This window comes from Ursus arctos, unplaced genomic scaffold (genome assembly GCF_023065955.2).
Source record: "Ursus arctos isolate Adak ecotype North America unplaced genomic scaffold, UrsArc2.0 scaffold_2, whole genome shotgun sequence".
Taxonomy (NCBI): Eukaryota; Metazoa; Chordata; class Mammalia; order Carnivora; family Ursidae; genus Ursus; species Ursus arctos.
Genome location: NW_026622874.1, coordinates 37,015,670 through 37,069,607, shown reverse-complemented (window position 1 = coordinate 37,069,607; position 53,938 = coordinate 37,015,670). Strand labels below are relative to the sequence as shown.

The 53,938-nt window shown below is 43.8% G+C and overlaps 1 long non-coding RNA gene across 13 annotated transcripts; it reads left to right on the top strand.

Annotated features, from left to right (window-relative positions):
* Positions 1-1,840: 1,840 nt before the first annotated feature.
* Positions 1,841-30,143, top strand: LOC113242575 (uncharacterized). 13 transcript variants are annotated; one of them, XR_008960360.1, is made up of 10 exons: positions 2,112-2,368; positions 9,512-9,658; positions 17,479-17,940; positions 19,061-19,203; positions 23,136-23,631; positions 23,853-23,953; positions 26,915-27,232; positions 27,619-27,781; positions 29,160-29,207; positions 29,876-30,143. It is a non-coding gene; the product is annotated as an uncharacterized LOC113242575 (long non-coding RNA). The 13 variants fall into 13 exon arrangements; XR_008960354.1 differs by having other exon boundaries at positions 23,136-23,953; positions 29,876-30,099; XR_008960357.1 differs by having other exon boundaries at positions 23,136-23,953; positions 27,619-27,794; positions 29,876-30,099.
* The last annotated feature ends 23,795 nt before the right edge of the window (positions 30,144-53,938 follow it).

Here is a 53,938-nt window from a genome sequence, read left to right as displayed (position 1 = left end):
AAATAAAGCCAAAGCTGAAATGGAGGGTCTCCACAGAGGTCTGTGGAAAGGCTCTAGAAAAATCTCACAAGATGAATTTCTTTTCGTGGATTGGAGTCCTCTGGTAGGGAAGAAAAACAAAAACAAAATAAAAACAAACAAAGGATTTCATACTTGGAATTTGCTCAGTGCCAGTTGAATGGCTAATTGTTTCTTACCCCCCCCCCACTTTTTTTTCTGCCTGAATAGATAATCCTTACAAAACATCCATTCATTCTACAAGTGAAAATTTCAGGAATACTCGACACTGGCCTTGGCAAGACTAATGGACCGAGATTGAGTGATGGGTTTGTGTGTGTTGTGGCTGACGCGCGTTTCGGTGTTTTGTATGCTAGTTTAAGAATATTTTAGCATTAGAAGATTTATGACATTTTAATTAATGAATACGATGAAGGCTTAAACTTGTAGATGATATAAGATACATTATTTTTGTAGCATATTTTTGAGCACAAACTTGATTGTTTTGTTGCTTTAAGAAAGGACCTGCTGATAATTAATATTAGCTTTCTTTTCTGTTCAGTGTGACCAGCTTAACTGATATGTAAACAATTTCTTTTTAAGGGAAATAAAATAAGGAGGCAATACAGCCTAGTGAAAAGGATTCACGATATCAGATTCTTAATTGCTAAATAAAATTTGGGCTCTTATTTGATTTCTGCTATGAACTGGCTGCGTGACTTTGAATAATTTATTAAGTTCCCCTTTAAAAAAGTATAAATTGGAATGAGAAATATGTGATAGTGAAAAAACATTCATGAAAGCGTTTTAAAGTCCCACGAGGAAGCACAATCAGAAACCACAGTTGGGGGGGCACCTGGGTGGCTCAGCCGTTAAGCATCTGCCTTCGGCTCAGGGCGTGATCCCAGAGTCTTGGGATTGAGCCCCACATCGGGCTCCTCTGCTGGGAGCCTGCTTCTTCCTCTCCCACACCCCCTGCTTGTGTTCCCTCTCTCTCTGGCTGTCTCCCTCTGTCGAATAAAATCTTAAAAAAAAAAAAAAGAGAAAGAAAAGAAAAAGAAACCACAGTTGGGTTGGCTATTCACTGAAAATATCTGATCTTGCCGGTAAACCTAAATTTTAGTATATTAGTTTATTTTTTTAAGCCATTTAATTTAAGATGCTTAGGAACTCTTCAATTTGTTAATGGAAAGAAATGCCGTATACACTGGAAGGCTACATAGCAACTTTATTCTGGTAAAATAATCTCTTAAGTCCTTGTATACACAGTCACTAACTGTTGGCTTTATAAGGTCAGTGCAAGCATACCAGCCCTGTGGCTGTTAGGAGCTCAGCGCGGCCAAGATAGCACTAACTTGAACAAACATACAAAACAGCAAATAGTTTAAACAGTGCCGGTTGATTTGTATGTAACCCAGTCTGAACAGAGGATTCTAAAGAAGACTCACCAGCAAAGTCACATTAGTTATGAAGATTGTTAGGTTGTATCGGTGGACGTTAGCTACGCAAAGGTTAGAAAGTGGAATCTTGAGTTCAGATACTCTTAAACTATTAAGGACTACAGCTGGCAGGCCAACTTTAATTTCTGACTGCTGACTACTTCTGAAGGAGAAAGCTTTGGAAACTGATATTCCAGTCCCCAGGTCCTCAAAGAAGCGTAGTCTAGTGAAGTAAATTCTGCTGGGGTTAGCAGAAGCCTCCTGGTTTTAGGAACTAGGGATGCCAGGCTCCCCGGTTCTGAGTTCCAATATTGACTCTGTCCCTGAGTCACCCTGACCAGTCACCCACTGTCTTGTGTTTCCCTCTTTAGAGAAGAGCTAAGACTATTGACTTTTTTTTTTTTTAAGATTTTATTTTTAAGAAATCCCTACACCCAACATGGCTCGAACTCATAACCCTGAGAGTCACATGCTCCACTGACCCAGCCAGCCAGGCGCCCCAGACTATATTGACTTTTTCAGAGGTTGCAAAACACATTATAAAAGGATAGGAAGGCACTAAACAAACATGTAATTATGAAATATCAGAGGGGGTGCATTTTAATAAAGGTAAGTGCATTCTTTTTTTTGAAAGATGTTATTTACTTGAGAGAGAGGGAGGGAGGGAGAGTAAGAGCAGGGGGAGGGGCACCAGGAGAGGGAAAAGCAGACTCCCTGCTGAGTAGGGGGCCTGATGACGTGGGGCTTGATCCCACGACCTGGAGATCATGACCTGAGCCGAAGGCAGCCGCTTAACCACCTGAGCCAGCCAGGCGCCCCTTTAAGATATTATTTTTAAATAATCTCTATACCAAGGTGGGGCTTGAACTCACAACCCTGAGATCAAGAGCTGCGAGGTCCACTGACTGAGCCAGCCAGGCGCCCCTACAAAGGTAGGTGCATTCTTTTGATAATTGGGAATTGATGATCTTTATGCAAGAGTAGAGAGTTTGATGTCAAAATAGAGTTTTATGTTTGAAATCTTTTATTTGAGTATTGCAAATTTGGGTCCTTTTTGGCTCTGTTCATCTATGTTGCTTATTGAGAGGGAACTGTTAACAAGTTGCTTTACTGGAGTTTTTAATTGTTATCAGAGATCAGACCCCCAGGCTTTCTAGAAATGTATATTTAAATTTAGTAACCTGACTTTCAAAGAGGGAGACTAATATTCAAGTACGGGGCACTGTGCATGGGTTTCTATACATGTTGTCAACAAACGTCCAGAGTGAGTTCTCTAGAGACCTTAAAAAAGTTGTTTGTTTTGAAGGCAATTGATTGAAGCACCCATCTTATTCCTCGCTTTCCCAGGACAGCTGTTCAGCACCAACTTGGGCTTTTTGAATTCTGTCTTCTTGTGGGACACCACTTAGCTACTTAGATGCCTCATTAACATAGCAAACCTTTCAGAGATGGAACTCAATGTTTGTTGTTGTTGTTGTTAGATTTTATTTATTTATTTGACAGAGAAAGAGAGAGACAGCCAGCAAGAGAGGGAACACAAGCAGGGGGAGTGGGAGAGGAAGAAGCAGGCTCCCAGGGGAGTAGGGAGCCCGATGCGGGGCTATATCCCAGGACCCTGGGATCATGCTCTGAGCCGAAGGCAGACGCTTAATGACTGAGCCACCCAGTTGCCCCTCAATGTTTGTTTTCTTAATGGTGCCTTTCATCATTAAAAAAACGTGTATAGTTTTTAACTCTTCATCCTTTCAGCCTTCTTTAGACTCTCTACCAATATAGCCAGTCCTGAATTCCTTTCAGTTTTTCCATCTGGGTCTAGCATCCCTCATCTGATTCCCAGTAAAAACTGGACTAGATTCCCATCATCCAAAATGAACAGTTATTATTTTTGTCCTGTTTCATTTTTTTTAATGACATAAAACATTGGAGATAAGGTCAAGTTGTCCTGGAGTACTAATTTCAGTTCCATTTTCTCCTTCTATCCTCACCTCACAGAGCCCCTGTTCAGTTTGATATATGCTTTAAAAGTATTTTATATATATTTTACATGTACAAATAATTAATAGGTAGTATTGTTTTATGAGTTTAAATATCTAAAAATGGTTCCATGTATACCTATTGTTCTATGATTTGCTTACTTTCCTGGACATTCTTTTGACGATGTTTACATATATATATATATACATATATACATATATATTATACATACGTCCTCATTATTTTTAATTTCCTGGTATTTTATGGTACAGATAATACCACGTTTTATTAGTCAGTCCATTAGTGGATATGGATTGTTTTAAAATTTTCACTAACATAAACAATGCTTACATTATTTTTACCTATGTCAGATATAGGCATTAGTTTCTTAGGCTAGACCCAGGATTCAGAATTGCTACATTTTAAATATGCCCAATTTCACTTTGAAGAGATACCACCAAATTGATTTGCAGCTGTTTGAAAACTGTTCCCCAAATACTCACAACACTTTTCAGACTTTTAAAAAAAAAACAAAAACAAAAACCCATGACCCCAAGATTAAGACCTGAGCTGAGCTGAGATGCAAAGCTGGACGCTCAACCGACTGAGCCACCCAGGCGCCCCCAGATTTATTTTTTAAAATTTATTTAAAACAACTTTCTTTCTTGTGATAAGAACTCTTAAGATCTTTTAAGCAACTTTCAAATACGCAGTACAATATTGTTAACTATTGTCTCTATTCTGTACATCCCCATCAGGCTTCGTAATTTTTGCCAATTTTAGCGGTAACAAATGGTTTTCCCTTGGTTTTCTAGCTTTGTTTCAGTTCATTATATTCACAATCCTTCCCTAAGGACAGCTCTTTTCCAAGCGCTCTCTCCACTATCTACTCGATCCATACTGTGGCCGGCCATACGTCGCCAGGTCCTCTGCAGGCTGCCTGTCTAACCTCCTCTCTATGTGTCTGGCTACACCAAAGTGAGCGACTCACGATTTTCTCAAATTCGGCTTCTATTTTTTGCCTCAGCAACTTGATCGCACACTTCTGCGTTACTTTACTGATTCAATAAATATTGAGTAAGGTCTTTACTTCCTGCCAGGTGCTGAGAATGGAAGAGTGAACAAGAAAGACAATATCTAGGCATGCATGGAGCTTACCATTTTTAGTTGAGGATGGGGAGTGGCAGAAAGAAACCAGTAAAAATATAAACAAGCTAATTTTTCATAGTTGTAGGTACTATAAAGAAAGCAAAGGGGCATCTGGGTGGCGCAATCAGTTAAGCATCTGCCTTCAGCTCAGGTCATGATCCCAAGGTCCTGGGATCCAGCCCCCTCCCTGCTCCCCCCCCCCCCCGGGGTAGGGGGGGCGGTCTGTGGCTCCCTGTCCCTCTGTCCCTCCCCCTGTTTGTGTTTCTCCCCGCCCCCGAAAAATAAATGAACAAAATCTTAAAAAAAAAAAAAAAAAAGAAAGTAAAATGGAATGGTAATTTGACTTCCTATGGTGTTGTATGGGGAGGGCGGTGTCAGGGGATGTGGGCGTATCCAGGTGGTGGCCTTGGAAGGGCAGGTGCTCAGGGAAGGCTTCTCCTGAGACCACAATGTGAAGCTCATTCACAGCCCAGGAGCATTGCTAAGCTGGAGCAAATGTAGCTGCCTCTATGCAGGGATGGCCTGGGCGTCCTGAAGAGCAGAGCTGCCCTTGTGGCTGGGCGGTTGGGGCTAGGAGAGTGGTAAATGCAATAGGAAACACAGACAGGCAGAGCTGTGCCTCTAAGAGTCTTGCTGGTGCTCTCTTCAACTGTAGTTTGTTATTTATTTATTTATTTATTTAGTAAACTCTACCCCCAACATGAGGCTCAAACTCATGACCCTGACATCAAGAGTCACGTGCTCGATCAGCTGAGCCAGCCAGGTGCCCCTGTAGTTTGTCCTTTAAAGCCACGATTAAATCCTCTTTTTATAACCATCCCTGAGCCTGCCAGCAGAGCACGACCCTTCCGGTCCACCGTGGCAAGTGGTGGTGCCTCTTATGACACTGTATGTGGCACTTCGGGATCTTGGCATCTGTTCTTCCCAAGAGCTAATTTGCTTTCATTTGTCATTTTGTGTCTACCTTGTGAGGGGCAATATTTTATTTTATTTTAAGATTTTATTATTTTTTTAAGAATCTCTACACCCAACGTGGGGCGCGAACCTACAACCCCGAGATCAAGCATCACAGGCTCTACTAACTGAGCCAGCCAGGCGTCCGCCAACACTCTATTTGAGAATGAAGCAAGTCAAGGGAGAAAAGGCACAATGCAGGAGAACCTATCACTTTGGAATGAACTGAGTTTCAGTGATGTATCCAAGCTAATTTTCACAGCGGCAAATAAAATTAATTTTCTTTAATAATTAATAATTAATGTAATAATAAAAAAATGACTTTTTTTTACTCCACCCAGGTTTTTCCTCAGAATAACAATTAGTTATTGCTATTAACAATTAATAGTCATTAACAGTCTTAGGGTTTTTTTACTTTTTAAAAAAGTCATCTTTACACCTAACATGGGGCTCAAACTCATGACCCCAAGATTGAGAGTCACGTGCTCTACTGACTGGCTAGCCAGGCACCCCCCCCCCCCAGGAATCTTGTTTTTGATTCTGTGCCCACTCTGAGCTTTATCTTTTTATGAAGATGTGACGGTGTGTTCTGTGCAGTGGGGACCTTTCTCCAGCACCGCCAGCTGCTGAACGTGTGCTCGAGACCGTGATACGGGTTTTCATGTGGTTATATCCCTTTATCTTCAGTAGAATCTTTGAGTTGTGTGTTAGATTTATTTTCTAGATGAAAAAAAACAGGTTCGTAGAGGTCATTTTTAGTCCCCAGCTTATAGAATTAGCAAATAGCGAGGCGACATTTAAATTTGGGGCTTCTGACCACTTTTGTGTGAAGCTGTCATGCTTTAAATAATAATATAGCAAACACCAACCACTTGCTATTTCCAGACACAATCTTAACCACTGTGCTGTTCATCTCTTCTTCCTTCTTTAACTCTCATTTTCTGCAAGCATGCATCAGACAGTGAGAGGCAATTCATGCCGTAGGTAAGAGATGGGCTCTCTCTGGAGCTAGATTGCCTGGGTCAAGGGCTTCTCTACCAGCTCACTGGCTATGCGGGCAAATTACTTAATGTCTCCATGGTTTGCTTTTCTTATTTTTAAGGGGGGTAACAACCATATTACCTCATTGGGTTATTGTAAAGATTCATAGGATAATGCACAGAAAGGGCTTAGAAGCAGCCTCCTGACCCCTGGAGCTATTTAGCGTGGGCCTCCCTCAGGCACCCCGCACCTCTGCCCTGCACCCTTCCTACTTCTCTCCGTGGTCTTCCCAGGTCGGATGGACTGCCTTGTTTCCCTGATGGCAGTGCGAGCTCTAGGTGGGTGGGTCTGCTTGTTCAAATCTTAGGCTCCAGGGCAGTGCCTGGCCTGTAGTTGGCTCTCAGTGTGTATTTGCTGAATGGCCCCGTGTTTCTGATAAACCTCAACTACAGCTTCTGTGTTGAACAAAATAATTGCTACTCTGGTTTCCCGTCAATATGCCCTGTAAATTAGTGTTCCCTGAAACTCCATTTCCAGGGCTTCAAATACCTCAAATGACTCATGAATCTGTTCTTCTAGTTCTGACCATTTTTAAAATCTGTTATCTCCAGCTAACTATTAATAAAAGAAAAGCCTGCATGCATCCCAGACTCAACATATTTAAAACCAAACTCGCTGCTGTTTCTTTCAAGCACAGCTCCTCTTCTGGGTCCCTAGCCTGGTTGATGACGTGTGTGCCTTCCCCTCGCCCACTTAGAGACCTTGGAGACCTCCTGTACTCTTCCCTCTCTTCCCACCGAAGTGGAGCCCAAAACCTGCCCAGGAGCCACCGCCAGAGGCCTGGAGCCAGTACTCAGCCACCTCACTCCAAAGCTCTCGCCTGAACCTGAGAACTTTCTGCCGTGAGGTCCCTCCTTTGACCTCAGGATCACGGCTTTAGTTTGGACTGGATCTGTTCCAGCATGTTACCACAGCCTTCCACCTGTGGAAGCTCCTTCTCCACCTGTGGCAAGTGTTGTCTTTCTAAAATACAAAAGATACAAAATCAGTCCTACGACTTGGCTGCATTCAAACACTGGCGCAGGGCCCCTGGGTGGCTCAGTCAGTTAGGTGTCTCACCCTTGATTTCGACTCAGGTCATGATCTCAGGGTCCTGGGATCAAGCCCCACATCGTCGGGCTCCCTTGCTCAGCAGGGCGTCTGCTTGTCTCCCTCACTCTCAAATAAAAAAAGTAATTAATTAAAAACAACAACAGCAACAACGCTGGTGGTTCCTTTTGCATGTTTGAAAGTCTAAACTCCTCACAGAGCATAAAATCGCCTTCTTGGTCTTTCCCGAGCTTCCCCCACCCCGCCTCCGTTGCCTCTACCCTCAGCTGCAGCTTAGCCTCAAGGGCTCCTGCTAGACCAGGCAGGTTCCGCACATGCTGCTCTGCGCCTAGAACCCCCTCTCTCCCCTTCGCTTAGTGAAGTCTTTTTATCCTTCGACGTTGAGCTCATAAGCCACATCCTCTGTGAAGGCTTTCAAAGAGAGCCCCAGACAGCCCCTCCCACCAGTGCACCTCGCAGAGCCTTCTGAGCCCATAACTGGGGTGAACACATTTCTGAATCAAAAGTGCAGATGTGACAGTTCACACAGCAAAGCATGTGCTCCTGGAGACAATGGGACAGATAATTGAACAAAATCCAGAAGACCCTCATGGAGATTATTCCTTCTTTCTCTCTACTACCCTGGGAGAGGGCCAGGGAGGCCCTTTGGCTGGCAGGGAGCTGTTCATATCTCTTTGTATCTGCCCAGCACCTGGCACGATGCCCAACTCAATCAGTGCCGGCTGAATGTACCAAGATTATACCAGGCCTGAGATTCTTTAAGATTTGGACAGATACAAATCTCATGTGTAAATTCCCCTGAATAACCAACCAGCCAAACCAAACCAGAAAAAGCCATCATTCCTAGCTTGGCTTTATCCCTAGAACGATTTATGTCTCCTGGCCTCCGCGTCCTCATCTGTAAAGTAGGGATAGTAGCGGCTACTTGTCGGGGCTGCTGTGAAGATTATGTGAGCGAGCTGAAGGAATTCAGCAAGCACGAGGTCTGGCGAAGGAGTCTTTGTGTCAGGCGTAAAGATATGTGCAGCTCATCACTATAAACAGGAACTGGGAGGCAAGGTCATGTCCTAAAATAACTTTTTAAAGTTAGGATTTCATTGGGAATTTTAAAAGTTAAGAGAATTTAGAATATTACTAACATTTACGAACAGCTTTAGCGTACGAAGATGCAGTCTCCTCAATTTTAAGGCGACCTTTGACTTTTCGCCCATACAATTTACAGTTGGGCTGGGGGAGGTGTGATTCACCGTTTGTTGCCCTGCACCTTGTTTGTCTGTTTTGTCTGCCCAAACCTAGCCATGCAAAGGAATCGCTTGGGTGAGTGTTTTTACAGATTCCTGGGCCCCACCCCACACACCTACTGAATCATAATTGGGGGCAGGAAGGGGACTGCAAATCTACATTTATAAAAACCTCCCCTTGTGGTTTGATAATCTGCAAGTTTTGGGAACTACTAATATATATGACACTAGAAAAGCAGAGTGCTCAAAATTCTCAATTTCTCAGCTTTATCGTCTTTATAATTTAAAAAATGTGTGAACTATCAGCTTTCTTAATGTCTCTTTCACCTTCACCGTGGTCTGTTCATCGTGCCGGTGGAAAAACTGGCTCCAGTTAAACAATAGGAGAAAAAAAAGGTGCAAACGTTACCAGCTTCCCCACCTTCTTAGCATCAGTGAGGTATTTCCCCCATGTCCTACTGGGGCAATTTAAATGCTAATGTGTTAAGTACAACAATCTCTTTAGCAATCAGATAGAATTGTTTTTCTGCCAATTTTACTTCTCTTTATATTTGTTAGTTCATTCATTCATTCATTGGATAGAGAGGCATATGTTTAGAATCGTCTACCTTTCAAACCTTAAAAAAAAGAAAAGAAAATTCCATCCTGGTGTCGTCTTCTCTGCAGTACTTGCAAGACGAGAGGAACACATCCACCCTCTAAACCTGAGATCTGCAATTTGAATGTGCTAAGTCACCACCTCGTCTTTGCAGCGTCAAACATTTTGCACCTTGGAAAAGTACTGCAGAAAATCAAACTGTGAGCAGCGAGCTGGTATGTTGTTATTTAAATACGAATAAGAAGACTGGAAAGGGGGTAATGCATAAATACGTTGTAACTTATTAACTTTTAAACTTGTTTTCAGAGATTTCTAATAGTCTGGTAAATCCTCTTTCTGTTTGATAATTTGTTGGTGAAATTCTTTAAATATTTCTTCCTGTTCCTAGAAAGTGAAAATGAATATACATGGTAAAGCAGTTGTCTTACAATGTTTAGAAAAAAGAAAAAAAAAAGGTCACTGCCTTTATTATGAAGTTTTGCATGATTAAGCTTCTTGAATTAACTTTCTTTTAAAGAATTCATAATAAAAACCTAACAGTAATGAACTAGATATCGAGAGCTGATGTCTAACTTTAGTTGAACTTTTAGGAAGTCTGTTTTCCTATTTGATCATGTAGTTTATGAATAGACAGTGAGGAGATGTTACTGCAACTGTATTAATAGGGGAAGTGGCAGGAAGCTAGAGTTTCCTTACAATCAGAAAGAAAGTTTATAGAAGTCTTGCTGGGAATGTGGATTATAGATAAAGATAAAACTTGGAATAATTTGTATTTAGAGTTGCTATTTTATTTTTATAATATAAAAGTGGTTCCCTTTAAAGTAAGTATTTGGGACTGAAGAGAATGCAAGCATTCCTTCAACAAGGAAGTCAGAAATTTCTGTTTACCGGTATTAACAAACATCCTAAGGTCATTTCACCAGATGGACATTGACTATAGAACCAGTTAAGACGACTGTCCTCCGGAGTGTTTTGAGTCATGAGTGGGGATCGGTAGCTTGAGCCCTTTGCGGATGGAGCAGTGGGGACCAGTGTCCCCAAACCAGCACCTGCGGGGAAACAGCAAAATACTGACCTCTCAGCGTTCCCTTCCTCTGTGCTAAGTCCCTCCATCGCTGAGTCACCTAGAAAGGAAGAACTTTTATTTTTAACAGCTTAGAGCGGAGTATACTAAAACTTAGAGGCTACATCATTCCCATTGCACTCCCAGTCAGTGGCCGAGGGAGAATTTGAGCCTGGGAGAAGGATTCTAATGCCCTGCTGTCCCTGTGGAGAGTGCCTCTTAGCTCATAAAAATGACTGCTCACCGGCAAGGAATGTTAAATATGGAAAGAACATCATCGGTTGGCCGGTCGGAGTTCTTGTTTTCTCTCAGAGAACAATTAAGGTGGGGGGAGGTTGTGGGAGAAAGAGAAGAAAGGGCAGAAGGACGCGGATAGCCCCCCGGAGCCCAGTGGGACTCAGAGCAAGATTCGAACTTAGTACAGCCTCCTGCTCCAAGCTGCCTGTCCCTAGACGCACAGGGGTACGTGCGGACCGTGTGGCAGTCTGTGTGTGTGTCTCCAGCTTGCATCGGTAGGCAGCATGCGGTGACTTGGCGGTGAAGGAACAAACCAAAACCCCTAACGAAGCTTACTGCCTCTCGTGTGGCTCCCTGAGGGCCTGTGCTGGGCAGGCCAGGACGGGGAGCCTCTAGCATTCAGCAGGGTGGGCTGAAGAATGGGCGCAGTGCAGGCGTCAGGCAGACGGGGTTCTGAGCCTGGTGATCTGCGGCGAGTGATCTGATCCCTATGAACTCAGGAGGCCTCCTTTTCTTCACAGGACCCAGCATGGGACTGGAGGAGCGACTCCGCAAAGTGAATTTTTCTATGTTCACTTCCTCAGAGGCCCAGGTACAGCTAGTTCTGAGACGGAGTATCCCGGGAGACCAGGCAGAGGTGTAGGGAGGCTCTGGGGTCAGGCGGCTTGTGTCTGAGCCTCGGCTCAGGTCAGGGCAATTCTCATGGAGAAGATGAGATATGAGCATAGATTTGAAGCTGCCGAGTGAGTTAGCCAGGTGCGGATCTTGCTGGCAGAGGTTTCTGGGTAGAGAAAATAGCTAAGGCAAACAGAAAATTGCCTGCTGGCAAGATTTAGGAATACAACGGAGTAGGGTGGGTGGAAAAGAGTGAGGAGGGGGGAGTAAGAGAAGGTGCAGTCAGAGGGGCGCCTGGGTGGCTCCGTCCGTTAAGCATCCGCCTCTGGATTTCGGCTCAGGCCATGATCTCCGAGTCATGGGACTGAACCCCTGGTCGGGCTCTGCGCCCAGCGGGAGTCTGCTTGGCCATTCCCTCCCTCTGCCCCTTTCCCTGCTCCGGCGCTCTCTTTCAAATAAATAAATACATCTTTTTTTTTTTTTTAAAGGTGAGGTCAGAGAAGTAAGGGAGTCAGACTGTTTGGTATTATCTTAAGGACTTTGAGTTTTACTATGAGAGAAATACGGTTTTGAGCAGAGGAGGACATGATGTGACAGGTTTTGAAAAGATCATTCTGATTGCCATCCTGAGAGTAGACATGTAGGGGCAAGTTGGAAGCAGGGAAACCAGTCAGTAGCCCTTGCGGTAATCCAGACAAGAGAGGGCAATGGCTCTGACCAGAGTTCATGACGGTAGAGGGGATAAGAAGTGATCAGATTCTGGATATATTTTGATGGTAGAACCAATGGCATGGGGAAGGACATGCAGATGGAACAGATTTAGGGGGAAGACTAAGACTTCATATTTGTCCGTGTTGAGATGTTCACTTGATCTCCAAGTGGAGGTCAACAAGTGGAAGGAGAGCTATGATCTCCTGACACATATTTGGAAATGATCGGCATGTACATATTGAAAGCCCGGTGACTTAGGGAGATCCTAAAGGGAGCGTTGATAGAGAAGAGGAGGGGTCCAAGGACTGAGCTTTGAGGCACTCCAACATGGAGAGTTCTGGAAGAAGAGGAGGGATCAGTGATAGAGACTTGAGACAAGGCAACTAGGGAGGCCCTTTGGAATGTGGCATTCACCATGCAGATGGTAAGGAAAGAATTCTAGCTGAGGGAAAGGGTGAGAGCAAAGACCCAGGGCTGTGAAAACCTGATTTGGGAGTGAGGGCGAGGAGCTCAAGTGTGTGGCATGGGGAATTTGTGGGGGAGGAGTTTGGGAGAGACTACAGGTGAGGCTGGAAAATGGGCTTCCCCAGCTTGTAATGGACTTGGACTCTCAAATTAAGACTGGTGGTTTATTTTGTGATGATGGTGGCTAGGGATTCATTGAGGCCTTCCTCTGATTTAGCATGTATCAGGCGCTGCGCTAAGCACATGGCATGCATCTCATCAGTCCATCTTTATACCCACCCTTAAAGAAAGACAGTATTACTATCCTGTGAAGATGAAGAAACTGGCTCAGAGAGGTCAGAGATTTCACCCGAGGTTACCCCTGGAGTAACTGCCTTTGACCCAGGCAGTCCCATTCCAGAGTCCATCCTTTTAACTACTAACCTGTCCTGTTTCCTGGAGGCCTGGCCCTTCTTAACTGGTGTTAGAAGGTCAAAGGCTTGAGAGCTTGCGTCTGTTTCTTTGGAGAAGGTCTGGCTTCACTTCGTCTCTTGGAGGAGAGGCTTGACATGCAAAAGTTCAAGGTGGATCTGGGGCGCCCATGAAGGATTTCGAGAAGGGCAGTGACTTGATCATAGTAGCATATCGTAGTATCCTGATCTAGTGGCAGTGCGGGGAGCGGAGCGGGTGAGGGTGCCTGGGAATACGGAGAGGAAGACAGACTTGGAGACGAGCTGTCTATGGGACTCTTTTTTTTTTTTTTTTAAAGATTTTATTTATTCATTCGACAGAGATAGAGACAGCCAGTGAGAGAGGGAACACAAGCAGGGGGAGTGGGAGAGGAAGAAGCAGGCTCATAGCGGAAGAGCCTGATGTGGGGCTCGATCCCATAACGCCAGGATCACGCCCTGAGCCGAAGGCAGACGCTTAACCGCTGTGCCACCCAGGCGCCCCTGTCTATGGGACTCTTGAGGGACCTGAGGGCTGGCCGAGCAGTGCATTGCAGGCTGAGGGTCTAGGGCTCCGGGAGGCTGAGCTGGAGCTGGGGAGTTGAGAGCAACGCCGTTGAGGGAAAGGAAATCACAATCTGGGTGAGGGAAGCAATTTTCAGGTGTTCATCGTTCATCTATATACCCTTTTCTGAAACGGATCCCCCTGAGAACAAGTCAGCCTCCCACTTCCCAGGGAAAAGGCACATCTCTTGCCTTTCCAGCATCTTGCTATGAGGTTTGGGGAGTGTGTAAAAACCTGGGCTTCAAACAAAGGGGCCGTTCTCAACACTGATGCAGGTGTAAGAAAGTGAGTGACTATGGAGGGGGGCGGCGCTTCCTTTTACAAATCAGGTGGTTCGAGCTGTTCGTTTTCAACACTTCTGGAGGGAGACCTAAATATAATTTTTGATGATAGATTACAAAGTAATTGTGGGGCTCTGGCTTGCCTGGACGTCAAAGATTCGAGTAACACTGATGTAAGTAGAACACTTCATTCCTCCGCTTGTGTATTTTACAGCGTTTCTCAGTGACTGCCTCAGTGAGAGGGAAGGTAGCGAGACGTAATTATACCAAACTGTCTCAGCATAATAAGAAGGCTTCCGCAGACCCACGAACTAATAATTGGAAAATAAACCCAGTTCATCTCTATCAAGGGAAATCTTTCCAATAAAATTTTACTTTTTGTGTGTAAGAATTGTCAAATTTTGTGATATACTTCTGGTGCTCTGATTAATTTTGTACTACTAATAATTGGAATTTATTACTCAGTCCAGAATTTTTGTGTATATGGTGAATTATGGTCACAGAAACTTTATTTTCATTTTTATTTCTCAATTTTTTATTTAATTTTTAATATATGTATGTAGCTTGTGATGAGATACATGAAAAGTTTATTGATGAAAAACTTTGAAACACAGATATAGGGGCAGCTGGGTGGCTCAGTCGGTTGGGCTTCTGACTCTTGCTTTTGGCTCAGGTCATGATCGCATGGGTGGTGGGATTGAGCCCGGCACAACGGAGCCTGCTTTGATATTGTCTCTCTCTGCTCCTCCCCCCACTCACTGGCATGCTGTCTCTCTCTCCCATAAATAAATAAATGAATCTTTAAAAAAAAAAAGAAAGAAAAAGAAGAAACATAAAAAATCGGGTTTAAAATCTGTGGGTAACACAAATTTATATGTGAATGTTTATAGCAGCCTCGTTCATCATAGCCATGAAGAGAAACAGCCCAGATGTCCACCACCTGATGAATAAACAGAAGGTAGCATATCCAGATAAGGGAATATTACTGGATAATAAAAAGGAATGGGTACTGGCGCGTGCTGCAACATGAATGAACCCTGAAAACATTATGCTAAGTGAAGGAAGCCAGTCACAAAAGACCACATATTGTATGAGTCCATTTGTATGAAATGCCCAGAGCGAGCAAACCTATAGACAAAGTCGATGAGTGGTTGCTTAGGGCTGCGGTAGGGCAGCGGGGAATGGGGGGTGATTGCCAATCGGTATGAGGTTTCTTTTCGGGGTGATGAAAATGTTTTAAAATGCATTGTGGTGATGATTGCACAACTCTGTGACTATGCCAAAAACCATTAAATTGTACACTTTCAGTGGCTGGATTGTATGATATGTGATTGATACTTCAGCAAAGCTAATAAAAACATCTGTGTGGGGCAAATGGAATGGAAATAGGACTTAAAGCAGGAAAAGGAATGACGCGCCATTTCGGTTACTGAAGATGCCGTGTGTACACAGAACACCATGAACCGCATTCTTTGCAACCTTTTGAACTTGGGTTAAAATTTGAATGTCAAATTGGACCTTGCACAGGGGTATTTAGATTTTATTTTAGGGGATTCATGAGCAAAAAAGTTTCAGCCCGGTCCATGAGATCTGCTAAGGAGAATGGTTAGCTTAAGACCACAGGACTACAGGAGAGAAATTAGGAACACCAACATTTAAGGAAAAATGGAGGCAAAACTAAGCGGTAGGAGGAGAACAGAGAGGACTGTTTCCAGGTGGAAGGAGTGGCAGGCATCGCCTGGACTGGGCCAGTGAAGGACGCAGAGCCATCCGCTGGATCCAGCTGGCGATTGTGAGGTCATTGACTTTGGCACCCTCCTTTTGAATAAAGGAACTGCAGTGCAGCACGGAGGCTGGTGGCTGGAAGCAGAGTTGAGGGAGGCTAGAGAAGGGAGAGAGCAAGAGGGAGGAAGTGAGGACACGACTGCGGACTGCTCTTGGTCGGAACACAGAGATAATGGGGCAGCGGTTTGCTAACTCTGGGGAGAAGTGGTGTAAAGGTGCTTGTTACTACTCTAAAATGCAATCAGTTGGGGCATGTTTGGGGACAAAAGGTAAGAAGCTGGGGAGTCAGAGAGTTAAGACTGGAGAGAGTGTCCTGCACATCAGGCCACTGTGGCTGAGGCCCCAGGAGGTCAGGGGACGGCTCCTGGCTTACCTCAGCGTGGTGCCTCTCTCCTGCAGCGAGCTGGGCATGTCCTCACTTGGTGGCTCTGTGGGACCTCACCAAGTCCTCGCTCAGGCCGCGAGCCCCTATCTTGAGATACTCGGTGTCCTAAACCACTTATCTCATGTCTAATGTTGCAGGTGTTTAGGCCTCGAAGGGGTAGGGGGTGGGTGTGGATCGACAGGCTTGCTCAATATTCTTTTGAATTTGACTGATTTGGGAAAAGAGTGGCTTCCAAATATCTTGGGTGGGAGTGAAAAAAGAGGTTTTAAGGTAAGAATGTTTAACTCACCTTCATTCCTGTGAACTCTGCTGAAGTTAAGAAACCTATCCTCCTTCAATGCTGGAGGAAATGGGTCACAGGGTGGGAGGCGAGGAGATGCCTTTTCCTTTTCTGTGTATGGCCTAAGCCGGCGTGCACCAGCTGGGCCCCAGAATTCATGGTGGAATATGTGGCATCAGACCCAAGAGGGTCAGGTGAAAATTCACAGTGAACAGGGTTTTTCCCCACTGGGCGCTTCATTGTCTCACCAGTTCACTTGAACCTGTTTCATTATTTTTACACCCTTACGAAATGCTCGCAGCAATAACTGCAACAGTAAAAAGAGAAGAAAGGAAGTATTTAGTAATATTAAGAGAGAGGCAAGGTGGGGACAATGCATCTTGCATTATTTGCTGCTGCAAAGGGAAGAAAAAGACTGAGCCAAGAGAATTTCTTACATTCCTCATGTATCTAGAGCGACACCGTCCCTGTGAAGGTCACAGCGGACACGGACACAGTGAGGTCATGGTGGGGGGTGGGGGCTGACTTTCTGCTCTAAACCTCCTTGATCTTTATATATTCTCTTTAGATGGCTTAATGTTAATGCTTGGAGAACTGAGGAATCTGTTAGAAGGGGGCCAAAGGCCCATGTGATTCCAGGTAGATGTACCTGAAATTCCCTGGCACTCAGTGAACGATTTTCCAGGATATAGTTTGGTGGAAACCTACTACTCGTAATGGTAACAGGTATTAGCGGGAGAAATTATCTCTGTTTTTGATCTCATACTTAATATTGCCATTGTGATCATTACCGTGTTTCGTGGCTGTTACCCCACCCCCGTGTGATAAGAGCACTGAGAACACAAAGATAAATGGCCCCCAGCCTCGCTAAAGAGCCGTTCTTTCCAGGTGTCCATGGATCCGTGTCCTTGGGTGGAATTCAGGGGCTTTGGGAACTTGAATGGAGAAAAGATCACATTTTCAGTAACCTCTAACCGCCATGCAGCATTTCCCTTAGAAATGGTGATGGGAAGCACAGAGGTATCAGCCGCACCTGCGACTGTCACCAGGCGCACGCGTATTTTCATATTGTATCTCCTATCACAGCTGTGTGCCGCTCTCTTGAAATATTGCGTCTACATGTCAGTACTTTGAAATAACGGCCGTTGTTCGGCCTGCCACTGGATATCGTCATTTCACACCCCAGTAAAAAGGCACATGTGTTCTTCCATCAAATACAGGTTTTGCTGGTTGGCCGCCCGTATTTCATAATATCGTGGACGGCATATGCCTGCGTATCTTACCTTATTCTGAGAAGGATTCACAAGGCTGCCAAAGGTGGCCGAGGTACCAAACATCGTTGAGAACCCCGTTAACTGTACAGTTTCGGGGGGAGCTGCGAAGCCTAAACAGATAAACATCAGTCCAAGGTGGTGAATGGCAGCTAGAGATACACCCAGCAGCTACAGGAACCCAAGGAGGGGATTGACTCCGCTTCGGAGATTCCTGAGCTGCATCTGGAATGAAGCCTGAAGAGGAGGAGAGAGAAGCAGGAGGTCACTTGCCGGGAGGGACCTGAACGAGCACGGGACCCCGAAGCCACCAGGCCTCTGTGGAAGCAAGGAGTACCGAGTGTGAAAAGCTTCCTTGCTGTGCTGAGCCCTGGGGGTTCAAAAATGAATCAGCGACAGTCTGCATGGTCGGTAAGCTCACTTTGGGAACAGTTTTTTGGGGGACAGGGTGGACAAGATTCAAGGTCCTTGAAAAGAATTCCGTGGTATAATACAGTTTGCAAAACTGGAATTTCGTGGTGTATCCTTCACATACAATAAATGCAGATACGTGGTACGTTTTGACGTGTGCATACGTTGTGAAAACGTCACAGGCAAGAGAGGGAATATCTCTGTCACCCCTTCGCCTTAAAGTTTGCTAGAGCCCCTCCTGCCCTGCCCCCACCCCCCTGCTCATCTGTCATGGAGAGTCATGGGCTTTTCCAGACTTTCATGTGAATAGAATCATACACGACGTACTCTTTTCGATCTAGCTTCTTTCATTCAGCGTCACGCTTTTGGGGTTCATCCGTGCTGTTACAAATCAATGGTTCATTCCTTTTTATTGCTGGTCGTATTTATTACAGAAGTGTGGACTTTGAAAACGGGGGCGGGGGGGAGTCAACCCTTGTTTTCATGATACAAAGTTTAAAGAGGGAGCGAGATTTCTAATGCTTATCAAATGGGAATATGGGTTAAAAATTGAGAAATGCTGCTCTGGAGTGTGGTCAGAGCGCATTCCAGCCCAAGGTTTTTCTTACCGTCGAAGTTAAACTTGGGCACATTTGGAAATATTTTAGACCTGAAAGAAAGCATCGGGACATCAAAACAAGCACTACAGCTGAGCGGGCCTTGGCGGCCACAGGCTCGCTGATGAAAAGATTTGTGGAGACTGCGAATGAAGAGTTCAGAAAGCATTCTGTGTGTCATCTGTTTTCCTGACGACCTCCTCATTGGGTACATAAGGGGCAAGAACTGTTTTCCCGAGTTGCATAAATAGGAAATGAGGTATAGTGAGTTTGAGAGAATTATGACTCAAAATAGAAGTGAGTCAGGGGCAGACTGAGGACTGTGCACGACCTCGTCTGATCCCCTAATCCTAGCCTTGCTGGCAGGCTGGGCCCTCGGTCTTAAAGAAAATACAATGATTTCACTTTCACTTTTGCTCTTACGTGGGCTGTGATAGAATCTTTACGTTGGAGGAGGTAAGGGTTTGTTTTCTGTTTTTTGTTTTCTCCTTTCTTTTTAAAACTCTCCCCTTTCCACTTGGTAGATGCCAACATCCGGGTTGACTGCTTTCAGTTGAATTCAACAACCAAATGCCTGTTTTGTGCAAGGCTCTTTTCCAGGCACCGAGGAAGCAGCAAGCTGGATAAATCCTGGAGGTTCCTCCAGCTGGTGGGACAAAAGAACCAAGTGAGAATTGAATGGTGTTTCTTACTGTCTTTTGGCTGATGGAAAGTTTGAGAATCTGATGGAAGTTATGAGTCTTCTCTCTCTCAAAAAAAAAAAAAAAAACAAAGCACGTATGTGCACACACACGCAGTTTTGCAATGATTTTAGAGTATTTGGAGATCTCCCTCCATCCCCCACCAAGTTTGTCCATAGAATGACCTTAGGGTGAGTATTTTGGGCATGAAATGAAATAGTAATGCCTTGAAGGAAGCACAAAGCCATAGTCACTGACTAGAAAGAGAGATTAGAGATAAGATCCAGGTGGGTCAGAGGGGCCGGTGGGGTTGGTAGGATAGGTATGTTTTGATAGACAGGCCTGTCTAGTTAGAGGTCAGGTATTAGTCTCTGGGAGGCAGCATTCCAGCAGACGGAAAAGTCTGAGAAAGGGAAGGAGGGTAGGAAGTAGGAAAACTCAAACAATCCGACAAGCTGAGTTTGGCAGGAGGAAGGTTACATGACGAGGAATCATCAGAATCATTAGAAACAATCACAGAAAGGCAGAGGTCGTATTTTGAGTGACATTGGAAGCAAGGTGAGGATTCTCCCACCCCTCCTCCCCCCAGTAAAATATCTGTAATTCCTTTTATTTAGTTATTTTTTTTAGGTAAGGGTTTTGGGGTATGATTAATACATACTCACTGTAATGAATTAAGGAATAACAAAAATCAGAAATTCTCATAGAACTTGATCTCTGCTAATTGTTGGTATGTTTTATTCTAGTTTCTGCACATCCTCATTCATCATCACTGTCCCAACTCAGACCCACCACCCTTGTTATAAAATAAGTCCTGTAAATTTACCAGTTTTTAGAACTCTTCTCCATGTTTATGTTCATTTAAAGCATAATAAACATTTCATACAAATATTGTTCTTAATTTTTTAAAAGATTTTATTTATTTATTTGAGAGAGAGAGAGAGCAGGAGCGAAGGGTCAGTGGGAGAGGGAGAAGCAGACGCCCCACAGGCAGGGAGCCGGATGCAGAGCTCCATCCCAGGAAGCTGGGATCATGACCTGACTCGAAGGCAGACGCTTAACCGAGTGAGCCACCCAGGCGCCTCTTATTGTTCTTAATTTTTTAAAAAAATTATTATTTCCTTAGGATAGATACACAGAGGAGGAATTATTGGTCAATGTGTATGACCTTCTTTGGGAGATAGTAGGCTTCTGTTAGTAAGCAGCTTTCTGAATGGTTATCTAACTTTCTTCTGCTTATTTTTTTCTTTCAGTATCCTTTGCTCCTAAGCCTGTTTCTTAAATACTGGAGTTCCCCGCAGCCCCACCCCTCCTGGGCCTTTCCTCACTGAATACATTCCCCTCTTGATTCTCATTCCCAATAAGCATGTGTCGAATGCCTATCATGTACCAAGCATTGCGTTTAACATTATGACGTGTAATTTTCACCACAACCCTGTCCCATAATGACTAATATCCTCATTTCACAGACAGGGAAACCAGAGAGGAAAATTACTTTCCCGAGGGCATAGCCCCAAAGGTTCTTGGGGAATGTTTCTACGTCCATCACCTGAAGTCTTCACCTTCAGCCCCCAGGTCTCTGCTGAGCTCCCGAGCAGCACATTCCTGGTGCACATTTCCATTCGGGGTTCCCACGGATGCCCCAGACTCAATATGTCAAAACTCAGCTTCTGGGGCGTCTGGGTGGCTCAGTCAGTTGATGTCTCTTGGTTTTGACTCAGGTCATGATCTCGTGGGTCATGGGATCGATTGTCCCATGGGGCTCCATGCCCAGCAGGGAGTCTGCTTTAAGGTTCTCTCGCTCTGCCCCTCTCCCCACTGGCACACATGCAGGCATGCCCTCTCTCTCGCAAATAAAAAACCTTAAGAAAAAAAAAACCAGCTCAGCTTCCAACCCTTATCTTCAAACCAGTTCCCCCATTGCATTAGTAAATCCCTAATCCACCCTTGACAGTTATCTTCTCTTACCTATCCCTAATCACCCCACCCTGGTTTGATGCACGAATTCAATGCTGATCACTGTATCCTCCCAACCACACAGAGATGACTTCAAGACATTTAGTGCAACTTACTCCTTGGTCTCCCTGCCTCCCGTTGACTTCCCTCTTGCTGTTCTCGTTCCTGGCAAGTTGAGCAAACTTACCATGTCATCTCCCCACCTTAAAAATTTTCAGTGGCTCCCCTTTACCTTCAAAATAAAACTCAAATTTCTTAGCATGACCTCTCACTGCATGGGTTGCCATCACCCTTCCCTCTTCAGCGCCACTCTTGTCTGCTGCTTTCCCATTTTTGTGCTCTGGATTCCAATTCCAGGGAATTACTTGAAGTCATAACGAATGGGAGCCTGGCTCCGTCCTTTCTCCTTGACCCTGTCAACTCCCATCCCCCACTTCTCCTGGCTGATTCCTTTTATCTCTCAAGATCTGGCTTTGGTGGTAGGAGCAGAAGGCCTTCGATCCCTTCTCTTTACTCACCCTCCCCACCGCCTCTAGCATGCCTGACTCCTTCACAGAGATTATTATCAGATTTTATTCTAATCCTCTGATTACTATTGTATTTTTCCATTTGCTTGAGTAAGAATTTTGGGAGCAGAGGCTGAGTTATTTAATCGTCTTTGTCTTCCCAGAGGCTCCATAGATGCTCAGTAAACGTTTGCTGAATAAACTGGTGTTTCCCCCAAGCCTCAGCGCACTTTCTGGACCTCCAATAATGGTTCTGTCATACAAGGCAAAGAGAACTGAGGCTTTGCAGATTTGACTTTATAAGAATGTCTCGCGAAAGTCCCTGAATAAGAATTCGTTAGACGATAGTGTTTTGAACTGGAAAACTATTGCCTGTTTTAGTCAGTTAGCTTTTGCTAATAAAGCTTCCCCACCCCCAATTTAGTGGCTTAAAACCACCATATGTTTAGTTCGTGATTCTGTGGTCAGGCGATTCTGGTCTGGGCAGCTCAGCTGATTTCTTCTGGCCTCGCCGCATGTCTAGAGGCCGCCGATGGCTGAGATGGTGGCCAAAGAAGCAGGAAGGCCCTGCTGATTTGTCTGGCGGTTGGCCAGGGAGCTGGGTGTGTCTCCATGTTTCTTCTCCCGCAGATGAGCTCAGGCGCATCCACAGGGTGGTGTGAGGGCCCCAAATCCAGCAGGAGAGGAAACCCTCACACGGGAATGAAAGCCACTGCTTGCATCACATTTTTTTCCCAGAAGTCACAGGACCAACTCCGACGCAAGGGCTGGGGACATAGATTTTACCTTTTGATGGCAAGTGTGATATCGCACTGCAAGGGTATGGGCGTAGGAGGGGAATTTGTGGTCATTTTTACAAACACCTCCCGGGTCCCCGAATATATCAATTCCACAGTATCTGATAGCTACTGAGCACTTGATAAAAATCTGGGTTGTTGGATAAATTAGTGGCCACATAGATACACATATGTATGGACTGTATTTATTTGGCAAATAGGGTCGAAGTGTGCCTAGGAAAAATTGAGTTCCAGTTCATTTTATTTTTGGATCCTTGATATTAATGTTATACGGAGTGCAAATAGTGCAGAGCTATTAATAAAATGTTAACATCAATACCTCAAATGCATTTTTGGAAAAGGGAGTTATTGAAGAATATTGAATTCAATGTAGAGTTGAATTAATTAAAGATGATGGCCAAAAGCCTGACATTATTGGACTAGTGCCTGGTATGGATAAAAAGCTATGGAAAGTTTGGTTTGCATTTTAGAAATATCTTGTGCATGAAGCCACTCCATATCTTTATGCCTCGTTGTCATTTCCATGCAGAAAATCTACCTACTAGAATTATTTCAATTTCTAAAGTTGTTTTCTTTTTTGGTCAGGTTACAGCTCTAGCTGCCTAACATGACTACAGGCACACTTCGTCTTACTGTCCTTTGCTTGGTTGTGTTTTGCAGGTATTGTGTTTTTTACAAATTGAAGGTTCTGGACTTCAGTGGGAGAAGTAACTGCAGATGTGAAAATTAGCACGAGAACTGGAATTAGCAGTGGAGCCGGAAGATGTGACTGAATTGTTCTGATGTCACGATAAGACATGAACGGATGAGGGGTTGTTTCTTAAGAATGAGCAAAGAAAGTAGTTTTTTGAGATGGAATCTACTCCTGGTGAAGATGCCCTGAAGATTGTTGAAATGACAGCAAACGATTTAGAATTTACATGGACTTAGTTGAGAAAGCAGCAACGGGGCTTGAGGGGATGGACTCCAGTTTTGAAAGAAGTGTTACTGGGGGGGAAATGCAGTCAAACAGCCTCACGTGCTACACAGAGAAATCATCATGAGTGGCGGAGTCGAACCACGTGGCAGACTTTATTGTCTTATTTTAAGAAATTGCCACGGCCACCCCACCTTCAGTAGCCCCCACCCAGATCAGTCAGCAGCCATCCACACTGAGGTGAGACCCCCCACCACCGAAAACATGATGACTGTCCAAAAGCTCAGCCAACGGTGAACACTGTTTAGTTAAGTGTTTTTTAATCAAGGCTGTACATTTTTTAGACATAAGGCTGTTGCCTAATTAATAGAGCACCGTATGGGGTGCACATGGCTTTTACATGTTGGAAGCAAAAAATATATATTTGACTCACTTTATTTGTAATATTAGCTTTATTGCAGGGCTCTCGACCCAAACTGCGGTGTCTCTGAGGTACGCCTGTATCTTCCAGGCGAGCAAGCTGGATTTGGGCTACAAAACAATGGAGGAAATGAGGAGTAAGGTGAATGGTGTTTATTATTCTTGCATACAAGCATCCATCCAGCCCACTAACACTGAGAAGGCACCGCTTATCCGTCAGTCATTGCAAGAGGAAGAAGAGTCAAACAAAATTCCCTGCCTCCAGAAGTCCGAAGTTGGTGTTGGGGAGAGAGATACTAAGTACAGTTTCAGAGACACGTGCTAATAAAATCTTACCTGTTATGCAGTGAAGCCGAGGTTTTTTCTTCTTTTTTTTTTTTTTTGGTCTCAGGAGTAGAATTTAGTGATTCATCACTTACATATAACACCCAAAACATTGGTTCTTTTTTTTTTTTTAAAGATTTTATTTATTTATTTGACAGAGATAGAGACAGCCAGCGAGAGAGGGAACACAAGCAGGGGGAGTGGGAGAGGAAGAAGCAGGTTCATAGCAGAGGAGCCTGATGTGGGGCTCGATCCTACAACGCCGGGATCACGCCCTGAGCCGAAAGCAGACGCTTAACCGCTGTGCCACCCAGGCGCCCCCAAAACATTGGTTCTTAATGTAGCAGTGACAAAGCTAGCAAGCAACTCCAGAATTTTTATCAAGGACATCTACCCAGGTATTATTCCTGGAGATTTTTTTTTTTAAAGATTGTATTTATTTATTTATTTGAGAGAGAGGGCGCGAGCTGAGAGAAGAGCAGAGGGAGAGAGACAAGCAGACTTCACGCTGAGCGTGGAGCCTGACACAGGACTTGATCCCATGACCCTGAGAGCGTGAGCCAAAATCAAGAGTTGTATGCTTAACCACTGAGCCACCCAGGCACCCCTACCCCTGGAGATTGTTATTCATTAGGTCTTAGTGGTGCCATGGCATTTTGCATTTTGAAAATACACAGGTGGTCTGGTTGGGGGGACTCATACTTAAGAAAAATGTTTTATAAAATGTTAGCACATGGTTTAAGTATGAGAATGTTTTAATTAAGTTTGGAGGGGGGTAGTGGCCACATCATTTACTTCTTAGAATAGACCAGTGTCATCAGTGAGTGGACATCATTATTACAAGGCAATGCATACTCTAGAAAATGTGTAAAATGTATAATTGTACAAAAAGAAAAAAAAAACTAGTGATAACCCTCCCACCCAGGGATGACTACTATTAACATTTTTAAGAAAATTCTTTCACTTTTTTCCTGAAAAGTACCACAAATGATCATGCTTTTATGAACTGCTTTTTTTTTCATTTATCTTTAAAAAAATAATAATTATTTGGTTAAATAATCTCTACATCCAACATGGGGCTCGAACTTATGACCCTAAGATCAAGAGTTGCATCCTCTTCAGACTGAGCCAGGCAGGCGCCCCTGCTTTTCTCATTTAATATATTGTGATCATATTTTCAAGTTGTTAATGAATCTTTTATGGTATTTTAAGCAGTTCAATAGTATCTGTTGTACATACTTTAAATTACATTATTTCACTAGTATCCCATTCTTGGTGCCGGGGATTGGCAGATGAGTAAGATACTGATATTGTCCCTTACGAGGTTACGGTCAGTAGAATCAGTCAACTTATCTTGGCAAATCCGGATCTGCAGAATCCAGGATCTGCAGAATGTCCCTCAATTTGGCTTTGTTTCCTTACGAGTAGATTCAGCTCATACATTTCTGTTGAGAAACTATGCAGGTGAGGTTGGGTCCTCTCAATAGACTGCTACAGATGACGTCAGTGCAAGGCCTGATCACTTGGTTTAGAAGGATTTCATCAAGTTTCTTTGCTGCAAAGGTACTTGTCCCCTTTGTAATGAATAAGTAAGCTGTTGGAAGATACACAGAGTCTGTGTGACTCTCCTTTCTTCCAGTGGCCTTTCACCCGGTGGTTTTAGCCTGAGTCCATTGTTTCACTGGTGGCTACAGAATGGTGCTTTTCCAGCAGATTGTTACGTCCACATTTATTTGTTTGGCAGACCGTGACTTCAGGTAGCCAAGAAAAGATAATTCAGCAATTATCCGAACCTGCAAAATGTTACCTTACTTGGAAAAAGGGTCTTTGCTGATACAGTTAAGTGAAGGATCTTGAGATGAGGAGATGATTCAGGTGGGCCCTCAATTCAGTGACAAGTGCCTTTGGCAGAGGGAGATAGGAGACAGGAGAACGTAGACAAGGAGGCTATGTGCCCATTGAGGCAGGATTGGACTGAAGCAGTCACTAGGCAAGAAATGCCAAGGAATGCTGACAGCCAGCAGAGGGGAAAGAGACAAAGAACGGCTGCTCCCCTGAAGCTTCTGTAGAAAGTGCTGCCTGCCGACACCTTAATTTTGGACTTCCGGCCCCCAGAACTATGAAAGAATAAAATTTCTGGTGTTTTAAGCTGCTTGATTTGTGGCATTGCATCATGGCAGCTACAGGAAACTAACACAAAGATAAAAAGGGTTGTCTTTGCCCCGCTGACATGGTCTATTTCATTACCCTGTTCATTTCCTCTCTACCAAGTACCCAACCTGAGATGTCTTGTTTATAATGTGGATCCCTCGCTTAGAACGTGTGCTTCCTAAGGGCAGGGATTTTGCTCGTTTCCCTTCCCTGCCGTCTCAGCAGCACTTGGCATAGTCTCTGTCAAACAGTAGCTACTCAAGACCTATTTTGTTGTCTCCCTACTTCCTCATCTACTTGTCTCTCACATTTCCTAAAGCTGGGGTTGTCAGACTAGCTCAAGGGTCAAATCCGGCTGTCGCCGGTTTTTAGAGGATTTGTGAACCAAGAATGATGTTTATGTTTTTTGGATGGTTGAAAAATCAAAAGAAGAATACTTTGTGACATGCAAATTATACACACTTCAGATTTCCGTATATGAATATAAAGTTTGATCAGAACACACCGCATCCACGCATTGACACATTATCTTACGGCTGCTTTCAGATTACCCTGCAGAGCTGAGTAGTTGCAGGAGAGTTCAGGTAGACTGTAACGCCTAACATACTTACTGTCTGGCTCTTTACAGGGGAAGTGTGCCCAGCCCTGTCCTAAAGGATGAACGGAAATCGCTCGGATCCTGATAGCCTCTCTGCCTCTTTACCCTCAGTTATTCACGTGCGTGTGTACCTTTCACGCACACATTTACTTCTTCAACAGATATTCATGGGTGTGTCCAGAGCACTGGCCCCAGTGCTGGTGACTGAATTTGTGTTACTCCCTCAGCTCTTACCGCGCTGTTACGGTGGCAGATGGCGGCTGTCAAATGGGAAGAAACCACGTGGCCCTGAGCGGGCTGGAACCCAAGCGTCTGGCACAAGCGGAATTGAAGGCAGTAGGCACTGAGGTCAGGCAGGCTCTCCTAGATGGACACCTGGTCCTTAGATCAGGGTTTTCTAATCCTTTTCAGTTTGGGACTCGCCTGTTGCTTTGCGAGGCTCAGGAGCTCTCGTCTCTGCATTTGCAACTCCGTCTTCTCCTGCTCCTATTGTAAGCACGTGGAAAATATTCACAGATGCCCTTTATCCTTTTCCACCACGCTTTCATTTTCCTCTGCTCTGTCCCAGCTAGTAAAACTACATGGTTAAGGAGGAGGGTCAGAGAAATGAGAAATAATCACAGTCGATATTTATTAAGCGCAGAACAAGAATTCTTAGTGCTTTTGCATATGCATTGTCATTTTTTACCTTTTCTTTAAGAGGTTGGTACTTTTATTGTTCTTCCGTTTTATAGATGAAAAACTGAGGGTTGGAGATGGGAGGCAATTCACCCAAGGTGGCATCGCTGTAAAACAGCGGAGCTTGAAATTTGAACCCAGCCAGTCTGATCCCAGAGCTCAAGCCTTCACCTGCTATGGTAACAGGACAAGCATATTGGCATATGGCAGGACAGCAGGGTGCGTAGAAAATGTGGGTGCCTTCCTTTTTTTTTTTTTTTTTTTTGAAGATTTTATTTATTTATTTGACAGAGAGAGAGACAGCCAGCGAGAGAGGGAACACAAGCAGGGGGAGTGGGAGAGGAAGAAGCAGGCTTATCGCGGAGGAGCCTGATGTGGGGCTCGATCCCATAACGCCGGGATCACGCCCTGAGCCGAAGGCAGACGCCTAACCGCTGTGCCACCCAGGAGCCCCCCTTTTTTTGTCATGGCATTTTCGGTAACTCCCTCAGGTCAAACCATGCGCCCTGCATCTCAGACTGATCATTTTCTACCAAAGGGACTTGAGAATCCTAACAGACCAGAAAGTGGATGAAGGACAAAAGAACTGATAAATGTGATTTCTGCTGGTGTGGGGATCGCATTACTTTGCAAAATTCAAACATCTCGATACACCAGGCTATTTCTTGACTCAAACCACGATTGTCCAGAATATCAGGGGCCATAAATTTAACAGAACTGACCAGACCAGCAAGGCCTGAGGTGTCTGTGGAATGTTAATCATGTTACTAGGAAAAAGGAGTGGTCAAATAAGGACGGGGAATGTCGAGTTAAACAAAGTGGAGCAGGATTCTTGACAGTAGACTTCTGTGACTCTCCAAGGGGGGATATTGTACGAAGTAATGACTAGACTTGGGCCACATGCCAATGACCACCTCATCAGACAGGTGTTCTGGGGAACTTGTTTGGGTAACAATGCCTTAGGCCTTGCTTTTTTCTTTCCAGTTCAGTTTAAACAATCCCAACGCTTCAGTGACTACAGAAAAGTCTGTCTTTTGTGTCCTTTTACTGCTATTTCTAAGCTAGGAAGAAAAAACGGATAGCACCATGTATCCAGATATTAGACAAACTTTGTTAGAAGGGATGTTGAAATAAATAATACAAAATTAGATTAAATGGTTTTTGAGAGCCTTTCAATTATTCAACAGTGATGTCCCAGTTAAAATCAAAAGCTGAACCTTTTTCAAATGTTAATATTTTTTACATATTTCAGTTTGCCCCAACCTTATAGGTTTCTTAAACACTGAGCGAGACCTCGGAATGTAAAGCATGCTTAGTTTCAAATGACATATGCAATACACATTTGTGTGACTAAGATATGGGAATTGTAGCCTTTGAGCTCTGGTAAAGTCAGCATGGAAATATGTGGAATTTTCTAGTAGTTTTCAGGAAATAAGGTGTCATTGTTAGGATAGTTTCCTGTCATAAAAATTTCTGTAATTCGGTTTTAAAATAGCAGTCTTAGATGTTGTTTTTGACTCAGAAATCTATAGGAAATCTAAAATTGAATGTTTGTGTGTATGTGTGTGTGTAAAAGAATTTTCCATATTTTCCACAGACAAGAAATGAGATGTTTCTATTCCTGGTCGTGCACAATTGTAATGACGTAAGTATTTACAACACGCACATGTGAAGGCGCCCTGACATTGAAAGTGGGGAAGCTCTGTGTTGATTTTGGCGATGGGCTACGCATACAGAGAGCCATCCCTCTCCTACCGCCATTCCCACAACTCCCATTCCGGAGAGCTGGTCACCCCAGCTGGCTTAACGGTAAATCGTTAAGCCGTCAAATGGTTTTTTACCTGAAGCTTCTTTGGCGTGGACCCTGTTACAAGCTTCCACTTAAAAACAGAGCTAAAACATTTCTGGTTGGATGGAACAATGACTTATTTTTATGAGCAAAGAGTAGTTTGTCTTTAGTTCCTTCACATAAAGTATCAGGAAAAGAGTCTTTTCAGTGTGATGAAAGCAGTTAAATATTGAAGACTAAAAACCTCATTAGAGAGTTCTTGGAAAAAAAAACAAAAAGAGAAAGCCAGCTGGGGAGGAAGTACTGCTGCTTGCAGGAAGAAGAGCCACAGGCGGGTGCGTTAGGAAGGGGGGCCTGGTGCTGGTGCTGCCCGAGAGCGGCCGCTTCAGGAACCCACGTTCTCAGGATCTCACAGCCCAGTCAGCTTCTCTTTAAAAAACTGTGGCACAATGTCTATGACAAAATTCATCTGTATAACCATTTTGTTTTTTTAAATTATTTTTTCTTACGTTTTATTTATTTAGGTATTCTCTACATCCAGTGTGGGACTGGGATTAACAACCCTGAGATCAAGAGCCACGTACTCCTGGGGCGCCTGGGTGGCACAGCGGTTAGGCGTCTGCCTTCGGCTCAGGGAGTGATCCCGGAGTTCTGGGATCGAGCCCCACATCAGGCTCCTCTGCTGGGAGCCTGCTTCTTCCTCTCCCACTCCCCCTGCTTGTGTTCCCTCTCTCGCTGGCTGTCTCTCTCTGTCAAATAAATAAATAAAATCTTTAAAAAAAAAAAAAAAAAGAGTCACGTACTCCTGTGACCAAATCAGCCAGGTGCCCCTCAATTTAACCATTTTATTATTTTATTTTACTTTATTTTATTTTATTTTATTTTATTTTATTTTATTTTTAAAGATTTATTTATTTGAGAGAGAGTGCTCATGAGCACTGAGCTGGGAGTCCAAGGAGGGGCTTGATCTCAGGACCCTGAGATCATGACCTGAGGCGAAATCAAGATTCTGACAACTGGGGCGCCTGGGTGGCGCAGTCGTTAAGCGTCTGCCTTCGGCTCAGGGCGTGATCCCGGCGTTCTGGGATCGAGCCCCACATCAGGGTCCTCTGCTAGGAGCCTGCTTCTCCCTCTCCCACTCCCCCTGCTGTGTTCCCTCTCTCGCTGTCTCTCTCTGTCAAATAAATAAATAAAAATCTTAAAAAAAAAAAAAAGAGTCTGACAACTGACCAACAGAGCCACCCAGGCATCCCTCAGTTTAACCATTTTCAAGTGTACAAGTCATGGGCATTTAGTACATTCACAATGCTATGTGACCACTGCCATTCTCTCATTCCAGAGCATTTTCATCACCCCCAAAGGCCCCCTGTACCCCCACTCTCTCCTTCCCACAGCCCCTGCTTCCCGTCTCTATAGATTTTCCTGTTCTGGGCATTTCACACACATGCGATCACACAGTAGGTGGCCTTTCGTGTCCAGCTGCTTCACTCGGCGCCATGTTTTCAAGGTTCCGCCATGTTGTACCAGGCGGCAACGCTTTGTTCCTTTCACGGCTGGGTAATGGACTTTTGAACCGTTTCCACCTTTGGGCTGTTGTGTGTCATGCTGCTCTGAACGTTCATGTACAAGGTGTTCATTAAAAACCAGTTTTCAGTTCTTCTGGGCATATGTGCCTAGGAGTGAAATTGCTGGGCCATATGGTAATTCTATGTTTGACTTACGGAGAAACTGCCACGCTGTTTTTCTCTTGCCTTCTAAATGCTTTTCTAAAAATAAAAATTCACCAACTCAATTGATATTCCCAACTCAATTATTGTACAGTTTAAAGAATGCCTATATTTCTAGGATAAATATTAAAAGTCTAAGGATTTTCTTTGTGTACAAAATGGCTTCAGAATACTTTGCTAAATGAGCAAGCAAGCACAAGCCACTTACATTTATTTACTTCCTGCCATAGTTGGCTTTTTCCTAAAACATTCGGCCTTTTACAAAATTCAGTATCTCTTAAGAGGATGGTTATAAATAGATTATACTGTCACTGTCCACTTTGGCTTTATACTTTTTTTTTCTGGGTCAGATGGAAGCTCTCTAATCTCTTCTGTGATTTGGTTAAATGTAGAGTAATCCAACGGCAAATCTGAGTTAGCTACTCTCTTTTTTTTTTAATGTTTACTTTTGCTTAAATTTCATGGTTGCCAGAGTAGGATAACAAAAGTAAAACGATTACAGATAATGCTGATAATTTCCCAACATCAAATTGGCTGGTGACTATCATTGTCCCAGCAGAAAGTGAACCTAATGAAGAATGGGGCTTTAGGCTGCCACGGACACAGTCAGCTCCACAAGAGGGTTGTAGCCCATTCCTGGATAGACAGCTCTCCAGCCCTCATCTCTCCCCTGGTGGCCCAGCCCCCCCCCCCAAATATTTAACAATCAATATGGTACAGGTATCAACCAGTCTGCACAGAGGGCATGGACCATTATATGATGTGGGAGGTTCTGGAAGCCCCCTGTAGGTCAAACTTAACGCTGTGGTTGCTGGAACTTGGTACTGGAGTTTGGAGTCACTGGCCCTGGGAGGGAGTTAGGGTGGTAACTATTTACCAATGGAAAGAGAAGTATTTTAATATTTTAATAGCCAGTTAGGCTGTACTGTTAATCAAGGATTCTGTTACTAGAAGCTATGATTATATTCCTTCTTCCTTACCATCCTTCCAGAAATCTCTGTCTTACCCTACTCTTTTGCCACAAAAAATGGTTACCACTGTTCCTACCAGAGAAGGCATTATTTTGCTTACTTACCTCAGCTTCTGACAATGAAGAGATAACCATTCTAATCAAGTCGGTCTAGGGAGCTTACTGTCTCGACCAGCAATTCCTTGTACTTTGAGGAATTCCCTCCTTGATCTGTTTTACTTGGTATGACTACAGTCTTTTTTTCTAAATTCTCAGTTTCACTTGATACTTGTCTTGTTCAATAACCATCAATGTTTTTTCAATGCCTAGAAATAACCATGCACACCCCTGCCCTCACCAAGAAAAAAAACACACAGCCTTAGAATGGCATTCTAGGCCCCAATCTCATTTCCAGTTTCTTTTTTGATTACGATTTCTTTTACATACCCTTCTTCCCACCTATAGAAGGGTGTTTTCTCCCCCAAATATACCTTTTCATCACTGTCTCCATCTCCAGATTCCCTCCATGTCATCATTTATTAAAATCCTACCATGCTTACTGATTATTCGTTCAGGGTCATATCCATTCTTTTTTTGGAAACTAGGGAAGGGGTATGTGACCCAAGCTGAGTAACCAGACTTTTTTCGGGGTTGAGGTAGGCACCTGCAGAGAGATTCTGACCATCAGCTCCAAGGCTGCCTGAACCTGGAGCTGTCATGGCCATGGAAAAACCATCTGAGAACAAACTCAACACGGGAGCAGGGCCAAGAGATCAAAGGATGGGAGAATATGCCCTGATAGGAATCAGCTGAGCCCTGGGCTCACTGCTTGGGCTTCTCTGCTGGTGGAGACAACAAATTCCCTTTTTTGCTTAATTTGTCACTTACGAGAGTGAGGAGGCATATCTTCCAAGGCACAGGTCATACACCAAGTCCTCTGTGTTCTTTTTCAGTTCAAATAATCACCTGTCTCCCCTGCCTCCTCTCTCCCTGACTCTTTATTTGTGCTGTTTGTCATTGCCTGGGGTGTGCTGTTTGAGGGCATGCTTCATCCTGCTAGAAAGTTAGGGCCCTCAGGAGGACAGACCCCTGGAGGTTCAAGTCCACACTATGTGGCATTGATTAGGGGCAGTCACTGGTGAGGCACTGAGTACAAGTTGCTCTTTTGTGAGATTAGGCAGGGAGAGAGAGAAAAGGCTGGTAGGATAGGGGGTGGGCTCTGGAGGCCTCAAGAAAGTTCAGGAAAGCTAAAGAAGAAAAAAAATTCAGCCCTGGGTATGAGCATTCATGTTTAAAAGTGAAAGGAGCCAGGGAAGAGGGAGAAGGAGGGTATGAAAGCAAGAGGGCTAATTGCCAGAACGCAGGCACAGGGTCAGCAGGAGGGCTGGGGTGAAGGAGAAGGAAGGGTATTTATTCAGAGACACAAGCGGGAGAAAACAGAATGTAGTAAGATATGTTGACATTTTAACATGGAGAGGAGTTGAAGGAGTACACACTTCATGATTTCAATCTCAGTAAAGCAGCAAATCATCAATTTACTGGACATATTGTTTAAATGTTTTAATGTAAGATTACTTTCCTTAAACCTGCCTTGAGGATTAAGCAGCCGTGTCTTTATTTGCTGTCTAAGGGTGTCCTTGTCCATACTCTTCTTTCCACACCAATCTGTACTCTTTCCAGTGTCCAGGGACAACGTGCCAATCGTATCTCGTCACTTCCATTCTTGACACAGTGCAAATGCTTCCCAGAAGTTCTAGAATGGACTTCCTAGTTTTTAGCTTAGCACATAAGACCTTATATTCTGTCAGAGCCTAGCACCCAGCGACGTATGTGACGGACGTGTAGGCCCTGCCTCCCTGTTCAGACTATCTTCAAACACTTCTTACCTGCTCTCCCAACCTCCTTGTCCCTGACGCACAAGTAATACTTCCGCACTGCTGAAGTTACTTGGTATTTCCTGCCAAAACTTGTGTTCTTTCAGCCCTCTAGATCTTTCTACATACTGCTTCAGCTTCATTCAGAAGTATCAGTTGAGGACGAAGAGGTGCCTGATGCTGTAAGCTTACCCCAATTGGTTTACCAGGCAAACTCCTCCAATGAACATCCTCTCAAGCCACTCTTCCCTGGGGAGCTTTTCTGGAACCCTTTAGAGAGGAGCCTAGAAGCATTGATTATACAGTAAGATCACATCCTATGTGAATATAACTTAATTTACTTAGTAATTCAGCTCTGCATTTTTCCTACAGCTGGGACTCAAAATAGGAGCTAACTATCTCATCTGGTAGTCAACTATAAAATATGTTACATACCCTTTTTTTTGGTCTTTTCTTTTTTTTTTTTTAAGTAAACTCCGCTCCCAACATGGGCTCAAACTCACAACCCTGAGATCAAGAGTCGAATGCTCTATCAGTTGCGCCAGCCAGGTGCCCCAACATACTCTCTTTTGCTATTTTGGACATTACTGTATATATATATATCATTGTATAGGGTTGTATGTATCCACATTGTATGTTACGGGCAATTCAAGGGATTTCCCAGGGAACAAATTTGAGTATACTTTAGTTTCACCTTCTCGCCGATTCAGTTAAGGTATGAGGTGAACGTTGCATAAATTATACTGGAAAATGTCTTAAGAAGGCATTGGGTTGGCTCTAGCTGCCGTGCTTTCGCTGAGCATGAGATGAAGCAGTTGGCTTGTGTCCGGGGCCTGGAGTGTCTTGAAACCCTAGACTCCGGCTGGTGCTCACTATGGCAGAGGCATTTACGGAATGAGATGTCCAAAGAAACCACAGAGTAACGTTCCTATAGGCCAGGCCCTCTTTTCATGGAACAGCCTGGGCTATTTATACTGTTTTATTTCTCTCGTAAAAAAACTTACTGAATGGCTATACCTGAATTCACTTAAGTCAAACACGGATACGATGTGACCCCTTGTACTGGTCTGAGTTCATTAGAGAATTCTAGTCTGGGAATGTGTTTGGAGGAATAATCTGTGTGTAGGTCGTAGTTGAAGTTACGTGTCTGGCTGTGTTTACCAAGGGAGCTTACGTCAGAGGTAAGAGTAGGCAGCCAAGGGCAGAGCCTAGGTGAATGCTGATGTTTATGGGGCAGGACAAGGGGTGTCCGAAAAGGAACCTAGAAAGGTGTGAGACTAAGCTGCCTGGGTGGCTCAGTCGTTAAGCGTCTGCCTTCAGCTCAGGTCATGATCCCAGGGTCCTGGGCTATAGCCCTGCGTCAGGCTCCCTGCTCAGCGGGAAGCCTGCTTCTCCCTCTCCCACTCCCCCTGCTTGTGTTCCCTCTCTCATTGTGTCTCTCTCTGTCAAATAAATAAAATCTTAAAAAAAAAAAACAAAGAAGAAGAAGAAAGGAAGGAAGATGTGAGGCTAGAAAGTGACTTGGAGGCCAAGGGAAGGAGTTTCAAGAAACAAGAGAGTGGGGGAAAATGTCTGATGCTATAGGAGGGCACCCCCTATCTGAATTAGTCAGATAAGGCTAGAGGGTGTCCTTTGGATTTCACTACTTCTCCAAAGTTGCGTTTGCTACTACGCAGTTGAGAGGCTCCGTGAGGGTAGAGGCCAGATTGCAGGGCAGGGAGGTGGGAATGGGATCCTTGCATTTTCAGTAATGTTGTCTTGGAGGGTTGGGGGCAGGTGTGGAAGTTTACTAGAGAGGGGTGAAGGCTAAGAGAATATTTTAAAATTCAATAGAATGGAAATTCTTGAGCCTGTTTTATAGTGAAGAGAAGAGGCCGTTGAAAAAAAGAGATTAGGGGCGCCTGGGTGGCACAGCGGTTAAGCGTCTGCCTTCGGCTCAGGGCGTGATCCCGGCGTTATGGGATCGAGCCCCACATCAGGCTCCTCTGCTATGAGCCTGCTTCTTCCTCTCCCACTCCCCCTGCTTGTGTTCCCTCTCTCGCTGGCTGTCTCTATCTCTGTCGAATAAATAAATAAATAATCTTTAAAAAAAAAAAAAAAGAAAAAAAGAGATTAACGATATAAGGGCATGGAGGGAGGATTTGGGAGGGGTTGCTCTGAAGGCCAGATCCAATATTTGGCCTTGGACAAGGGGAGGGGGAGGAAGAGGAAAAGCAAGCTTTCTGCAAGCCAGGAGTATGCCTAATCTGTGTCCTTGCCCCATGTGCCTGGTGCCTGGCACACAGCGAGGCTTGGAGGGAAGGTAGGGAGATGCAGATAATGCTGGGCTGCAGGCTCGGGGGCTCAAGGGGTGGGATCAAGAATTGAGAGTTCTGGCCCTTGCCTGGTTTCCAAGAGAAGGAGGAGGCAAGACCATCTGTTGAAGGTGTCAGGGGAAGTGGTGGGATTTGGAAAGGAAGCTATGGGTTGGGAGGACCCACGGAAACAGGTGGAAGAGGAGAAGGAAGAAGCCGCCATCGTGCCGGGGAGGCCCATTGAGGTCAGGGACCTTGAAATTAGAAGCCAAATCTGTGGGATCATGGAGTCTTCTCCAGTAGCATACAGCTGCCTATAGGTAGGAGCCAACAAGGCTGGGCTGATCAGGGTAAGTAATCTAGGTGTCAAGAGGGGAAGGGACACCTCTCAGTTTTCTAGCATTGGCTTTCCATTTCTCTACCTGAGGGCTCAGCCCTTGCCCAGTCCTCAGACACAGAGGGACAGTTAGCAACCTTGTGCTAACCACGGCCAACCCCTGAACAAGCCTCAGGGGCCCAAGTTCCTGACCACTGGGCTTCTGGGCTTCTGTACTGCCCAGTTCCACTTCAGCCCTCCTCTGCCTGCCCTCATCTTGGGAGTCCTGAGCCCCTTATCATTGCACAGGTGGGCCTTTGCTCTCGTCCTATTTCTAAGTTTCTCTTCTAGCAACCTCAGCCCTTCTGAGATCTGGGGCCCTGTCTTTTATGTATATGTATGTTGATAACTTTTATCATTTATTGGTTTTTTTTCCAAATGATAAGTGTGATACATGCTCATTGTAGAAAACTCGGAAAATACAGGAGCAACTAAAAAATCACCCATCATCCTACCTCCCAGGGATAACTACTATTAATATATAGAATTTTTCCAGTCTTGGGGCGCCTGGGTGGCACAGTCGTTAAGTGTCTGCCTTTGGCTCAGGGCGTGATCCTGGCGTTATGGGATCGAGGCCCACATCAGGCTCCTCTGCTGGGAGCCTGCTTCTTCCTCTCCCACTCCCCCTGCTTGTGTTCCTTCTCTCGCTGGCTGTCTCTCTCTGTCAAATAAATAAATAAAATCTTTAAAAAAAAAAAGAATTTTTCCAGTCTGTGTATTTTTGTATAAAATAGGATAATATTCTTTATGTAACTCTGTCTTTAATATTAAATTGTGACTATTTTTACGTGCCATTAACCATCTGTTGAAAGCACAGTTAGCGGCATTGCTGCATCTTACGGCTGTAGAGTAATGTCTTTAATCATATTCTCTTCTCTGCTTTGCTCTAGTTTGTCCCCTCCCTGTAGGTTGGCACTGGCCCCTGAAGCGTAATTTGGGCTTTGGGACCCTCCTCATGTGGACCTCTTGGTGCCAGTCTGGATTCCTCCCTTCCTGTAGATTGGTAGGGATTAGAATTGGCTGGCACACCCCTCCCTCCCACCTCCTCCCTCATCGGGCTCACACTAAGATGCTCCCGAGCCTGGGAGAGCCACCTTGTCCTCTCTTTACTTCCGCAGTTCGTCTTACCCCTCCGCGTATGTCCTGCTGAATGCCATAGCAACTTCTGATGTCCTGGATCAGGACCTCTGAGTACACAGCAGTCGCTTAAACTAGAAACAGGTGTTTTATTTTGAATGAACCCTGATTAATTCCATGTTTTCAAAAGTGCACTTTTGTCCTGATTCTAGAAAGAAGTAATTGCTCATTATGAAATAATTGGGAAATACAGAAGAGAGGAGGAAAATAAAGAAATAACAATTCCACTACCCAGAGATAATCACTGTTACAAGTTTGGTGTATTTTCTTCCTGTTTTGAATAAATAATTGTATGGGCTTGCATATATAGGAGTTCATATAATTGGGAGAGGAATAGATATATATGTATATATGTTATATAGAGATTCACATACATTATAAATGTACATATATTTACATATATTTACACATTATATACACATATATATTGACACATATTATATACATGCATTATGTATTTACATATGTATTATATACACATATACATATTTACATGTTATATATACATACACAGTATCTATGAATACATATATATTATGTACGGCAGCTGCTACAATCTTATCAGCCGTGATTATGTATGCCCTATTACCTTTGCCATGTTCTATTGGTTAGAAGCAAGTCACAAGCTGTGCTTATTCTCAAAGGGCAGGATTATGCATGACTCCAGAAGGTGGGCTCATGGCGACCAGAGTCTATCTGCCCTAGTAGGAATGGTCAGCTCCTCTTGCCATGTTTCAGATGAAGCAGACTCTACTCCCTGAACTTGGCTAAGCCAGTCTTTCCCATTCCTTTTCCTGGCCACACTGACTGGATCAAGGTTGGGCACTCAACCTGGGTCAAGCCAGTTAAGGCCCATGTGAGCAAATGTGTGGCAAATGGAATGTTGAACCATTAGTAAAGCAGACCCACCCTTCCACCGGACAGGGAGGGAGGGTCCTGGGAAGGAAGCCAATTCAGAAACAGTGGAGCTGGGACATAACTGCATTCTGGTTTGCCCAGGATAGCCCCCGTTTAGACCTTTTGTCCCAGTATAATTATTATTAGCACCCCACTTTTGCTCTATATAGTGTCAGGTTTGGAGAGTAAATTATGTGATTGCCCTACCTTTGAATTATCTTTCAGATTCACTTGGAAAGTCTTGGGGAAGGCCATCTCCAAGAATAGCCTGTCATCCCTTGACACCGAAGCTCAGAGGGACAGCTGATTGGGAGAGACGTGTGCCACATATAATTATTAAGATTCTGTGCGTAGAGGGGCGCCTGGGTGGCACAGCGGTTAAGCGTCTGCCTTCGGCTCAGGGCGTGATCCCGGCGTTATGGGATCGAGCCCCACATCAGGCTCCTCCGCTATGAGCCTGCTTCTTCCTCTCCCACTCCCCCTGCTTGTGTTCCCTCTCTCGCTGGCTGTTTCTCTCTCTCTGTCAAATAAATAAATAAAATCTTTAAAAAAAAAAAAAGATTCTGTGTGTAGAAAAAGTAGGGATACTGACTGAATATGCACCCAATTTCATAATAAAAGAATTATAGGCATTGACCTGCCATTTAGCTGCTTCTAACATGGGCACCATACCTCGTGTTCTTGGAATTGAAGCAGCAGGCATTCGAGTACTGATGGAGTCGCTGGTTTAGTCAAGAACTCTAGCTCTGCTAGTGAGTGAGAAAGGGGTCAGGGAATTCGGATTCGGAGACCTGTTCAGAAGCAACAGACAAGAGGAAGGCTGTGAATGGCAAGTGGAGAGCAAGCATTAGGAGCAAAGCCACTGGACATGGAATCTTGAGGGAGGTGTGTAGACATCTTAGGTGCCCTTCAGATTCTTCCTTCCTCTCCTTCAGAACTTGTATTGAAAATTGCATGAGAGGGGAAGAGAGGGGAGGGATGGTATAGTTTAGAGTCTTATGAGCACCAGCTCTGGAACCAAATTACCCGGGTTTGAATATTGGCTCTGACCCTAGACAGTTGTATGTGCTTGGACAAGTTACTGTGCCCCAATTTCATCATCCCCAAGTAGTTGTATTATACTAAACTGTGAAGATTATTATCATTTTAAAGAAAGAGGGGGAGAGAGACAGAGAGAATGTGTGCGTGGGGGGGGGGGCAGAGCAGAGGAAGAGAGAGAATCCTAAGCAGACTCCACGCCCAGTGGGGGCCTGATCTGGAGCTCGATCCCAGGACCCTGAGATCATGACCAGAGCTGAAATCAAGAGTTGGATGCCTAACTGACCGAGCCACCCAGGTGCCCCTAAGCGGTGAGGATTAAATGACCTAATAATACATGGGACGTGACTAGCATAGTCCCTTGAACATAATACGCTCTTAGTCAAGATGAGCTTCCATTAATAACGTTTGTCGGCCTCTCTGTCTCAGGTATTTTTAATAGATATATTACCCGGTTTCATGCAATGGACTAGATATGTCCTTCATTTTATAACTGAGGAAACTGAGGCTCAGAGACGATATAATTCGCCTTGTTGGCTAGTGAGAGGTGCAGCAGCATTTATGCTCACTGAGGCTGTATTTGATGTATTTGGTCCACCGCACCAGGCTGCCTGGTCTGTGCCATCACTGTACCCCCAGAGCCTAGAACACTGCCCGGCACACAAGTGCCCCATGAATATGTGTTGGCAGGCTGCATGAATGCCTTATGTCTCCTCACCGTGACGGGTCCTTTGTTCCGTTTGCTGGGCAGTGGAGTATTTGGCTCGCATTGTCCTCCACTCCACTCATTAGTATGCTGCTTCTTGTCTTTAAGCCTTTGTTTGGGTGTACCAATCCCTTGGCCAGACGGGGCATCTTCCGAAAGCCAGGGTTGCCTTGCATTCGCTAATGCAGGATCTAAGCTCCAGCGCGTTAGAGCCCACTGGCACTTTGCAGAAAGATGGTTTTGAACATCCAAGGATGGAGTTTCCTGACTTTTTTTTTTTCTTGTAAAGATTCAGATATCAAATGCACACTTGGCTAGCGGAACCTTCTTAAGATCAAATGTATGAAACTCTGCTCGCATGGGCAGCTCAGCCAAAAAGGAATCATTTGGCATGCGTAAGCCGCTGTGGCCACTTTTGTTTGTGGAGGCTGCGTGGGTCCAAGGAAAGAGCACCGGACTTGGGGTTTGTGTCACTTAACTTTTTCGGCCTCTGCTTCCTCACTTATAAAACCGGGATGATAATGCATGTCCCCCACCTAACTCAAAGCTTGGTGAAGTCAGAAGAGACAAGGTGTCTTAAGGGCGTAATAACTGTGGAGTACCAGTAAAACGAAAAAGGACCCTCTATAGGGTTTGTTAGTGAAAAATAGGAGTTGGTACAGAGCCAGAATTGCCCGATTTAATATGCAGAGTTTCAAAAGATTCTGTACAATTAAATTATAGGTTTTTTTAAAGTAAGATTTTCTTTATTTAGAGAGGGCATGTGTGCAAGCAGGGGGAGGGGCAGAGGGAGAGGGAGAGAGAGAATCTCAAGCGACTCCGCGCTGAGCCGCTGGAACGGTGCTCAACCCCACAACCCTGAGATCACGACCCGAGTCGAAATCGAGACTTGACCAACTGAGCCACCCAGGCGCCCCCAAATTCTAGTTTTGCTATCTTTGGGTGATGAGATTCTGGGTAATTTTGTCTTCTCAGTTTTGCCTATGTGCATTTCCTAATTTTGCCATTATAAACTTTTTTCTCTATTTTTGGCTTGGTTGAGTTGTTTTTAAAAATCTTTAAAGATACTTAATAAAAAGGTTGTAACTTCACTTAGATATTAGTTGCTATTTGGGGATTATAATGGCAAGTACCTGATACCATACAGTCCGTGTATCTCAGTGACAACACAGTTAATACACGATAACACGGTTATTATCATTGTTTTTTTCCTGTCACAGTCTGATAGGTGGCTTGGTTACTTCTCCAGCCTGGCTTCCGGTGTGGCTCATGGTGGGACATCAAGCCTGTGGAAAATAATGTCCTGTGAGCTCTAGTCTTCTCCAGACTCCTAGGTTTGTATCAAGAGAGATGATTATAATAAAATAAGTTTGTGGGGCGCCCAGCTGGTTCAGTCTGAAGAGCATGTGACTCTTGATCTCGGGGTTGTGAATTCAAGCCCCACATTGGGTACAGAGATTACTTAAAAATACAATCTTTAGGGGCGCCTGGGTGGCTCAGTCGGTTAAGCGTCTGCCTTCGGTTCAGGTCATGACCCCTCTCCCTCTGCTGCTCCCCCTGCTTGTGCTCTCTCACTTTCTCTCTCTCTGTCAAATAAATTAATGAAATAAATAAAATAAATTTGTAAGTTCACTTGAAGCCTAGATAAATACAGTACACAGAACTACAACAGATTTAGAAGAAAAACAATGTGATCTGTGACCTTTTGGTCTTAACATCTCTAGGGAATCCTTCGTGCTCTTCTGAATTCGGCCTTCTCCATTTATGCTTATTATTCAAAAGATGACACTTCAAAATTATTGAAGAATAACCCATATTAATTGTTCTTTCTGTTTCTTTGAAACTGGTGGTTATACAGAGTCACCATGTTCAAACATGATGTCGACGTTGCCTTTGTGATGGTCCAGCTACTGTCTTCAGATTCTGGGGGGTCCCAGCCATCCCAGCAGACGAGGTTGAGAGGGGCGAGCTCCCGGGAATCTGTCTCTGCTGGCACCACATTTGCCATGAATGTTTTTATTTCTACTAAACTTGGTGGCCTTGAAATGTGTTTGCCCATATATACTTCTAAAAATAATCCTGAGGGGCACCTGGGTGGCTCAGTTGGCTAAGTGTCTGCCTTCAGTTCAGGTCATGACCCCGGGGTCCTGGGATCGAGTCCTGCCTTGGGCTCCCTGCTCAGCGGGGAGACTGCTTCTCCCACTGCCCCTCCCCCTGCTCGTGCTTTCTCTCTCTCTGTCTTACAAATAAATAGATAAAATCTTTAAAATATAATCATAATTTTGAAAAATTATGTTCTTTCTTGCATGATTTTTAGAGGACATTTAACATTTTCCATCATAAGTTTAAATAAATTTTAAAAAATATATGATAAGTCTCTTATAACCCCGACTTAAGGGTTCTCCACCGACAACAGTTTTGCCCCCTCAGGAGACATTTGGGCAATGTCTGGTGGTCACAACTGTGTGTGTGTGTGTGTGTGTGTGTGTGTAGACCAAGAATGCCCGTCAACATCCTACAGTGTAACCCATGACAAAGAATTATCCAGCCCAAAATGTCAACAGTGCTGAGGTTGAGGGACTGGTTTGAATGTACCCGAATGAATGTAAACAGCAGGTGATTTTATACTTAGTAGCATCCATTTAAAAAACACTCCGACTCTTCTATAGCATTTCTCCTTTTCTTTCTGAAAATTACATTTCCATTCTCTTTCCCCCACAGAATTTTATCCTAATGAAATACCATTATATTTGAAAGCTTTACAACTACCATACAATTTTCTGCTACGAGACTACATATGTGAATGGAATTTTTTTCAAACATCCTATTACTATAGGGTTCTAAAGGCTCGCATGTTCCTTTCTGAATATGGAGGTAGCATTAGAAATTGATCAATCACCAAAAATATATTACAACATTTGATAGGTGTGTTTTAGACACAGAAACCTTTTGGTTGAAACGCATCTCTTCATGGGATGTTTTGGGGAAGAAACTTCAGGGGCCTGATAACCAGTTTTTGGTGACAATGGAGATTTCCTACCTGGGGGGAGGGTGAGAGTCTAGGATGGGAGAGGGGTGGCCTTTGAAGCAAGGTTGGAGAGCTGGCCTTGTGAATGATGGTAGAAAATTAGAATTGACGTGATCTGTTCTCCGGTGGATCAATTTTTGGAAAGAAAACATACGGACACTGAGGATTTTGAAATAGATTTCCTTAAAATGATCTATGCCCGCATACCCTCCGGAAAGTCTTCCAGACATTCTGTGTCTGTACATAGGTTGGATTTAACTCACTCTGGCTCTCCAAGTGACTAGTAACTCTTTTAATGATTCAGACTGTTTGCACACACAGCTAATGCATGTTAAAGAAAGCTAAGCCAGTGTATATTATAAATACTTTATAGGTCGAGCAAGTACAATTTCTCACAGGAGGCATAATTATCGTGGAGGTGGGATAGCCTCGTAGCTGAGAGTGCCAGTTCTAGAATCAGACCCGATGTCCATTACTATTCTCCATCATCACCAGCTGTGTAACCTAGAGGCAAATTATTACTAGGTCTGGTGCACAGCTTTCTCACCTGGAAAGCGGAACTAAAAATAGATTTCTCACTGGGTTATTGTGAGATTCAAATGAGGTCATGCACGCAAGGCACTTAGGACAGTGCCCTATAGGTATGAAGCACCAGGTAAATAACAGTTTTTGTTCTCTTCAGACACTATAGCGCTTGCCTTAAGGAATGAGCTCTGCAGAGGCAATGGGATCATTATTTCAGTCTTACTTCTTACATCATGGAGCTTTTGTGCACAAGTTATCGCACCCAACTGCCGCGATTCTGTGGACAGCTTAGATCTTTGAGATTCCGGGGGACCACGCGTCCTACAAGCCTGAGCTCAGCGCTGGAGCTGCAGCCGGGCGGCCCCACCAGCGGTGTACTTGTTTTCCGACTCACCAAGACTAACGTAAACTCTCTAAGAACACGTACTGGAAGCGTGGACCTCTGGATGCCTACAGTTGTTTTTTTTTTTTCATATTCTCAGAACAGGGTCTAGCAGTCGCATGATGTGGGTGGACGACAGGCAGGGTCCCCTACGGGGTCACTTACAAAAAAGCCCATGTGAAGGCATGACTCCCAGGAACAATACCAAAGTACCTTAATCCTTGTATCGACAACTGCTCTGTTGGGTTACACAGTTTTAATCCCAGAGGAGTTGTCTCTTGACATTAAACTGTCCAAACAGTATTTATATCTGCGGCTGCCCTGCAAGACCGCTTAACCCTGCACAGCCGTTTAAAAGTAGTTAATGACAGAACCGGCATGACTTGCCCCTTATGAATGATCACATAAGTTCGACCTGTGCTGTCATGGTTTATGGAGGAAGGCAGTTTGTCCATAGCCTGCTTCAACCACAGCAGGTAATTTGAAATGAAATGAGACAGTTTCTACAAGCAGATTGATTTGGGAATCTCGCCTGTTCTTCCCTTTGACCCTTGACAAGTTGACACTACAAAGATTGTGACTTTAAAAAATGATTGGGTGCAAATACATTTAGGTAGATGATTTACTGTGTGCCGGAGCAAGGACAGCGCATTTCGGGGGTAGCTGGGAGGAAAGGCGATTGTCAACTTTAACAACTCGTGTTTTATGTTTCTGTATCTTATTAATTATCCTACCAGCAGATCTACTAATAACCCTTAATCAAGTGCTTTAGACTCCTGGTGACAAGACTAGGTACCCAATCTCAAGATTAAGAGATACAGTATTTATGATAAACTTATTAAAAGTACTGATTCAGTTTGTTATGTTGGTCGAAAGCCACAGCTTTGCACGTAAGAGTAAGAAATTGAGTTCTCGCTCATGGATCTCACTTCTTTCTTTTCTTCTTTCTTTTTGTAAATATGGTTAATCATATGCAGGAGGAAACACTGTGATTAAAAGGCTGATAGGTTTCATTTTTGATAATCAAAGAGTTACCAGAAATATCAGAAAAGAAAATCCCAGCTTTGCATTACGAAATGCTTTTTTCCCCTAATCTTTTGTAACCACATGAGATTTTCACACCAAATAGGAGGTGATATTTAAACACATATTTTTCATATTATTTACTTATTTAAGGTTTTTGTATCTTATTCCCCCCCAAATTTGTATGTAAATTCTAGTTAGTTAACATACAGTGTAATATTGGTTGCAAGGAGTAGAATTTGGTGAGTCATCTTAACAAGTGCCCTCCTTTGTACCCATCCGCCATCTAGCCCATCCCCCATCCAGACCCCTCCGTTTCCATATTATTTTGACTCTATTCTCCTGATGCAGTCTTTTTCTCTCAGAGGGGATGTTCTGTCACGGATAATGTTTTCATACACAGAACTGAGATATCAACTGTTTTCCAAAACAACAGTAAAAACGACCGTCAGAAAGGTTATTTTTAAAAGATCATTCAGTTCACAATTACGCACTATTTATGCCTAGATTATTTTAAATGAACTTTGCAATAGAACTGTTGATTTAGTAACGTTTGGATTTGCGTTGAAGTACCCACTCTTCTTAGCAATTTGCCATAGAACTTGGGCTCTTCTCTGCAGCTTTTGTGTTTCTCTCTATTCTAACCACTTTGTTTGAAATATAATTTTGAAGATGCTAGTAAAAAGTATAACAAATTCCCTATTGGTCTCTGTTTAAATTATTTACTACCCTTTTGAGCCATAACTTCATTGAACTATGTTAAAAGTATTTTGCTGGAATGTTTCTTTATGTTGTCCATTGGGTTTAATAGACGTGCCATTTAATAAGCTCTCCACCTGTAAGGATAGGCTATTTGACCTCTGTGCCCTGCCACGGGTAGACATAGTATAAGATTGCTTTGTGAAATAAAGCTGTCGGTAACATCAACAAAATAAAAAATGATCGTATTCCAATACTCTCTGCTGAGTACTATGACAGCGCTGAAATATGGAATAAAATTGAAAGTAGATTAGTTTTGGGTCTTAAGTCATGTTTTGACAAGAAATAAGAGAGGAGAACCTATCTTTGAACTTTTAGTTTTAAAGTTTTTTAATGAAAATATTTATCATTTTGTAAGGTTCCTTCTTTCTTTATCACATCTAGGCTGTATAGCCTTAAAACGATCCGTTCTCTTATTGTGAGGGATATAAATACTGTTCTATCTTTATATTAAATACCATCAAGGAAGCTCGCGCGGTGCGAGATGGCTCGGCGCTTGCAAGTTAAGGAATGTCATGCTAATAAAAAAGCTTATTGAGGAGGTTGGAAAATCAGTCATTAATAAGCCACAGATTTTGAAGGTATGTAAAGCATGTAAGTACTGTGGACGAGCCGGCAGCTTTTGCTGTATTTTTTATTCACCTTTTGGAATGGTTTGAATCTGAAGAGGAAGAATAAATATGTCAGGGGGCCAGCAGCCTTGCTGGTGATTGCTCTCAACCTAAAGGAATTTGAAAATTGAGGCGACATGCTCGATTGTGAAATCCTTTCTTTCTCCTCTGTGGTTATGTATTAATTAGATGAAATCACAGCTAATACGCGGTGTTGATCGTCAGCAGAGGGTGTGGGCTGAGCACCGCGAGCCTGCCCTCCCGGAATTTGCAAACATCCTGTGTCGCCAGATGTGAGATGGTGAAGTTCTTAAAAGCACAGTGCCTACTTGCCCTTCGTTCCAAACACAGAACGATCGCAAAGAGTGCTGGTTAACTAGCGTTCCCTGTTCCTCTCTTTTCACGTTCTTTCCCTTTAAAGCCCAAGATGCAAAAGCCTGACGCAGGGCTGGGGCTGCCTCGCTTTCTCCAGCACCCACAGCAGCACAAAGTCAGGGTTAGGCTCATGTCAGGGAGCCTTCTAACCACGGCTTCTTTTTAAAAAGATCTCAGTGAACTTTTTTCCCTTGACGAATGTGATTGACATAGCAGCATAGGGCTACAACTGGTCAGACTCCTGTGGGATCCTGTTTTTAGCCATGGAAAAGGTTGTCTTAATCTTAGTTTCTAGCATCAGAAAATTTAAAAGTAAATTGGGGGGCGTCTGGGTGGCTTAGTTGGTTAAGCATCTGCCTTCTGCTCAGGTCATGATCCCAGCGTCCTGGGATCAAGTCCCATTTTGGGCTCTTTGCTAGGTAGGGAGGCTGCTTCTCCCTCTCCCTCTGCTCCCCACCCTCGGGAGCTCCCTCACTCTCTCTCTCTTGCTCTCTCTCTCTCAAAATAAATAAATAAATAAAATAAAATAAAAACGAAAATTCAAAAGTAAATTGAAAAAGTAAAGATTGTATTGGCTAAAAGTTTTTTTTTTAATTTTATTAATTCATTTTAGAGAGAGAGCATGAATAGAGGGGAGAGGCAGAGGGAGAGGGAGAAGCAGGCTCCCCACTGAGCAGAGAGCCCAACACAGGGCTCACAGGCCTCGATCCCGGGACCCTGAGATCATGACCTGAGCCGAGGGCAGACGCTTAACTGACTAAGCTACCCAGGCGTCCCTTGGCTAAGTGTTCTGAAGAAGTTTTCACAAGGCTTTAAACAATCTCTCCTGAGATATTCTAAAGCTGCAACAAAGAAAAAAAATTCAATTTAGATGAATATGAATAGATGTTTCTTAGTAGTTGTATATGCCAATCCTCATGGTTCTGTAATATCACCCCTTACTTTGTTCCATGATGTGGTTTTAACCTTGACTTGGCTATAATATCTTTGAATAGGACAGTGAAATACTGTGGTCATAACATTGGTGTCATTTGTCATCATCGGTCTAAGCTCAACTCCTGAGAATGAATGTTGTTAAGTATTAACTAAATAGGTATCGGCAATCCAAACCAAATTTCCGCATGTGTTTTATTCTTTTTTGTTGTTGTTGTTAAATATCAAGATGCAAGAGGGGCCCTGAACACCCTGAGAAGGGTCAGAGAGTGTGTCGCAGATTTCCAGAGGGCTGGGTAGCCACACCCTGGAAAACGTGTCCTTGGCCTGTGAAGGTCACCAGAAAAAGAACAAGGCTAGGAAAGAAGGTGACTGTAGGTAACGAAAATTAGAGGTGAGAAAAAGGAGGTGAGAGGAGAAGTAACAAAAATTAGAAGTGAGATCAATTTTCGTATTCCAGAAGATAGGAGAGAAGGGAAGAATGGATAGAAAATTAACAATAGTTACAGCACACAGTAGGAAAGGGATTTGGGAGTCATTCCATTGGGTGGAGCTACCTTTTGGAACAGAGGAGGGGACAGGTTCCACAGTGGCATTCTCTCTGATGAAGAAGGAGGCACTTGAATGTCAGCCTGGAGTTCAGATATTAATTATGCCAGAGAATAGCTGTGGTACCTTTAGCAAAAGAGGTGAACCTTCTTGCCATCAAGTTTTTAGTCTGTCAGATGGAGATGAGATGGAGGTGGCTGGGCTTGTAGGTGAATTAAATGAAATAACCAGCTCACAGTAGGTCGGCAGCATGGTGGCTGGCACGCGGCAACTGCCCAATCAAGACAGGTGGCCTCCTCTTCCGTCTTCCCAATTCTGTACTAAGGATGTCAACCTCTTTTTCCCTTCACATTGCATGAACCTGATGAGGTCCATTCCATTTTTGTGAATGGAAGTGTTCTAGAAGTTGACTCACCTTCAGTAAACCAAAAATTCTTATTCCAACGTCAGTTACTCCTGTTATCTGGTTTAAGAAATCCAGACTAGAGTCTTAATGCCGTTGCCTTTTAGAGGTGATGTGTGTCGTGGTTTTGTAACATTATCAACCTTGTCATGACCTCCACGGGCAGAAACGGCCAGTGAGTTTAAAGTTCTATAAGGAAAATCGGATGACTCTGAAGAAAATAAAAGGAGAGATACATTTTTTAAATAGGGTGGACAAGGATTTTGTTGGAAAGGAGTTTGTTGTTTACCTCAAGATCTATAAAAAGACTTGTAAGTGTTTTCACTGGGGAGAGGGAGGCATGATTTGAGTTTTGCTGCAACATGGAAGATGGGTTTGAGATGGACTGGAATGGATGTGGGGACCATTGCATGCCCCCAGGTAAGATATGATGCAGCTCCAAAGAGGGTGTGACAGCGGATGTGGGGACAAGTGAACACACCCCACAGATACTTAGGAAGCGACAGCAACAAAACTTTGTAAGGGATTAGAAAGGAGATGAGGAATGACCTGCTGGGTCTTGGTTTTGGGAGGTAAATGATGGTGGGGCCATCGCATGTGATGGGAACACTGACAGAAGACCATGGTGGTCTCATTCTGGACAAGTATCACTTGGAGTCTTTGTTACCACCATCTTAAGTGACGCAAAGAATAAAACCAAAATGTAAATATCTTCGGATGAAATTTTACAGGAACCGATGCCGTGTTCAACATGGCAACAACTGTTTTCTTAGGAAACGAGTTTTATATGAGCGTGTTCATTTTATTCCTTGTAGAGTACCACGTATGTCTATGAACAAACGCATTTAAAATCATCTTTTGGAACAAATCTTGTTACTAAAGAGAGGACTACTCTGCTATGAGTATAATTGCTTCTAAAATGTCTACTTGCAGACAGACTTGTATAAGCCATCATTAATTCTTTGTATAATTAATGTATAAAATGCAGAGTTTCTATTAATGGAAAAGAAACTCAAGCATCACACCGATTATATCAATAACATGCATTTGTAACCACATACTGTAGATAACTGTAAAAGCTACACTTTATTACATTAATAAAACGTAAGAACTCCTGAAGCGACCCGGAGAAGGGCAGCAACCACACTATTAGGGCTCACTGCTTCAGCAGTTAGGAGTCTGTCGAATCGCCGGGAGCTGGTTAGTAACACTCGAAGTGCATTGGGGAAACTTCCCCCCCCATAAAATAATGAGCATTTATTTTTCAAAAATTGCAGGTTGGTGGAATAGTATGCTATGTAAGAGTAACAACGCAAAGATAAAAATCAAACCCAATGAGAACAAAAATGGAATGGGAGAACTTCTTGTTCCCCTAGATGGACCGAGCGATCAGGTTCTGCCACCATAGATGTGAAAAACAGCTTACTCCCCAAGCGTGCTGCAGAGACAAGGGGAACTCATAAAGGGAGTGTTAATTTCATGGAGGGAAAGTGTATAGGGTTCCGAGTGTTCCTGGGTTAATACCTTGGTCACACTGACAGGTAAGAAAACCAGGGTGTTGGACTGACTGGTCCAATCGATATCTCTTTAGGTGTCTGCCAATCACTCCATTAGGGAGCAAGACTGGGTGGATTAGTTCAAGCAGCTTCTCAGATGCTGTAAGGACTCGGCCAGTCTCTCTTCCCTAGGTAGGAAATGGGAGAATGGCTTCATTTTGAGAAGGATCAGGGAGGCCTCCAGATCTGGAGGGCTCTGGGAAATGCTCAGAACAACTCAGAGGCAGCCGACCACTCTGCAAGTCGTGCTGCAGAAATACTGGTAGAAACACAGAAGACATTTCTAGAAACTAAATAAATAAACAGACTACGTGCACCAGACCACATCATGGGATCCAAAACTCAGCTGGGGGAGGATTTAAGATATCAACACTGGAAGTGTCAAAAGCATAATGTTTCTGTTGGCGATAGCCCCCAGAATTCCCAGCGAGTCCTTCGCATCGATGAACTTTGAAACGGAATCCAAACTTTCTCGGCCGCTGAGAAAAGTTTATTTATTTTTTTTCTTTTTCACACTACCTAGCAATTTTGAACTAAAAATCATTTGATGTCAAAATTTTTCTTCTGAATCTTGCATTCCAATCATCCTCTCCGAGTGTTCACTTTCTCCCATTTGACAGAAATTTTGTCACGGCGCAAAAAAGTGAGTTGCTCTCCTGAATGTGTAGTCTAGAAAGGGATACATGAATGGGCTTCCGGTTGTCCAGATTTGTCTACAAAAGTTTTTTGCGTGTGTGCTTTTTCCAGGAAGGGGTGTCCAGGGGTTTTGTAATATGCTCCAAAGGGTCTGTGAGTTCCCTTCCCGACATTGAAGAAACATTTGCTGACCCTAACATAAAGACAACATACAATGGAGTTCTCTTTCCCTCTCCCCGTGATGTATTTCCTCATAAGGCCAAGAGGTGGCAGCATAAACACCACCCTGCAGCTGTCCCATTTTCCTGACCAGACAGAGCTTTCAAGGGTAAGATGTAAGGATGTGAAAGCCTGTCTGCAACCTTGCTTTGGTTTGGACAGATTGTGGGGATGTGTCCCATCAAACCACCTTAAAATATTCCTGGAGGAGTGGACCGAGATGGAATGAGCAGTCCTGGGCTTTAAGGTCACATAACATTGAAAGACAACCTGTAGTATACTTTCGTTTGAGTCCTATGCCAGAAAGGCACACAGCTTGATCATTGATTGAATCAAAAGCACATACTTTAAATCGAATATGCTCTCCCCACCTGTGATTAGTACTTTATTTTACTACATAGTGTCATTGTTTATATACTATACAAACTGCCTTAAGAAATTACTGGGGCACCTAGCTGGCTCAGTTGGTAGAACATGCCACTCTTGATCATGGGGTCGTGAGTTCGAGCCCCATGTCAGGTGTAGAGATTACTTTAAAAATAAATAAGAATTAAAAAAAAAAAACTTAGTCTGAACAGAAAAATAGTTTATTTGAAGCAACACCAAAAGACCACTTTCAGTTCTACTCCTTGGGGGGTTGAAAATAACAGAAAAGGGGGAAGTTGTCTGACACATGCAGATTCAGATTTTTGTTTTGATAATTATCACTTTCATTTTCTGTGAAAGTATGAGAAGCACGATCTTTGCTACAAATTCTTAACCAGATGCACACTGGATAATTTCTCTACTTTAAACATATCTGGTCAATTTAAATACAAGCACTTTAGGTAGCAGATTCTGGGTGTTAGTATGGCTGAATACAATGAAATTTCTCAGGATAGACCCATGTGTTTAATGGTATATGTGATGTGATCCTAGTAATTCTTAGTGATGAAATTAAGCTCGTGCTTCTATCTTCAACAAGTCAAGCAACAAACCTTAAAAAGAAATCATTTGGTAGGCTTAGATGAAATATATTTTGCTTATTATTTCTATTCCCTTGAAAAGTTTCTATAAAATTTGTAATTATTAGGTAGCAGAGAGCAGATACGCCCAGTTCCTGGCTGTTCTGTGTGAGAGAAGATGATAGAAAGGGCCTGGTGGCATTTGACAAATATCAACAGACATAATGCAAATTTTGTGGGTGGAATAGAATTTAAGAAATATTTGCCAGCCTGTTTTGGTTCATTTTTCACAGTCCTGTTTAAACTGTGAGTCTCCCTTGAAATAGAAAATAATCTCCAGGGGTTAAACAAGAACTAAGTGTTCAGGGTATAAGTCCAGCTTTTCTCCGATGACAAGTAACTTTGAAAGGGCCATTAGTTGGTCAATTAATTAATCAATTGATTAGTATTTATGGAGCATCTATTTTTTGTCCAGTTTTCTGCTAAGTGTTGTGAAGACTACGAGACAAATGTAATGCATGATTTTTTAGTTATATTCATATTACCTTTCGTGCCTTAATATGCGAATGTGGGGGAAGAGAGTGCTATGTGGGATCCGTGGGTCAGTAGGGGTATAAAAGGGCACTTTGTCAAGTGTTTTAATGTAAATGCTTTCTTTCACTTTCTGAAGAATATCTGATTGAGAAGGACTAGATGCAACCCCTTTCATTTGTATGCCCCTCATTTCCTATTAGCCCAGCTGCTTGAAGCACCTGGAGTTCCTTTTATTTTTTAAAAGACTTATTTATCTGGGGCACCTGGGTGGCTCAGTTGGTTGAGCAGCTGCCTTTGGCTGGGGTCATGATCCAGGGACCTGGGATGGAGCCCCGCATTGGGCTCCCTGCTCAGGCGGGAGCCTGCTTCTCCTTCTCCCATTACTCACCCCCCCCCCCCCCAACTTGTGCTCTCTGGCTCTCTCTCTCTCTGTCAAGTAAATAAATAAAATCTTTAAAAAAAAAAAAAGACTTATTTAATTATTTTAGATAGAGAGTGAGAGAGTGCGCAAGGAGGGCCTCGAAGGGGCAGAGGGAGAGAGAGTCTTACACAGACTGGGTCCTGAGTGCGGCACCTGAGGCTGGCTGGGGGGGGGGGGGGAGTTCAATCTCACCACCCCGAGGTCACAAACTGAGTGGAAACCAAGAGGCGGGTGCTTGATCACACCACCCAGGCGCCCCTGGAATTCCTTTTAGGACGTTTTCATTGAACACGAATTGGTCCAGATGGTCCACACTTTGTGGGGCTCTTCGGCTGCTGCTTTGACTGCCTTGTTCTCAAGGATGATGTTTGTTTGTGTGTTTTTGTCAGCTAGCTCTCCCTAAGGGATAGAGAATGCATGAGAGGCTTGTCAACTATGCAGATCTTCTGCTAGCACAGATCCTATTGGGGTACATGGTTATCTTTGGGGGCAATTGGGGGGGGGTTAAGCAGTAGAACAAGTTTGGACTGGGTGGTCCTTTCTCCTGAGCACTGAATTCACTTCTAAGAGCACTGCGGGAGTCTATAGCTACCAGGACTATTTTTAAATACTCCCAGTGTGTTGGGACTGATGGAGAGGCTGACTCAACAAATGTGGAATCTACCACACTTTGGATTATAGTTCCCATGGG